The sequence below is a fragment of the Prionailurus bengalensis genome, chromosome A3 (assembly GCF_016509475.1).
Source record: "Prionailurus bengalensis isolate Pbe53 chromosome A3, Fcat_Pben_1.1_paternal_pri, whole genome shotgun sequence".
In the NCBI taxonomy this organism is placed as follows: domain Eukaryota; kingdom Metazoa; phylum Chordata; class Mammalia; order Carnivora; family Felidae; genus Prionailurus; species Prionailurus bengalensis.
Window position 1 is genome coordinate 115065425 of NC_057354.1, and position 72089 is coordinate 115137513.

At 39.6% G+C, this 72089-nt stretch overlaps 1 protein-coding gene across 1 annotated transcript; it reads left to right on the plus strand.

Annotated features, from left to right (window-relative positions):
- The first annotated feature begins 16014 nt into the window (after positions 1-16014).
- Positions 16015-59210, plus strand: SRD5A2 (steroid 5 alpha-reductase 2). Its single transcript, XM_043604203.1, has 5 exons — positions 16015-16343; positions 46821-46984; positions 51454-51555; positions 54094-54244; positions 57502-59210. Exons 1-5 carry the CDS (start codon positions 16063-16065, stop codon positions 57566-57568), a joined length of 765 nt encoding a protein of 254 aa, XP_043460138.1. The 5' UTR covers positions 16015-16062; the 3' UTR covers positions 57569-59210.
- Positions 59211-72089: the final 12879 nt, after the last annotated feature.

A 72089-nucleotide genomic window follows, 5' to 3' on the forward strand; every position in this document is an offset into this window, starting at 1 on the left:
GAGAAACTGTATGGTTTAATCCAGAGAGAGAGAGAAAAATAAAGAAGGAGTTATAGTACAGGTATAAAGAGAATAGATTAGATATGTCTGCTTAAACAAACCAACAACCAGAAAAACCAGACTAAAGGAGGGAAGAAATAAGAAGGAGAAAAAGAAGAAAAGAAAATATATATGTAGTAAGAATTGTCCAAGACTTAAATCAGAAGATGCAAAGCTGCTGGGTGCCTTGGGACTGGTAGCAGCACTGGTCTGGAGGCTCAGCTATCTGGTTTGTCAGCATCAATCCCACTCCCGTAGATATGTAGTTGCCAGGCACAAAGGGGTGTAGTTTGGTGTAGGCAGGTCCCACCTCCACTGTGGGCCCACTGTCCCTTCCCTGAAGCCCCACCTTGCTGGTGATGGGGAGAAAAATGGTGACACCCCAGTCTCTCCTCCCTGGACTGGGTGTCCCAGACCACTCTGTTCAGGCAGTTCTCACAGTGCTGTGCAGGCTCCAATGGGCTGTTTTTGTTTTTTGCTCCACAGTATCCCATGCCTCCCTGGGGCTTGTCTGGGATTCAAACCCAGATGTCCCAAAGAGTCCCACTCTGCGCGCCTGGGGTTCCAGGGACGTGCCACTTCACCCCACCTATGGAAGACCTCCTCCCACTGCTGCAGTGGGTGCAAATGAGGAGGTTTGTCCCTTTCTGCTGACTCCCCTGTCTCCCTGGCACTCGGCTGGGATTTAAACCTGATGTCTTAAAGAGTCCCACTCCGAGCGCCCTGGTTCCAGGGAAGTGCCGCTCTGTGCCACTGATAAATGGTCTTTGGCTGGTGGGTGCAGGCAGGGTCCTTTGTTCTTCGAATGGTTATATACCATCTTTCCACAGCACTCAAGGGAGGGGATTGCTTTCTCCCTCTGTGGACTGTGCCTCTGAACTAGTTCCTGAGCCCAGGGCTGGCTCCCATCCTCCCCAGGTGAATGAACTGGGCAGCCAGCCCCAGTCTGGAGGAAGCCCCGTAGTTAGAGTTTGGATCTTTCTCTTTCTCTCTCTCTCCCAGTCCGTGGTTTTTCTCTTGTCCAGATATAGTCCTATGTTTCCACAGCCTCTCTCTCTCTTCTCTTTGTCTCTCTGCAGAACGGGATCCCTGCTCTCCATTCCTCTGTCAACCATTTTCTCTCTCCCATTTCGCCATCACATACCTATGGCCCACCAGGTTGTCCCCATGGGTCACTGGAGATGTCTCCGTCACTCTGAAGCCTGGACTCTTGGAACAGAAAGTTCTTTGGCCTCAACACTGTTGTGTTTGAGGGATGAGGAAAGTTCAGGTCCCCCTACTTCTCCACCATGTTGGATCTCCTTTTTACTCATATTTTAATGCCTTTACTATGCTGGTGCATTTGACATGTGCTAAATTTACATTATGGGCAATTCAACCATCCTCACATATCAGCTTCCCAATGAATAATCCTCATATATTGCTGAGGAGGGGGTGTAGATTGTTAAAAACCTGTAAGGAGGGCAATTTGATACCATTAGCAAAATAAAAAAGGCATACACATTTTGGCCCAATTCTACTTCTAGGAATTCATCCTACAAACACACTTATACTTGTGTAAGGTAATGTGCACACATGAATACCCCATGTTATTTGTAATAGCAAAATGGCACAAAGTCTTCATGTACGTAAAAAGTTAGGCACATCCATAGAATAAACTCTTAGCATTTGTGAGAAAGAATGAAGTAATTCTGGAGTGACATCAGCAAGATGGCCAAGTGAGACATCCCTTACTAGCATTTTCCCTTACTGGTGATAATTTGGCATCCATCCATGGACAGGAGTGCCTTTGTGGGAGCTTTGGGATCCAGTGCAGAGATTGAAAAACCCCAGGGTGGTCTAAGGCTGAGGAGAGCCATTTTGAGAAGGTAGGCTCACATCCAGGTGGCTGATTTGGCAGCCGTGGTCCTGGCTACAGATTGAAAACAGCTGTATACCGCTGAGAGCTCAGCTTCAGCCACATTTAGCTTTGGTCCTGTCCCCAGCACCATGCACCTAGGGACCTGGGAGGAGTCATGCCCACCTGTGCATAGATAATACATATACAGGCATTGGTCCCAGCTGTGGACCCTGAAGTGGCATACGAACCAGCTCCAGCCCCTGTTGGCCATGGTCTAGGAAACATTGGAAATATAAACCTGCCAAACTTGGTCAGACTGTAGATTCTGAAAGGGCCCTATACTTGACTATAGGCCCTCCTAGCCACAGTCCATGAGCAGTCCTGGTGGCATGGGGACCTGGTGGGAGACTTGAGTCTGTACCTCATGAGATCCTGAAACATCTCTATACATGGCTCCAACCACTTCAACCACTTCAGCCATGATGAGCGAGCAGTCCAGCCTTCCCAGGGACCTAGTGGGAGACACACCTATCCAGAGCCAGGTCTGAAGACCTCAGTCTTAACTATGAAATCTGAAACATCTGTAGGACTTTATTACAACCCCTCTCAGCCATGGTTCAGGGCCACTCATTCTCACCCAGGGGCCCTTCCATTGACAAGGCAGGAGCTCTTCTAGGGACCTGGTTGGAACCACACTTGTCTACACAGCTGATAATAGGCCCACTGTCTCCAGATCCAACTGTGGACCTTTGTCCCAGCACCAGCCTACTGAACAAGGTACTGGAAACAGTATCATCCACCCAGGGACAGACAGGATCCATGCATCCCCAATGTCCTGGTAATGATCCCATCACCCATGCAGATTCAGTGACAACCTCAAAACTTGCTCCATCCCAGCATGACTGTGATTCTGGAGGTAATCTTATCAGCCTAGGGAATAGAAAGGAGACAGTCAATACCTGTTGAAACCAGTATGTAAAAACTGGAAGAGATGTTTGCTCATGATCATGAAATTTGAGATGTTTGCTCATGGAAATGTTTGCTCATGATCATGAAGAATCAGACAAATATGACACCACCAAAAGAAATGAATGAAACTCCAATAACTGACCCCAAAGAAGTGGAGATCTATGATTTGCCTAACAAATAGTTAAAAATAAAAATCTTAGAGAAACTCAGTGAAATGCAAGAGAGAAGATAGACAACTAAATGAAATCAGGAAAACAACGCATGGACAAAATTAGAGAGTTGAAGAAGACATAGAAACCATAAGAAAGAACCAAATGGAAATCCTGGAGCTGAGGAATACAATGATAGAACTGAAAAATTTAATGGAGTGCTTCAACAACAGATGTAATCATGCAGAAGAAAGAATCAGCAAGCTCAAAGGCAGATCATTTGGAAGTAGCCACTTAGAGGAACAAAAAGAAAAAGGAATGAAAAAGAATGAAGAAAGCCTATGTTAATTATGGGACATTATCAAGCAAATTAACATTTGCATCATGAGAATCTCAGTAGAAGATAAATCATAAACCTTAGAAGAGCTATCCAGGTACAGGAAGTTCAAAGGAACCTGAGCAAGAACAACCCAAAGATGATTACTCTGAGACACATGATAATAAAAATGTTAAAAGTCAAAGAGAATTTTAAAAAATTAAGAGGAAAATGACTCCTCACATACAAGGGTACCCCTATGAGGCTCTCTGTGGATTTCTCTGCAGAAACCTTGCAGGCCACGAGGGAATGGGATGATATATTCAGAGTGCTGAAAGTAAAAAAAAAAAAAAAAAACCCTGCCAGTCAAGAATACTATACCTGATAAAACTGTCCTTCACAAATGACAGAGGAATAAAGATATTTCCCAAGAAACAAAAGCTAAGGTAGTCCATTGCCACTAGACCTGCTTTATAAGGAATGATAAAAGGAGTTCTTCAAGTTGAACAAAAGGACAGTCATTAACAACATGAAACATATGAAAATGTAAAACTCACTGATAAATGTAAATATGTAGCCAAATTCAGAATACCCTACTACTGTAATGGTGTGTGAATCTCTTTTATTTCTAATATATTTGTTTTTATATTAGAATATATAAACAACCATTTTGGTTGTTTATACAACCAAAATGGTTGTTTATACATCCGAACTTTACGTATTCATTTAAAAAGAATGATAGTATCCAATGGACAGTATCCATGTCCCTCTAATATACTTGTTTTTTTATATGTACTATATTATAGTATGAAAAGTAACTGTAGCTAAAATAACTTGTGAATGGATGCACAATATAAAAAGATGTAAAGTGTGACATCAATAGAATCAAGTGTGGGAGGAGGAGAAGTAACAGCATAGAGTTTTGGTATGTGATTGAAGAAAAAATGTTATCAGCCTAAAATAGACTGTTATATCTGTAAGATGTTTATGTAAGCCTGTATCCAAGCTCAATAATTTTTTTTTCTTAGAATCCGGTCTAGTAATAAGCCTATTGAAACAATTCTTCATTTCTGTTTTCATGTGTTTTATTTGTAGCATTCCATTTAACTTCTTGTACTTCCCATCACTCTTCTAAAAATTTCCTATTCATTCACATTGTTCACCTTTTCCACTATACACTTTGGCATGTTAATTAGTTATATTAAATTTTCTGCCTGGTAGGTCCAATATCTGAGTCATCTTGGAATCTGTCTCTGTTGATTGCACTATCTCTTGTCATGGGTTGTTTATTTCTTGTTTTTTTGCATCTCATACATTTTGGTTGAATGTTTGACATTGTAGTAGAACACTAGAACTGAGGTAAATAATATTTATGCCTGAAAATGAGAAGAATATTTTCTTCTGCTTGACTGTTCATGTTTGTGAGTGGAGTCAGTCTATTCAGAAAATGAGGTTTGACCATTATTGCTGCTATGGCTGTCTTTAGTGCATCACTGTTTCAAATCCCTCTGTGTTATCCTGTGTGTTGGGTGAAGGCTAGGATGTGAGGAAGTTTATACCAATGTTTCTGGTCCAATCTCAGCTTTTAGCCTTTCCTGTATATGCCTACACCACAGAGGGTAACTCTTTATACACTCTTGCCTTTTCCCCATTGGTAGACTGCTATTGCTTATTAGATTGGTGTTGGGCCACTGTTGTTTTCTGTCGTCCTGCCCCAAAACCAGTCTAGTGTATATAAGTTTCACCAGTAAGGTTTTTAAATTGATTTGAAATTGAGCAAGTGACATCACACAATTAATAACTGTATGAGTTTAAAATATAAATAAAGTATAATTTGAGACTAATATCAAATATTAATAAATCTTTGCTGTGTGTCACACCCAGTTCCCCATACTTTACATACATTAATTCATTTAATTATTAAAGTGATATTTTAAGCATAAGGTAATTCTCTAACTGCAAGTGAATTTACTCGAAATTATTTGCTTTGAAATTTTCAAGGACAGACTTAGCTTACACAACAACTGTTCAATTAAGGCCCTTGGAACACGCTATTGAAAACATAGACCACGTTTTAGATGACTTTTTGTATATATTTTCACGATGAAGCACGCTAAATAAATGCTAAGAAGTAATATTTCAACATTATGATTTTAGGCAAAGACTCATCAGTTTACCCGACAGAACAATTTCTAATCAGGAAGTAGTGGAAGAGATTTGAATTGCTCAACATCTTTGGATGAGCCCCAGACAGTGTGTGTTTTGTGTATATGCTAAGCAAGCAGGGTGAAGAAGCAGTGCGGTTTTTCTGTCTCATATATGTGCACATGATTCCATGTATTTCAAGATGTTCTTTTACTTAGCTTTATTTTGTTCAATTTGTGTTTTTCTTTCCATTGAGCACATTTTGAATGTAAGATAACCACAAAGCGACAAAAGGTTGAAATACAAACAAAATGGTACAGAATGAAAAATGTGCCTGCTAGAGAATTACTCTGTTGTAGCCTTCTACATCAATTACCACTTCTTATCAGGTTTTCTTTGCCTTCTTTAGCGAGTACAGTAAACCTTGTCTAAATTACAGTTTACATCCGAACTTTACTTATTCATTTAAAAATTTCTATGTATTATGTATATGAAGTTACTTCAATGTTCAGTTGACTTTTTTGTGTGAATCTTGGCTTGGAGTTCATCTTGACTTTTCTCATTAAGATTAATGGAATTCTTACCCATGTCAAATCGCTTAACTTAGCACATTTTTCAGGAATGAATTAAAGTTGTTAAGTGACAGAGGTTCTGATATTTTGTTTATAACAATTTTTAGCTACTATATAACAATAATAATGGGAACTAAGACGTGAACTCTTCCCCTACACTAAAAGTACAGTAAGAATTTAGTATTGCACATGGGAAAAATGAGCAATTATAGTTCGTATGTGTCATTTGCTCAAGTGTAAAACTGTGAAGCATACATTAAAATAGATATTGAAAACCAGTTATCTATTACTTTTGGTTGTTAGTGTTCAGTGTTGTTTATTGGTAGTCAGTATCCATGTCCCTCCCCCCTAAGATCTGCTTGTATTATAAGGAGTAGTCTGACTAACACTCCCTGGCAATTGGGTTTCTAGATGTGATTTAGCTCCTGCTAATGAGATGTACTCCAATGAGGCTTAGAATGTCAAAGGGAGGTGAAGGCCAGCCTACCTTGTCCTGGTGATCGTTTTGGGGGTGTTGTGCAGAAATGAGTCTTTACAGCTGCCAGAACCCACTTTCCAGTGTGTGTTCAACTTCATGGGCCACACTAAGATGCTGACCTCTGTGTGTCACTTGTATGAAGTCAATGGTGAGGTAAATTTGAAGCCCAGCAGCAGTGTCTTGACTTTAGCTACTGCAGCCCCTTCCAACAATTCTGTAATTTTCTGCAAGGTGGGCCTTTCTGCTTGAAGTAGTTTGAGTACTATTAGTTTTCGCACTAAATTGTGACTAACTCCCAGCCCTGTGTATGTGTGCACACACATTCACATAACCATGTGAATTTTAGGTTTAATGGGATTATCATTGGATGCCTCCGGGCCATAGGATGGGCACAAAATTACCCCATTCAAAGTAGCCAGTTCCTCTCCAGGCATATGACATAAGCAGAGATAGAATTCTCTAAAGGGAATGATTTCTTCAAGAGGAATCTACTTAGATTGTAAGAACTAAGGCCTGACTGAATCTGGAGCTGCTAGAATACCCTTCCTGAAAATGAAGCAGAAGAAATCAGAGTTAATTGATGATGAGTAGGAGGGTCTAGTGACAAAGTTTGGACCCCTGGATCCAGTCTTGCCTTGTAGCCACTTCTTGAATTCTCTACTTATGAATACATGCACACAAAGTTTTGTTTTGTTTTGTTTGGGTTAAGATCATTTGAGTTAGGTTTCTGCCATATGCCTTTTTAAAATTTTTATTTTTTTGAGGTAGAGAAAGAGTGAGAGAGTGTGAGCATGATGGGGAGAGGGGCAGAGGGAGAAAGAGAAAATCTTAAGCAAGCTCCACACTTGGCTTGAAGCCCGATGTGGGGCTTGATCCCACTGGGATCATGACCTGAGCTGAAACCAAGAGTTAGATGCTCAACCAACTGAACCACCTAGGCACCCCTCTGTCATTTTATATCTTAAAAACTATTGCTCATGATAATATTATTATACCCATTTTACTGATGTAGAAAATCAGTGTCAGAGAGTTTAATCTGATGCTCAAGGTTATACAACTATTAACAGTAGAGAAAAGAGCCAACATTTGGACTTCAAGCCTTATTATCTTAAATGTTATGTAAGCCCTCAAGGAGCTTACATTCTTTTTTTTTTTAATTTTTTTAAATGTTTATTTTTGAGAAGAGAGAGAGCATGATCAGGGGAGGAGAGAGAAAGAGGGAGACACGGAATCTGAAACAGGCTCCAGGCTCTGAGCTGTCAGCACAGAGCCTGACGTGGGGCTCAAACTCATGGACCGTCAGATCATGACCTGAGCTGAAGTCAGACGCTTAACTGACTGAGCCACCCAGGAGCCCCAAGGAGCTTATGTTCTTCAGGGGATACTACCATGTAAACAGAAACTTGTAAAAACTCTTGTGCATGTTGCTGTCCAGTTTTTCCAACACCATTTGTTGAAGAGACTGCCTTTTTTTCCACTGGATATTCTTTCCTGCTTTGTCGAAGATTAGTTGACCATATAGTTGTGGGTTCATTTCTGGGTTTTCTATTCTATTCTGTTGATCTATGGATGTTTTTGTGCCTTTACCGTATTGTTTTGATCTCTATGGCTTTGTACTATAACTTGAAGTCTGGAACTGTAATGTCTTCTGCTTTGCTTTTCGTTTTCAAGATTGCTCTGGCTATTTGGGGTCTTTTGTGGTTCCATACAAATTTTAGGATAGTTTGTTCTAGCTCTGTGAAAAATGCTGGTGGTATTTTGATAAGGATTGCATTAGATGTGTAGATTGCTTTGAAAAAAAAAACTGGATCACTTTCTTACACTATACACAAAAATACATTCAAAATGGATGAAAGACCTATATGTGAGATAGGAAACCATCAAAATCCTAGAAGAGAACACAGGCAGTAACTTTTTTGATATCCTATAGCACCTTCTTACTAGATATATCTCCTGAGGTAAGGGAAACAAAAGCAAAAATTTAAACTATTGGAACTGTATCAGTATAAAAAGCTTCTGGACAGCAAAGGAAACAATCAACCAAATTAAAGGCAGCCTATGGAATGGGAGAAGATATTTGCAATGACATATCTGATAAAAGGTTAGTATCCAAAATCTATAAAGAACTTATCAAACTCAACACCCAAAATACAAATAACCCAGTTAAAAAATGGGCAGAAGAAGTGAATAGACATTTTCCAAAGAAAGCATCCAGAGACTAACAGAGACATGAAAAGATGCTCAACTTCACTTATCATCAGGGAAATACAAGTCAAACCTACAATGAGATATCACCTCACGCCTGTCAGAATGGCTAAAATTAACAACAGGAAACAACAGGTGTTAGTGAGGATGCATAGAGGAATCCTCTTACACTATTGGTGGGAATGTAAACTGGTGCAGCCACTCTGGAGAACAGTATGGAGGTGTCTCACAAAATTAAAACTAGAACTACCCTATGATCCAGCAATTGCCCTACTAGGTATTTACCCAAAGGATACAAGAATACTGATCAAAAGGATACATGCACCCCGATGTTTATAGCAGCATTACCAACAATAGCCAAAATATGGAAAAAGCCCAAATGTCCATCAACTGATGAATGGATAAAGAAGTTTTGATAAAACCTTGGTTTGTGAGCATAATTTGTTCCAGAAACATGCTTGTAATCCAAAACACTTGTATGTCAAGGCAAATTTCCCCATAAAAAAAGAAACTCAGATGATTTATTCCACAACCCAAAAATATTCATATAAAAATGATACCAAAATTGTAATATAATACAAAATAATAAACAAAATATAAAATATAAAGAAAAATAAACAAATTAACCTGCACTTAACTTTGAAAACCTTCATGGCTGGTGTAAGGGAGACAAGAGAGAGGAGGGTTATTGCGTAGGACAATTTTCACTATCACTAACAGATGTTGACTGTAGTACAGTATGAAGAAACTCTTGTCATAGACTGTATTTAAGGTAACTGACAGTAAGGCTCCAGAGTAAAGGGTCTGTATCTGCAAGCAGCCTGACCTAGAATGAAGCTAAGCATTCCTAAGTTTACTCTTGTATGGAAAAGCAAAGGACTGTCCATAGGTGCTTTGAACGGACAAAAAATACACTAGTGCCAACTGTGTGCACCTTCCAATGTTCTGAAAAATCACTGATTTCTACCAACTCCATGGTCTCAGACTGAGCATCCAAGCATGATGTGCCATTAGCACTGCCATTAGCAATGATGTGGATGGAGGTAGAGAGTATTATGCTAAGTGAAGTAAGTCAGAAAAAAACAAATACCATATGACATATGTGGAATTTAAGAAATAAAACAGATGAACATAGGAGGGGAAAAAAGAGAGGCAAACCAGGAAACAGACTCTTAACTATAGAGAGAAAATTGATGGGTACAGAGGTAGGTAGGAGGGATGGGCTAAACGGGTGATGGGAATTTAGGAGGAAATGTGTTGTGATGAGCACTGGGTGTTATATGTATATGACAAATCTCTAAATTCTGTACCTAAAACTAATATTACACTGTATGTTAGCTAACTGGAATTTAAATAAAAATATGGAGAAAGAAAAAAAATAAACCTTTCAAGTAAAAAAAAAAAGAAACTTGTGAAAACTGTGGAAAATGATACAGTAAGACATGCAGAAAGTACCATGGAAATGGAATAGGGCATGATTGATTCTTCCTGGCAAAGCTTCATAGGAGAGATAAATATGAGCTGGGTTTTGAAGAATGATTAGGAGTTTTCCAAGTAGATAAAATGCATTTTTTGGTTATATAAATGAGAACCTTTGAATCTAAAAATTTAGATATTTATTCCATTCATCTATTAGTGGAATATTTATTTATTTTTGGAATCAACCTTTAAAAATTGCTTTCATGCAAAACAAAAACAATAACAACAAACATCAAAATATCAGTTTTATAAAGTTTTGTAAGGTTGCCTTGGAGAACACAGCTTTGACATACAGCTCCAATTATACTTCCTAGCATTTTTATCTTGAATTGAATTGGTTTATGCAAAATAAGGTGGAGGAACTAAGACAACTCAGGGCTTCCCCTCTGCCAACCACAGGGCCATCCTTTATTCTTTTCCAGGGGGCTATTTATTTGTACCAACACCATTTTTTTAAAAGGCTATTCTTTCCCCATTGAATGATCTTGGCAGTCTTGTTGAAAATCAGTTTATCATAGATGTATGAATTTATATCTGAACTCTAAATGCTATTACATTGATGTATATATCTATTTTTATGCTGGTACCACACTGTCTTGGTTACTGTTCCTTTGTAATAAGTTTGGAAATCAGGATGTATAAGTCCTTCAATTTTTCCTTCTTTTTAAAGATTGCTTTGTCTGTTCCAGGCCCCTTGCATTTGCATATGAACTTTGGGATCAACTTTTCCATTTCTGAAAAGTCAGCTGGGATTTTGATAGGAATTTAATTGAATATGAAGACCTTTTTGGAGTGTCCTACTCAGCTCAGGCTGCCATAACAAAATACCATAGACTAGGTGGCTTAAACTTAAATTTATCCTCACAATTATGGAGACTAAAAGTCCAAGGTCAAAGTACTAGCAAGGTTGGTGTCTGGTGAGAGCTCTTTGAGCCATAGATGGCTGACTTCTCACTATTTCTTCACATGGGAGACAGAGAGAGAGAAAGAGAGAGAGAGACAGAGAGAGAGAGAGAGAGAGAGAGAGAGAGAGAGAGAGAGAGAGGGGGGAAAGAGATCTTCTCATAAGGTCACAGTCCTTTATCTGATTAGAGTCCCATCATTATGATGGGTCATAATAGATTAGAGTCAGTTAAGCATCAGACTCTTGACTATGGCTCAGGTCATGATCTCATGGTTCATGAGACTGAGTCTGTCCTGCGTCGGGCTCTGTGCTGGCAGTGTGTGGAGTCCACTTTGGATTCTCTCTCTCCCTCTCTCTCTGTCCCTCCCCTGCTTCCTCTCTCTCTCTCTCTCTCAAAATAAATGAATAAATATTTTTAAAAATTACCTCCTAAAGACCCTATTTTCAGAAACAGATACAGCCACATTGGGGGCTATGGTTTCAACATATGAATTTTAGGGGCACACAATCCAGTCTATCTTCGACCCCATGAACATGGGATATCTTTCCATTTATTTAAGTGTTCTCTAATTTCTTTCAACAATGTTTTATATTTTTCAGTGCATAAGTCTTACTCTTTTTTTGTTAAACTTTTGTTAAACTTACTAAGTATTTGGGGGGTTTTGGTGCTGTTATAAATGGATTGTTTTTCTAATTTCATTTCAGATTCTCATTGCTAGTTTCAATTGATATTTTTATATTGATCCTGTATCTTGTAACCTTGCTGTACTTGCTTATTTGTTCTAATAGTTTTTTGGTAGATTTCTTAGTGTTTTATGTACAAGATCATGTCATTTATGAATAGATGTAGTTTCACTTTTTCCTTTCCAAGCTGTTCCAACAATTTAACTCTTCTGTGTTTTGTTCCTGTTATTCTCTTCCCGTCCCCTCCATTTGGGTTATTTGGTTATTTTTTTTTTTAAGATTTTTATTTGATTTTACTGTTGAATTAATAGTTATTCTTTTTTTTAAATTGAGGTATAGTTGGCATGTAACATTATGTGAATTCCAGGTGTACAACATAATGATTCGATATTTGTATGTATTGTGAAATGATCACCACAGTAAGTCTAGTTAACATTCAACCTTATACACAGTAGTTATTCTTTATTAAATTTTTTATAGGGTTTCCCTATGGATTTCAACATGCATTCATAACTATCATGGTATAGTTATAGTTGTAATGTACTGCTTCACTTAAAAAAATAGGAAATCTTGCAAACTTATAAACTCATATTTCACCATCCTTTATGTTTTTATCAGTTATCTCTTCCTTTCAGCTACAAGAGCTTTACCATTTATTGTATTGAAGTTTTGAATGTGCATAGCTTTTGTTCTGAAAATATCCATATTTCACCTTCATTACTGAATAATACTTTTGTTGGATATAGGTAGAATTATGGGCAGAGATTTTCTTTCAGCTTTTAAAGATTTTCCACTTAACTGAGGGTTGATGGGGGGTGGGAGGGAGGAGAGGGTGGGTGGTGGGTATTGAGGAGGGCACCTTTTGGGATGGGCACTGGGTGTTGTATGGAAACCAATTTGACAATAAATTTCATATATTGAAAAAAAAAAGATGTTCCACTCACTTATGATTCACAAGTTTTCTGATAAGAAGTTAGCTATTAATCAGATTGTTGTCCTCCTATATATAGTATGATGTTTTTCTATTGCTGCTTTTAAGATGTCATCTTTATCTTTGATCTTCAGTAACTTAAATATGATTTGATTCAGCATGGGCTTTTGTGCTTTTCTGCTTATTGCTTACTGAATAATCTGAATCTGTAAACTTCTGCCTTTTATCAATTAATCTATCTTTGAGTTTGCTTATTCTTCCTTCCATCTTTGTTCAGCTGTTATGTCTATCCCATAATTTTTTCTTTCATAAATTGTAATTTTGGTTCTAGAATTTCCATCCTTAAAAAATCATTTCAATATCTCACTATTTCCCATTTCTACACTGTGATTTCATGCATTGAAGATATGTTTTGTTTTATACTTTACTGAGGTTAATTACTGCTGTTGGTTGAATTGTGTCTCCTTCAAAACTTCTATGTTGAACTCTAACCCAAGTACATAACAATATGATATTTGGAAATAGGATCATGGAAGATATAATTAGTTAAGATAAGATCATACTGGAGTAGGGTGGGCCTTTAATCCAATATGACTGGTATCCTTATAAAAAGGAGAAATTTGGACACAGATAAAAACACACAGGGTGCAGCTTATGTGAAGAGTCAGGCAGAGATTGGAATGAAGTTTCTACATGCCAAGGAATGCCAAAGATTTCCAGTGAATCACCAGAAACTAGAAAAGAAGCATGTAACAGATTATCCCTCACTGCCCTCAGAGGAACTAACCTTGCTGACACCTTGATCTTAGACTTCTAACCTCCAGAACTGTGAGGGAATACACTTCTGTTGTTTAAGCCACCATGATACTTGGTATAGCAGCCCTAACAAACTATTACAATTATAATAGCTACTTTAAAATACTTGTCTACTAATTCTAAGGTTGGTTCACTGTAATATTGGATTTGATTGATTTTTATTTCTCTCGAGAATGTGTTTCATTGAATTGATTCTTCCTATGTCAGGTAATTTTGGACATTATGCATATTAAATAGTAGAGATGATGGGTTATATTCTTTTTCTCTTATGAATATTTCATTTGTTTTAGCTGGTGATTTCCTTGGCTGGGATTGAACTTCTTGTGTTGTTCAGAACTTTTGTCTGAGCAGAGTTGCTTTGAGTCTCTTCTATAATGTGCTGTTAAGGAGTCATCCAGCGATATGGGTAGACAGAATTGGGGGATTGCCCTCTCTGGCTCTTCCTGTTTTAGGACTCTGGTAGGTTTTTTTCACATGTGTCTTTGTTGCTGCTGTGTGCATTATTCAGACTGCATTTAGCCCAGGCTAAAAGTGTCAAAAAATAGGAACTTATGGCCATAGCTGTCCATGTCCCTCCTCCATGTGAAGGTGATTTCCCCTTGAGCATGTTTGCTGCTGTTCACTCTGTAGTAACTTCAAGCAGATTTCTTTCCTCCCAGGTTTTGTCATCACTTTCTGCTGTGTGCGTGTGCGTGTGTGTGTGTCTGTCTGTCTGTCTAGAAGAATCTTAGTCTATCATGTCTGGAAACCAATCTCACTTCCATTTTTGAAGGCTATTTTAATTAGATGTGAAATTCTTGGTTGATAAAAATTCTTTTTCAGGACGTTAATTGTATCATCCCATTTTCTTCTGGCTTGCATAGTATCTGAGAAATCTGTTGTACTTATTACCTTTGTCCCTCTAGGTCTTTTTTTTTTTTTTTTTTTCCTGGCTGGTTTAAAGATTTTCCTCTTTATCACTGGTTGCCAGCAATTTGATTGCTGGCTGTGAGTTGGAGGTGTGTGTTCTTCTTGCTTAGAGTTTATCAAGGTTCTTAGATCTGTAAGATGGGATTCTCATCAAATTTGGAAAGTGTCCCCCAGGTGTCAGGAAACACCCTTTAAATTGGGCAGATGGGACCGTGTGCCTTTCATGGAACAGACAGTAGAACAGGGAAGGAATGGATGGGGGAATACTGACTGGGGCTCCTGAGAAGCAGTGAAGGGTGAAGAATGAAGAGAGAAGGATGAAGAAAGAGCCAAGGAAAGGGGAGTGTGTGTGTATGTGTGGGGGAAGATTGGGGTGGGGGGAAGACTGGGGTAGAGCCTGACATAGGGACCAGAGGGGAAAATTAATAGGGATAGAGTAATCCCTATTGGGGTGGGACAAGAAAATGGAGGCATGAGGTCAACAGCACTTGGGAGGAGAAGGCCAACCTGGAGGAAGCCCAGTCAAAGAAAGACAGAAGACATTAAAAGGGGGGCACAAAACATAGAAGGAGGGCAGCCAAAGAGGTTCCAGATACTAAATCTGAGCAGGTAGAAGAAATAGATAATGAACGAAGTGGGGTGAAGGATGAGAGGAGGGTGGAAAACAGAAGGAAGAAAGAACCACGTCTGGATGTTCAGAGCACAGTAGCATCTCCAGTGGCACCACCATATGGAGCCCGACTCATCCACTCCAGGAGTGGAGAGAGGGCGTCCCATCGCAGAAGCCCTAGACTCTAACTGGAGTCCGGGCAGACTCCAGGGGTCCCGGGATGGCGGAGAAGCTAGGGCGGACCGAGTGGATCATTACTCCCGGCCGCAATCCTTGCTTATGCGTCGGTGTTCAGTGGACGTGCTCCTCGGTGACGAAGGAATGAAGGCCCTGGGGGCGTGGTGCGGGCAGAGGGGACTCTGACGCTGAGAGTAGCGAAGGAGCCCCGAGCCCCGGCGCAGAAGGGCTCACGGGCTCGGGAAGTGCCTGGAAATCAGCCCGGGGTCGGAAGATGGGTGCAGGGTTGGGTGGGAACGGACAGGGAGTGTAGGCGCGTAGGGAAGTGGAGGGGTTGGAGAGATCCTGGATGGTCTGAGAATGGAGGTGATGCGTGGCTGCGGAACAGAAGTGTGTTGGGACGGGAGCACGACCTCGGCTAAATCCTCCCTGTGGTTTTTTCTTCTGATTTCCTGGTGTTAGGAGCGGCAGCATCAGAGGGTGATGGGTAAGGAACAGGTCTTCGAAGAGCAATCTAAAGGGGAGGCCAGTGGCAGATGGTGGGGAGGGTGGGCGCACCGGCGGAGGCGCGGACGAGGGCTAGTCCCAGGCGGTGTCCGGTGGGGGATCCCTTCGTCCTCGCCTGCTCCCCGGCTGCCTCCCCAAGCACCAGCCGTGCGAAAAGGGCATGGATGCTGAGCCGAGCCAGGGCTGGCCGCGCCAAGCAGAAAGCAGGATGGAGGGGCGGGGGCCAAAGCCGAAGGGGCGGACGCAGGGTGGCGTCTCGCGCCCCATAAAGGGGCAGTGAGACCGCGCTCTCTTCTGCGTGGGCTGCGGCCACCGGCGGGGAACGCGGTGCGATGCGGGTTCCCTGCCAGCAGAGCCCGGTGCTGGCGGGCAGCGCTGCCCTGGCCGCCCTGGGGGCATTGGTCCTGTACCTGGCGGAGCCCTCCGGCTACGGGAAGTACTCGGAGCGCGCAATGCCCGCTGCTGCTCGCCTGCCAGCCCGCGCAGCCTGGTTCCTGCAGGAGTTGCCATCCTTCGCCGTGCCTGCGGGGATCCTCGCCCGGCAGCCGCGTGCTCTCTTCGGCCCTCCGGCCACCGTGCTTCTGGGCCTCTTCTGCGGACATTACTTCTACAGGTAGCGTTTGCTCGCTGCGGGCGCTGCGTCCAGGAGCGAGCGCCGAGGGAGCGGAGCCCGGCTCGAGGGGAGCACCCGGCGGGGCGCGGGCCAGGCGAGGAGCCGTTGCGGGACACTGCCCCGGCCCCGCGAGCCCCTCGGGCTGGCTTGGGGCCCTCTGGCTGCCGCGGGGAGGCAGGTCCGGCGGGCGGGAGGTGGGCTGGCAAGCTCAGGCTGGGCAGAGCTGCGGGCACCCACCGTTCCCTCCGTGCGCGCGCGCTCGGTTACCTGTGGCGGCTCACCGCACCCCCCCCCCCACTCCGTTTCAGTCCCCCTTCACTTTTCCTTTGCAGGGTGGGGGGCGGGCTGGTCCTGGGATCGTGAGTGAGTCTACGTATTGGCATCTCCCGGAGGAGGCCGTGCTCGGAGGGACCCATAACTTCACCTTTGTGGGTCTGAGGAGGGAGGTGGGCAGAGCCTGACCCGGACTTCCACGATGGGAGAGAGAACGTGTGGGAACCCCCTGGCCCGAGCGGGAACCCCACTTCTCAGCCCTAAGGGGCTGCGCTCGCCACCAACTCATCAAACTGGTCAGTTACCCTGGGACATATGCGTGAATGAGTCGAAGTTAATTTAGAGCTCAAATGTTCTTCTAAATTAAGAATCCCAAATTCGGGACAACTTTGCCTTCCGGTCTAAGGAAAGATGGGACCGAAACCAGAGGCTTCGGGGATTCGGACATTGACTGCAGACCCTCAAAAAAGACTCCCTGGGGAGGGAAGGAGCACCTGAGTAAGTTGCCTTTCGCGTCCTGTCATTTAGCATCTGGTGTCTCTTCCAGCCCCATTGTAACCTGGCGAGATCTGTAATTAATTATGCCACTATGCAGACAAAGAAGCCGATGCTCAGTAAAGGTTAAGGGACTCCAGGAAGACGATGCAGCTAATGCCTGGCCAGATTCAAATCTAAGTCAATGCAATTCCACCGTTTCAATGAAACTCTTAAGTCAGTGAAACTCCACCGTTCAAGACGTTTTCACCACGTTAAGCAGGCACAAATTCCATGCAAGACGAAAACAGAGTCCATGGCAGAGCAAAGTTGCCCAACCAAATCAAGAAGTTGAACACAAGCACAGACTAATTTTGAGTAGATTATTTCTGGTGTCAAAAGATGAAGGAAGTTTAGATTAGAATTTAGGATAAAGAATGCCTCTGGAAACTGAAAGGGACAATCCTTTTCCATAAGGACGCCTCATTTTTTGGAGCAGGAGTTTGTAGACAGACAAATGTTAACCTATCTTATCCTCTGGATCTTTTATAATTGGTCAAGATTTAATATTTATACAATTGAAAGTGAATTCTCATTCTTTTAAAAAGATGAGGATTGGCAAGCAACAAGAACTAAGATTTAAAATTTCAGAAATGGGTGTTCCTTGTGCAAATATTTATAAAAAGTCTGTTGTGGTCAAGGTGCAGGTTTAATAAACAACCATGTCATTTTGCCCAGATTTAAATGATTTCATGTGTACTGGAAAAAAAAAAAAAACCAAACAGATAAGAGACGATCTTTTGATTTCACTGATTTTGGAATTGACATTTGACCAAAAAGTATGCTTCTACAACAATGGCTTTTATCTTCAAATTAACAACTGTCTGTTAGCACCATAGACAGTATTTTTTTGAGGTCATTTCATCTTAAAGTAATGATTGGTGTTCTCTAACAGTCCTATTAACATAATTTTTAGACTTGTTTTTTAAAATTAAAAGTCACTTTGCACAATAAATGATGACCAGTACATTAAAAAAGAAAAAAAAAACCAAGGAAGTAATTACCCATAAAATGAGTATCGATGTACTGTCCATCTTTTTCACGGGAAATCTTTTTTATTTTATTTTATTTTATTTTATTTTATTTTATTTATTTTATTCATTTTTAATATAATTTATTGTCAAATTGATTTCCATACAACACTCAGTGCTCATCCCAACAGGTGCCCTCCTCAATGCCCATCACCCACTTTACCCTCTCTCCCACCCCCATTCAACCCTCAGTTTGTTTCACAGTATTTAAGTGTCTCTTATGGTTTGCCTCCTTCCCTCTCTGTAACTTTTTTCTCCCTCCCCCTACCCCCCTGGTCTTCTGTTGAGTTTCTCAGGATCCACATATGAGTGAAAACATATGGTATCTGTCTTTCTCTGACTGACTTATTTAGCATAATACCTCTAGTTCCATCCATGTTGCTGCAAATAGTCAGTTTTCATTCTTTCTCATTGCCAAGTAGTATTCCATTGTGTATATAAACCACATCTTCTTTATCCATTTGTCAGTTGATGGACATTTAGGCTTTCCATAATTTGGCTCTTGTTGAAAGTGCTGCTATAAACATTGGGGTACATGTGGCCCTATGCATCAGCACTCCTGTATCTCAGGGGAAATTTTTAAAATAAAAGTAAAGGATTTGGAGATGGATTCTGATGGAGGGAAAATTGCCCACTGAAAGCACAGCTCTGAGTTAGTTGTTCTTGAGGCATGAAGATGTGATATTTGCTCACCTTCCCCTTGTGTGAGCTCTTTCTTCGAGGCCACTGGAGTACTGGATCTGCTGTCATTTTGAGTGTGTATGAGGTGTTATACTCTGCTGAACACTCTTTGTGGATTATCTACTAATCCTCATCCAACGTATGTAGATCAGCACTATTTTCACCCCCATTTTGCAAGTGAGAAACTGGGGGAAGAAAAGGTTAAATCATTTGCCCAAGGCCACACAGTAACATGGGGAGCCATGGCTCAGACCCAGAGAGTTTGAGTTCAGATGTCAGGTTCTTTGCTACCATGACAAACTCTTCTATGCTTGTTCTTGCTTTACCATGATAAACTCTTCTATGCTTGTTCTTGTCTTTACCTTTTAAAGACCTACTTAGACTTACAATTAATATTTTTTTATTCTGAAAATAATAAATGTTCACTAAGGAAAAAACAGAAAATACAAAAAGTAGAAAAACACCCATAATTTCCACACCTAAGTATATCAGTGGTTAATATTTTGGAACATTTCTAGCAAGGCTTTTATTTTTATTAGATTTTTACACAGGCTTGCTATATTGAATATAAATAGGTTTTATTCTGCTTGATAACCTAACATTTTATAATAAGTGTTTTCCCACATTATCATAGAATCTTTGTAAATATAATCTTAATGGCTGCTTGTGATTTCATCTCATGTAAAACAATAATTTACCTATCTGTTAATTTATAGTTGGACATTCAATTTGCCCCCCTCCTTTTTTTGCAGGGGTTAAATCTATGAATCATGTCTTTGTAACCTACCTTCTTTTCAGAATGTAGGAGTGTTTTGTCAGTCAGGATTCCCAGAGGTGGTTCAAAGGCTATGAACATTTTGTGCTGAGGCTTTAGGAGTTATGTAGCTTGATAATAAGGGTACATTCAGGAGAAAGTATCAGGCTTCCTTGACTTTACTCTGTTCTGTAAATTGCTGTGACACGGAAACTAGGATGAAGGGACAGGGGCTCAGGAGGAATGCTGGCTCAAGTGTGGCTTAGAATCTTTTGCAAACTGTCCCTTGAGGACTATTCAGAACAGCAATATGTCCTATTGAATAGAAGTTAAAACTCTTCACTTTTCTCCTTACAAAGGGGATATGCTAGAATGTAAGTTCCACAGGGGCAAGGATTTTTGTCTTATTTGTTCATAACTGTGTCCCCAGTGTATAGAAAAGTGCCAGTAGATAGTTGGTACTCACTAAATCTGTTGAATGTGTGAATGGATTCTACCTCTGACATTAGTACAGGCAGTCAGGATTGTAGGAGAGCAAGTGAATACTTAGAAATTACTGCTGAGATTGCATGGCTCGGTCAAATGAGACAGCTCTCCTCCCTTTGGAATCTATTGTTGTGGATGTTTAGATGGTCTAGCCACAGGAAAAGATTGCTGTGTAAGCATGTTGCCTAATCCCACTGCCAAAGTTATTTTGAAGTCAGAGTTATCTCTGTTGATCTTGCCTACAGCCCTGGAATGATCCTTTGCTCACACTCTGTTTAATCCTCATGTTTCCAGAGAAGACTTTGTGTCCTGTGCAATGATCATTATGCCACCTATGCCTGTGGTAGTTGATGTCTTTTTCAAGACTTGGATGTGACTTTGGTATTTAGCTGAAAAAGGAAAAGAAGGCTCTTTTCACAAAAAAGGTGACTGTATTGTGAAAAGTTGCTTGCAGTGTGACTTTTCCTGACATGTATCCATCCAGAAGCACAGCATAGGCATAGTGTGCACTTTAGAGTCTGTTTAAATTTAGATCTTTCCTGGGGTTTAGATTTTGAAACAGATGACATTTCCCAATTAGCCAAATAAAATGATGGCTTCCACAAGATGCATTTTTGCTTCAATGGGTCAGTTCATTCTCCAGAAGCATGAATTCTCCCTTATTCTTCAAAACTCAGATCAGGGATCACTTCCTTCAAGAAGCTTTCTCTGAGTCCCTTCTCTGTAAATCCAGGGGTGATACCATTCCTTGGGCTTTCATAGCAGCCAGTGTGGCCTTCTGTGAGGCACTTTACACACTGGATCATGATTATCTTCTCTAAGGAAACTTCATCCAGCATCCTCATTTTACAGAAATAAAGCACCAAGAATTAGGGGCAAAGAGGGGGCTGGGACTCAAATCTCCGGATGTGCCTTGCCAATGCTTCTCCAATCTCACAAGCAGTGCTGATGTCTCAAATATTCAGAAGTAATCCAACCTCATGCAGGAAACACACTGGTGGTTGCCAGAGGGGAGGGGATGAGGAGAATGGGCAAAATGGGTGAAGGGGAATGGAAAATAGAGGCTTTCAGTAATGGAATGAATAAGTCACCAGGATGAAAGGTACACCACAGGGAATATAGTCATTGGTAGTATAATCACATTGTATCGTGACAGATGGTGGCTATTCTTGTGGTGAACATAGAATAATATACAAATTTGTCAAATCACTATGTTGTACACCTGAAACTAATGTAACGTTGTGTATAAATCTATTTCAATTAAAAAAAAAGAAAAATGTGTCCTTACATGTAAAATAAAACAATAAAAACTCAAAAAAAAAACCCCTCTAAAATCCTTATGAAGGAAACGACTCATTGGCTAAGAATCAGTGTTGAGTGATGCCTACGTTGGAAACCATCTAGACAAGTTTCTTCTCTTGCAGATTGAGAAGAAAAGCAGGATGAGCCACATTTTTGTTGTCACTTGATCGTAAGTTAAGGACATTCATGAAGCATAATTGGATCAAGTAAGAGTAACTAAAGGGTTCTTTAGAATGAGGGTTAACGCCAGATAGTAACTCTTTTGGGCTTGGCAGGCATATAGTCTCTGCTGCAACTACTCTAGTCTGCAGTTATAGCGTGAAAGCAGCCACAGGTAATATGTGCACAAATGAATGTGGTTGTGTTCCTTCTCTGGCCTGTGGACCGTTAATTTTTGCCGGCCTCTCCTTAAGAAAACCATGAATGGCATAGCTTTACAATCAGTAAGTTGATTGTATTTCAGGTAATACTATAATAAAATTTTGTTAAATCCTGTAGCAAAGCAATGGGAAGATTCTAGAAAATTTCTGGTGCATTTAAACGCGAATTTGGTAGTGACATCATTTACTGAGAATTCCTAGGTTCCAAGTCCTTTATCTGAACCCTGTGGGAAATAGGAGGAGTCTTGGAGTTTACATCTAAATGGGATGACATCATAAGCACATCTGAAAAATATAGAGCTCTGTTTGCCAAAAATGTAAACAAGCTTTAAGAGATCTTGACCATTTCATTTTTGCCACATTGAAGAAAGGACGAACTTCTTGCTCATTTTAAATCTCACGTAATGCTGCTTAAAATGAACAAATAAGATAAGGAAACAATGATCCAAACTGGTGAAGTGATGTGTATGACATCACATGGCCAGGAAGGGGCAGCGTGGGGCTTAAACTCGGCCTTCTGATTCTTTGTCAGCGTTCCACGTGCTCAGAAGCATACTAGGTCCCATAGGAGACACAGAGAAGCACCTCCCGGTGCTTGCTCTCCTGGAGGAAGGCAAGAAAGAATCATCATTATGTGTCTATCATTCTTTCTGGTGTGAAAGTTGGGTGGTGGCAATGTCAGTCTGAGAGGTCTAGGGCAGGTGGGAAAATGCAAATTGAGGGAGATACAGACCTAATTGGGGGGGACACAGTCCTGTCACTGAATGTCTTGTCTGTGCTTGAGTGTGCATTGAATAGAGGACACTCCCTCCTCCTACCCAAGTTCGGAACCAACTGAGAGATAAATCTAAGACTTAGGCAACAATCACTACTGTTAGTAGAGTTAATTAAAGTTGATTTGGGGGAACGTGGCTTACATTTTAGATCATGTGAGCTTCCTAACACTATACCTCAAAAATACTCAGCAACACCCATAGCTGAACAACCATAGGTCTTTCTCTGTGGAGCCTATTTTCAAAATGCAGCAGAGGGAGAGAAGGGCTGAGCTGTGTACACCTCCTGAGAGGTGCTGTAAGTTTGTACGTTTACCAATCAGGCAATTCACTTCTTCGCTGAGGAGGAATGAGTGAGGAACAGTGGAAGGGCCAAGAGGGATACTCTGATGATGGGCTCTCAGCAAGCAGGAGGGAGGACATAAGTGTTTTCTTTTCTACATATATAGAAAAGTTGTCTACCTATTGATTTTTGCCAGAGCCTGGCAACTTGGCTCTGGAGCGTGGAGCACCTCCCCCTCTGCTTTTTGACTCCCTGCCACATATGGCAAAGGGGCCATCCAAATCTGGACTCAGGTTGTTTCAAAAGTCACTGTGTTCAACCCAGAATCCTTTAATAAGAGCTCAGCGTAGGAGCTCTAAATTAAAGAACTTTCTGAATTGGGGCCAGCAATGTGATTTGCCTTCTATTTGGTTGGGGAAGGGGACAAAGGAAAGGAGAACCCAACATTTATTGAGCTCTGGGGATTCCAGGAATGATGTTACAACATTTACTTTGGTTATCTCATTTTGTCCTTGAGGCAATTGCTGTTATTAATACTATTTCACAAATGACAGCGCTCCATCTGAGTGCAGTGATTGGTGGGACTGAGTGGGAGTAATGGGCGGGCACTTGGTCTGGCCCTCAAAGAATGGTCTATTCCCAAATTTGTGGGTGGGCATGTGATGTTCAGTCAGGAAAAGGGGCCTGATGGCTTATGACTTAAAATTGTCCAGCGCTTTATGTACATTGACTTGGAATGCTTCTCCTCTTTTTAATACCAAATATCTTTCAAATGTATGCCATAATATCCAATCCTACTACCCAAACCTTAATCAGGCTCCAAGCTCTTTTCAAAATTCTATGTTGTCAAGGCTGACCCTAGAAGTTACTGTGAAGAAAATAGGCAATATGCTTTTGACATAGCTGACCATGAAACATCCCAAGATCCTTTTCTGTGTGCAGTGTCTGTCTCTCTCCTGCCCCTATTTGCTCTCTTTGAACAGCAGTACGAGTTCTCACTTCAGTCTCTCCATAAATGTTTTTTACTTGCCCAAAGTCATATATCTGGTAAACAAATCTAAATATTAGAGTACTGGGTCCTTTGTTTTCTTATTATTGAGTTTTGCAAGTTCTTTATATATTCTGGGTACAAATACTTTCCCAGATACATGCTTTGCAAATATTTTCTCCCAGTCTGTGTGGCTTGTATTTTTCATTCTCCTGGCCATGTCTTTTGAAAAATCAGAAGCTTAAAATTTTAATGCCACCCAATTTTTCTATTTGTTTTTGTGCTTTTGGTGTCATCTCTAAGAAATCTTTGTGTAAGCTATGGTAACAAGGATTTTCTCTTTTGTTTCCTTAAAAGATTAAGGAAAAATAAATAAATAAATAAATAAATAAATAAATAAATAAATAAATAAAAGATTTAGAGTTTAGGGTATTACATTTATGCATATGATCCATCTTGGGTTAACGTTTATATAGGCTTAGAAGTGTGAATCAAAGTTCTTTTTTTGGTATGGATATCCATTTGTTTTAGTATCATTCCTGAAAATACTTTTCTTTCTCTAATGAATTGCTCTTGCGTCTCATGATATGAACAGATACTTTGCTAAAGAGAACATAAAGGAAAATAAAAACATGAATAGATGCTCAACATCATTAGTCATTAGGGAAATGTAAATTGAAGCACCCCGTGGGATACCACTATGCATCCACTAGAATGGCTAAAATTAAAGACTGACCATACTAATTTGTATACATTGTTTATGGGAATGTAAATGGCAATCACTTTGGGTAACATTTTGACAGTCTCTTAAAAAGTTAAACAGAAACATACCATATGACCTAGCCATTCCTTTTGCTAGCTCTTTTTCTGATAGAAATAAAAGCACATATTCATACATAGATGTGTATGAAGATGCTCATGGCAGTTTTAGTTGTGATAGCCAAAACCTGGAAACAACCCAAACGTCCATAAATAGGTGAGTAAGCACACAAACTGAGGTGTAATCATATAATAGAATCGTACTCATCAATAAAAATGAATTAATTTTGGGGGCGCCTGGGTGGCTCAGTCAGTTGAGCCTCTGACTTCGGCTCAGGTCATGATCTCGCAGTCTGTGAGTTCGGGCCCCACATCAGGCTCTGTGCTGACCGCTCAGAGCCTGGAACCTGCTTCGGATTCTCTCTCTCTGCCCCTCCCCCACTCATGCTGTCTCTCTCTCTCTCTCTTTCTGTCAAAAATAAATAAACATTAAAAGAAAATTTTTAAAAATGAATTAATTTTTGGGGTGCCTGGGGAGTTCAGACAGTTGGGCTCTCGATTTTGCCTCAGGTCATGATTTATGGTTTGTGGGATTGAGCCCCACTCTGGGTTCTGTGCTGAGCCCAGAGCCTGCTTAGGATTCGCTCTCACCCTCTCTCTCTCTCTGCCTCTCCCCTGCTCGTGCTCTCTCTCAAAATATATAAACTTAAAAAAAAAAGAATTAACTATTGATACATGGTACAACATGGGATGAAACTAAAAAATAATTATTCTGGATAAAAGAAACCAGGCAAAAAAGAATACATGCGTTATGATTCCATTTATATGAAATTGAAACCAATCTGTGGTATTTAAAGTATCAGTGGTTTCTTAGGGCACCTGGATGACTTAGTCCATTGGGCATCCAACTTTGGCCCAGGTCATGATCTTGTGGTTCGTGAGTTTGGTCAGGCTCTCTGCTGACAGCTCAGAGCCTGGAGCCTGCTTCAGGTTCTGTGTCTCCCTCTGTCTCTCTATTCCTCCCCCACTCATGCTCTGTCTCTCTCTCTTTCTTTCTCTCTCTCTCTCTCTCGAAAATAAATAAAGATTAAAAAAAAAAGTATCAGTGGTTTCCTAGGGAAAAAGAGGGATAGAAGGTGGGATTATGAAGGGTATGAGCAAAATTTGTTGGTGATGAATATGTTCATTATTTGACATCACGATAGTAATTTATCAAATTACATACTTAATTACATACTTTAAATATGTGCCCTTGATTCTTAATTATACCTCAATAAGGATGAAAAAAACTGCAGGTAGGCCAGTGAGAAAATTATATGTATGTGTGGCCCTGTGTCACTGAGAATTGTTCTAAGTTTCTGTGAATCTAATCTGGCAATGTTTACCAATAGCTGAACAATTGTTCACTTTTTTTTTTTTTTTTGGCCCAGAAATTTCATTTAGGGGAACTACTCAAGGGAAATAATCTAAAATAAATCAATTTATACAAATTTATGTTATTATTTACAACTGTGAAATACTGGAAGTTACTTAAATGCCCTATAATTGAGTTCTGATTATAATCAATATGATTGAATATCATGTTTACTTAAAAATATTAGTTTTTTGGATTATATGATGAAAATAAGCATATAAAGTCATTTAGTAAAAAAAAGTAGCCCATAAAGAGTACACTCTGAAAAATCCACATCAACATGTATGAATTAACATTGATAAGGGTTGGAATATAAAGTGATATAAATAGCTGATACTTTAGGCTTCTGTTTTTTCTTGTAATATGTTATATGTTTCTTGTAATATGGTTTAACTCTTACTAAACCTAATAGAAGAAATAACACTGATATTAACAAGATTTTAAGAAGTACTTTGCAAACTGACCATGCGATTAAATGCCACAGAGATCAAGACACTCCTACAAGTAGGCACTGCTTTGAGGGATTTGCTTTGAAGGAAGAATCACCATTCATGTGTAAGATTTCTTCTACTAAGCTGCTATGATGTCACTAACTCCTGAAATTGTCACTTTCCATATGGATACTTTGAGTTAGGATGTTGAAGATCCCTTAAAATATAATCATGTTACTTGATAAATATCCTTTTAATACCTGTAGAATCTGTGGGAATGTCACCTCTGTCATTCTTAATAATGGTAATTTAGGTCTTTTCACTCTGCCCCAATCTGTCTAGTTAGAACTTTATCAAATTTATTAATCTTCTCAAGGAATTGTATTTTGGGTTTATTTAGTTTCGCTATTGGTTTTTCTGTTTCCTATTTATTTGTTTTCTGCTTTGATACTTGTATCTATCTTCCTCCTGCTTTGGCTTTAATTTGCTCTCCTTTTTCTACTTTCTTAAGGCAGAAGCTAAGGTTATAGATTGAGACCTTCTCCCTTTTGTAGTATAGGCATGTATTGTTATGAATTTCACACAAATAAACTGCTTATGGCACCTCACAAATTCTTATATGTTGTTTTCATGTTAATTCATTTTCAAATGTCTTATATTTTTTATTCCTTCTCTGATTCATAGATTCTTTGGAAGGGTGCTTTTTAGTTTCCAAATGTTTAGGGATTTTCCAGATATTTTATGTTACTAATTTATAATTTAATTCCATTATGGAATATTGCTGTTTGTTTCTATTTTTCTCTCTGTTATTTGTTCCCATTTCCTCCATCTTCCATCTTTTGGATTGTTAGCTTTTTTCACTTTATATCTTTTTTGGCTTATTAGCTATAACTCTTTTGTTAGTTTGCTTAAAGATTTATTGCACGTATCTTAAATTTATCACAGTCTCCCTTCAAGTAATAGTATACCCCTTCACGTACAGTATAAGAATAAGAATAAATACTTCCATGTCATCTCTTGAAATTTATGCTATTGTCATTATTTGTTTTACATATATACATGCTATAAAAAGCTCCACCATATTGATATTATCTTTTTAAACAGTCAGTTATCTTTTAAGGAGATTTAAATCATAAAAACTTACATATTTACCCATATAGTTGCCATTTCTGATGTTCTTCACTTTTGGAGATTGATCCCTATTTATATCTGGTATTATTTTTTATTTTGCCTCAAGAACTTTATTTCTCTTAGATTTTGACTATCTGAAAATGTCTTTGTGTCTCCTTTGTTTTTGGAGATATACATTTCCAGGATATGGCTTTCTGGAATGACAGCTGTTCTCTTTGAGTAATTGACACGTGCTGCTCCATTGTCATCTTGCTTGAATTATTTATAAAAAGAAGTCTGTTGTCCTTCATATCTTTGTTCCTAGGTACATGTGTCTTTTAACCTCTGACTGCTTTTAGTGTTTTCTTCTTAACACTGGTTTTGAGTAATCTATCATATTCTTTGTTGTAGGTTTCATCATGACTTTAATGCTGGGGTTTTTTTAAAGTCCTTAGGTCTGCGGATTTAAGGTTTTCATTAAATTTGGTCAATTTTTGTACATTATTCTTCATCGCCCTGCTTCATTCTCCTATTGTTCAGAAACTGCATTTACATATTTGTGAGGCCCATGAATGTGTAAAACCATCCCACAGCTCACTGATGTTTCTTTCTTTCTTTCTTTCTTTCTTTCTTTCTTTCTTTCTTTCTTTCTTTCTTTCTCTCTCTCTTCTTTTCTTTCTTTCTTTCTTTCTTTCTTTCTTTCTTTCTTTCTTTCTTTCTTTCTTTCTTTCTTTCTTCTTTTCTTTTTCTTTCCTTCACTCTCTCTCCCTCTCTCCTTCCTTCCTTTCTTTCTTTCTTCCTTCCTTCCTTCCTTCCTTCCTTCCTTCCTTCCTTTCCTTCCTTCCTTCCTTCCTTCCTTCCTTCCTTCCTTTTTGGATTATTTTTTTCTGTGTACTTCATTTGAAGTAGTTTCTATTGCTGTGTCTTCAATTCTTCAAGTCTTCTGCAGTGTCTTATGTTTTTAATTCCATCTGGGATATTTTCAACTCAGACATTATAGTTTCAATCACTAGAAGTGGGATTTTGGTCTTTTTGCTATCCTCCGTATTGCTACTTAACTTTATGAACATGGATTGCAGTTATAATAGGTGGTTTTTTAAAAATTGAGGTATAATTGACACGCAATGTTATATTAGTCTTAGGTGTACAACAGCAATTTGAGCAGTATACATTGTGCTATGCTTACCACAAGTGAAGCTACTGTCTGTCACCCTATAATGCTTATATAATACCACTGACTATATTCCCTATGATGTATCTTTTATCCCCATGACTTATTCATTCCATAACTGGAACAGTTATAATAACTTCTTTAATGTCATTGTCTGCTAATTCTAACATCTGTGTCATTTCTGTGTCAGTTTTGATTGATTTTTCCTCTCATGAAGGGGGATGTTTCCCATTTCTTTGTATGCCTGAAAATTTTTGATTGGATGGTCATAGGTAGCTTTTTGAATGTTAAATATGTTTGTATTTCTATAAATATTCTTGACTTTTTTCTGGGATGCAGTTGAATTACTTGGAAATAATTTGATCCTTTCAGGACTTGATCTGAGTTTTTAAGTGGTTCTAGAAGAGTGCTAGTGACAGGGATAATTAATCCTCTCCTCTGAGGTAAGCACTTTATGAATACTCTACCCAATGTACCATATTTCTCTGTCTAGCTGGTAGGAAGGGGCTCTATTCCTGGCCATGTGTAAGCACTAGGCACTATTACCTTTAATCCTTTTGAGTGATCCTTTCCTTACATAAGTTCATTAATTAAGATTCCGCTGAATAATTGAGACGCAGGTCTCTTTGTATATCTCTCATCTTCAGTACTCTCTCCTGAGACTTCTAGATATCTTGATCTGGAATCTCAGTTCTCTTTCTTCAATGCAGCAAATCTGCAAACTTCTGTCTGAGAGAAGGGCATCTTTCCTGGGAAGGAAAACTCTCTCTCGAAGTAAACTAGATCAGTTATAAGGCTCACATCATTTGTGTGTGTGTGTGTGTCTCAGGGATCTTTGTCTTTCATTGCCTAATGTTCAATGTTTTATAAATCATTGTTTTGTATAATTTGTCTTGTTTGTATTTTTGTTCAGCCTGGATGATAAATCTAGTCCTTGTTGACTCCGTGTTGACTGGAAGCTAAAGTCCCTCCAATGGGTTTTAGCATTTATCTTTGAAAATTTGAACATTTTGCAGGACTTGTTTACTGGTTGATTTTGGTGGCCTCTACTTGTACTCAGTTTTACTATGCTAAGCTCATTGGTTTGTGTTTCTAAACTTTCCACCAATTTGTTCTGAGTGTTTTGATCTTAGTGCAGGTTCATATAATACAACACCATAAGCTGAGTGGATTATCAACAACAGAAATTTATTTTTCACAGTTCTGGAGGCTGGAAGTCTAAGATCATGGTGCTAGCAAGGTTCAGTTTGGTTGATGGCCGTTTTCTGGTTTCCAGGTGGCTGAATTTCTGTTGTATCCTCACATAGTGGGAATAGGGTGAGTGAGCTCTCTTGCCTCTTTTTATAAGGGCACTAATCCCATTCATGAAGGCTCAACCTTCATGACTTAATTACCTCCAAAGGCACCATCTCCAAATACCATCACATTGTGGATTAGATTTCAATCTATGAATTTTGGGGGGACATAAACATTCTGTCTGTAATAGTTTCCTTTGTTTCATTGTAACTATTACTTTTTCTGTTCTAAGGTTTAATGTGCAATGGACTTTGGGTCCCATGGTACAAGTTTCTAAACCTGTGGAGAGCTAAGCATGATAGGAGAATGGGGGGTTCCTTTTCATGAGTCCTGTGGCTCCATGACTATAAGTTGGGGGATAGAGTGTGGGAGATAGCAGCAGATGCTTATGAATGTCAGGACTGAAACTTTCGCATGGTAAATTCTGCCACAGAGACCTCAGAAAAGGCTTTTCCTTTTTTCATCAACATGAACAATGGAATGGAGATGTAGGAGGGAGATGCACTGAGGCAGATCCATTTTTGAAAGTGGTGTCCTTTCTTTTTTTTTTTAATATAATTTATTGTCAAGTTGGCTAATGTACTGCATGTACAGTGTGCTCTTGGTTTGGGGGGTAAATTCCCATGATTCATTGCTTACATACGACACCCAGTTCTCATCTCAACAAGTGCCCTCCTCAATGTCCATCACCCATTTTGCCCTTGAAAGTGGTTTCCTTTATAAATGGGTGTTGGGATAAGCACTGGGTATTATGTGTAAGTGATGAATCTTTAAATTCCAATCTTGAAATTATTATTACACTGTATGTTAACTAACTTGGATTTAAATAAAATTTTAAAAAATGGTACTCTTTGATCGGGGCTACTGAGTGCCAGGACAATATTTAAATCAAGGTAGAAATTTCTCAGAAGTTCTCAGAATGATGGCACTATATAAGCCTCATTGCTACATGGCTATATAGAACAGTTTCCGAACAGCATGAGAAGCCCTATAAGGCTGGGCTACATAAGTGAAATAAGTCAGTCAGAGAAAGACAGATATCATACGTTTTCACTCATATGTGGCATTTGAGAAACTTAATAGAAGACCATGGGGGAAGGGAAGGGGAAAAATAGTTTCAAATGGAGGGAGGCAAACCATAAGATACTCTTAAATACAGAGAACGAACTGAGGGTTGGTGGGGGGGTGATGGGGGAGAGAAGAAAATGGGTGATGGGCATTGAGGAGGGCACTTGTTGGGATGAACACTGGGTGTCGTATGTAAGCGATGAATCATGGGAATCTACTCCTGAAGATAAGAACACACTGTATACATTGTATGTTAGCTAACATGACAATAAATTATATTTAAAAACTAGCAAGACAAACAAAAACAAAAAGAAAAAATAAAGCTGGGCTGCAGTATAAAGCCAAAGAGCTGGAATTAGAAAACCATAAATTTCTTTTTGCAAACAATGAAAAATAAAGGGGACAAAGTTGTAGCCTAGAGAGATGATGTATTTGTGTCCAACAGTCTACATACTTTGCCCTGAGCCTGCAAAGCTTACTGGATTTTGTGCTTCAAGCTGAAAATCACCCCATGTCGCTATCTACAATTTACTTATTTCGTCAAGAGCAGTTGGAGTGAATGGCTGAGCAGGTGTTCCTACACAGTGCCAAAACCCACCTCAAACAGTCAACTTGAAAAGATAAGTTAGGGGCACCTGGGTGACTCTGTTGGTTAAGCTTTTGACTTTGGCTCAAGTCATGATCTCACAGTTCATGGGTTTGGGTCCTGCATTGGACTCTGTGCTAATAGCTCAGAGCCTGGAGCCTGCTTCGGTTTCTCTGTCTCCCTCTCTCTCTGCCCACTCTCTCTTGCCCACTCTCACCTCTCTCTCTCTCTCTCTCTCTCTCTCTCAAACATGAATAAACACTTAAAATTTTTTTTAAAAAAAGTTTAACTAGTTATTCGAATTAATTGATTAGTTACTCAGGCCAAGAGGTTGATCTGATTCTATTTGTATACTCAGATTTTGATCTTTGGGGGTATAAATAGTGATCAATAGTAGTATGTCTCTTGTATGATGATTATCTTTCTATCACTCAGAGGAACCCTCCAAGTTCCTTAAAACTTTGGTAGTTCATTACATGTTCAGATTGAACTTCTCTGTTGAGGTAGAGGCAGGAAGAGGGAGAAGTGAGTGAGTGAGCCCCCAGCACTACCAGGACACAAATATGAAGATATAAAAAAACATAAACAGAAAACTTCAAAATGGCTTCATTTATTTTAAGTCTTCATGAGCTAATCATTTCAATGTTTTTCACAATTAAAATAGATCTACTGGATCATGACCACTAGATGATTCAAACCAGAAGATATCTACTAGGGGTGGATAATGGAACCTGACTATCTTCACTTGTAGGGTGTCAAAGCAAGATGACAAGAAGTCTCAGGATCCTTGCTTTGGGGAGACCTCACATTGAATTTTTCCCATGGTCCAGCCCTTAATAGTAAATGGTCAGCTATTCCACTTCAGGAAAAAACAACGTGGTTTTGCTGAATTAGACCTTTTACTAGGTTTGGCAATCCAATTTCTCTGTGTAGGCATAGCCTTTGGAGAAGCCAAACATCTGGTCAAAGCCAACTTGAAAAAATTAGTTAAATGTGCAAATTGGAGGTTATTATGTCAGTGTTTTTAAACCTTGGCTTCACATTAGAATCATCTGATGGAAATCTTAAGCACTACTGATGTTCAAGATTCTATGCTGAAGATTCTGAATAATTTGTCTTCAGTGTGACTCTTCCCCTTTAGGGTTCCTAAAGCCTAAAGGTGATTTGAAAGTACAACCAGAAGTGAGAACCTCTGATGTAGACTAATCCCCATGTGCCTGATTGATTCCTTTTCCACATAGTAACTGCTAGAGAGTGAAGTGATCAAGAACATACACTCTGGAACTAGCTCTACCTGTACCTAAATACCAGTTCTCATTGTGCCTCAGTTTCCTTATCTGTAAAATGGAATAATATAGTAATACCTATCTCCTAGGGTAACTTTCTTTTTTCTTTCTTTCTTTCTTTCTTTCTTTCTTTCTTTCTTTCTTTCTTTCTTTCTTTCTTTCTTATTTTTGAGAGAGAGAGAGAGAGAGAGGGAGGGAGGGGGGAAGACAGGGTGTGAGCAGGCGAAGGTTAAAGGGAGAGGGAGACACAGAATCCGAAGCAGACTCCAGGCTCTGAGCTGTCAGCACAGAGCCTGACATGGGGTTCAAACCCACAAACCACGAAATCATGACTTGAACTGAAGTCAGACACTTAACCAACTGAACCACCCAGGTGCCCTCTAGGTAACTTTAATAACTAAATGGGTTAATATGTGCATAGTACCTAGAATATTACTTGGAACTTAGGAAGCACTATACAAACATTAGCTGTCTGGTGTCCTTTGCTGGTGTTTCCTACCAAATGTCTGAACTGAAATTAATCTCAATGGCCTAATATTACTCTAACAAGACTTATTATTTCCCTATAGCTGCTCTAACAAATCACCACAAACTGAGTGGCTTGAAATAACAGAAATTTTTTTCTCTCGCCATTCTGGAGGCCACAAGTCTGAAATCAAGGTGTCAGCAGCACTGTGGTCCCTCTGGAAAACCCATTTCTTACCTCTTCCGTCTTCTGGTGGCTATAAACATTCCTTGGCTTGTGGTCACATCTCTGTTCTCTGTCTTCACATTGCCTTTTGTCTGTGTGTCTTTCTTCTCTTTTTCTGCCCCTTTCTTGTATGAGGCTACATGTGATTGCAGTCAGGGTACACCCAGACTATCCAGGATACTCTCTTCTCAGGATCCTTAATTTAATCACATCTTTTGCCATATAACACAGTCTTCACTCTTTTGCTATAGAGTGATATTCACAAGTTCTGGGGATTAGGGATGGACACATCTTTTCTAGGGGGCCACCATTTGACTCAAGGTCCATAAAAAATGTAAGCTTGGATGGGATGCATCACTGACTCATTCTGTGTCTAGTCACCCTTGCATTTGGCCTACATACCCTGCTCTCTAATATATCCAAAACCATTATTTACAATAACAGGTATCACCTGTGTATATACAGACAAGTGACTATTCATTGTCAGTGTTTATTATTTCATTGGAAGGACTCAGGGAAGTGAACCAAGGGCTCAGAGGATTAGTTGGCCCAATGCCCTTTGGCATACAGAAGAACCTCTTGGTGGGTTCTGCTCCAAAGGGAAAAATTGGGGGGCAACTCTATTTTATGATTAAATACAACTGAAAACCCTCACCATTCCTGGCTTTATCTTTGGAAAAGTTTGATTTATTTCAAAGGAGAACAGTGTGATGGTGCTTTAATAAGGACTCTTTCAGTTCCAAGTAACAGAAAAATCAATTCAAATGGACTTACACAAAACCTGAATTTGTTAACTCTCATGACTGAAAAATTCTGACTTCAGGTCCGGATTGATGCGTGGTTCTAAAGATACTATCAAGACTCAGTTTCTCTCTCCAGCTATTGGCTCTACCTTTTCTGGTTCTGTTCTCTGAAAGGCTGTCCTTTAGTGGTGGCAAGACAACTGTAGGATCTAACAGCTTATATCCTCTCTGATCCAGGACATGTGGAAAAGAACAGTTCTCAAAAAAATGTAAGCAAAACCTTATTGGGATTTGTTGGGTCACATGCCAATTTCTGAAATAACCAGAGTGATAAGGCTATCCCTGTTTTGATTGGCTGAGGAGCCTGAAGAGGATGAACCCTCTTGTGGGCTAAGATGGGAAGGAGAACCAAGGTAGTTACTCTAATAAGGAAGAATGAATATTGGGTGGCAAATACAACAGATGACTCCAATAGATGTAATAGATCTTTGAACTAAAATGTCTGAAAACCAAACCTGGGTTCTTTTGAAGGGTATTTGGGATTTTTTCCCCCAGTTGTATATGTTGATCACAATTTCTCTTTCCAACTGGAAATGAGTGAGTTATTTTGAAGCAGAGGACCCTCATTTGAATCTCATCTCATGTGGTCCTAGGAAAATTACCACATCTGTGAGCTTCAGATTCTTTCCTGGCTCAGCAGTAACTCTCTCTTCCCTCTCCTCTCTCACTTATCATTTTAATGTTTAATTTCCTTGATTTCTGCTTTTATCTTTATTATTGCCTTTCTTATGCCTCTTTTGAATTTATTATGATCTTTTTTTCCTAGATTCTTAAGGTGGGAGCTTTGAGACCTTTCTTTCGTCTTTTCTAATTGTATGCATTTAGTGCAACAAATTTCCGTCTCAGCACTGATTTAGCTGTGTCCCATGAATTCTGATACATTATAATTTTAATTTTCATTGAGTTCAATATAGTTTTTGATATCCTTTGAAGCTTACTCTTTGAACCATAAATTATTTGGAAGTATCCTGTTAAGTTTCCAACTTTTGGAGAACTTCTTGATATTTTTCTATTTGATAGAGTTGGTGAGAGGCAGTCAGGTTCTGGAAATATTTTGAATGTAGAGCTGATATGATTTGTTAATAGATTTAATGTGGTATATGAGAGAGAGAGGCAGAGAGAGAGTGAGAGAGAGAGAGGAGTCAACAGTGGTGCAAAGTCCACAATCAGCAATTGGAAGAATGAACTTGCCATTTACTGAGATGAGGCAGACTTAGGGAAGTGCAGGTTTTGGGAAGGGTGGGGAATTAGGGTTTTGGGTTTGGATGTATTAACTTTGAGATATCCTTTAAACTGGAAGTCTAGTGGAACACTGGCTGTATGAATCTGAGTTCAAGGACTGCAGACATCCTGTCTGGTGACATAAATTTGGGAGTTGTCACTCTGTGTATGATATTTAAAGATATGAGACTAGACATGGTCTCATCTATAGAGGCTATAAATAAAGAAAAGAGTCCTGAGCCCTGGAGCACTCCAATATTTACAGGTCAAGGAAATAAAGAGAAAGCAGCAAAGGAAAATGAGGAGAAATCAGTAAAGTAGAAGAACCAAGAGAAAGTGGTGTGCTGGAAGCTGAGTGAAGAAAGTGTTTCCAGAAGGATGGAGAGGTTAACTTGTCAAATAAGAAGAGAGCTGAAAATGGACTCTTGGATCTGGAAATATGAAGGTCTCTGGTGGTCTTGCCAAGATCAGTTTCTGTGGCTGGGGAAGGAAGAAAGAAGAGGAGGAGAGACAGAGAGATGGCAAGTATAGACAACTCTTTGAAGGAGTTTTGCTGTAAAGGAAAGCAAAACAATGGGGTGGTGGATGAAGGGAGACATGGATTGAGGAAGGAATTATTACTACACATAACAAGTAAATATATACATGGAAACCTTGTATTTACATATAGAATTTGAATTTATTTTGATTGACAATGGAATCTAAAATTTCATATAGTGAAAAGTCTTCAATAGGCTTGATAATCTTAGCAATAGCATTTATATTTGAAGAAGACTTAGTTAAATATGAGTTGGTCTATGGAAGATGTGTAATTTTAAAGGTTGTTTCTTTAATTTAATTTGGATTTGGAATTTCAGTTAACCCTTTCCAATAAGAGTCCCCCAAAATGAATATTTACTTAGCAGTGATAGAAAACTTTATATTTACAGAGTACTTATCAGTCTCTGTATCAGAACAAACACAAGAGAATGAAAATGTCATTAGCAGTGTAGGAGGGAATTAAAGCAAAGTGGTCCCAGATCAGGAAAACTGAGTCTCAGAGCATATGTGGGATCTGAATGTGAAACTCACCTGCACCCTCCATAGCACTAATTGTCAACCTCTTGGGCTACTTGACTCTCTTTTCCTTTATCTTCATTGTTTTTATTGCTTTCTACATTGAAACATTTATTTTGAACTGCTTCCAGCTTTCCAGCAGCAAAATCATTCAGATCAGAAGGATTATTTGCCCTTCTGGGGCTCCTGACTTTCGAGAGCCTGTTCCTTATGATGGGTTTCACCAACCCTCTTTTCCTTTTCCTGCTGGGAAATCCAATGAGGCTACATTTCCCAGTGAGGCCACTTCCAGCCTACGGCCTGGCCCTTGGGAAAACCTATACACCATCCTCTATGCTCTCTCTCTTTGTTTGCCCATCAGAGGAGGAAGATGGCCTGGAAGAGTCTGGATCCTGAATGATTGTGGAGCAGAGCACCACCGCTGAACATTATGCTGTGGCATGAGCAAGAAATGAACTTTTGTTATGTGGAAACTCTGATACTTTAGAGTTCTTTATTATAGCCATGAGCCTGTTCTGATTATAACACACTCCTTTGGATGAGATATGATGAGTTTTGGCTTTGCATTCAGATTTAAAAGGTCTAGAGGTTAGGGGTGAGGCAGATATGTGATTTGATCTGGAAGCATGGCTCACATGCGAGCACCAGTTTGGGGGCATTGTTGGCACTGACAGGGCCACTCTGGGAGGCAAGCAACTATTTAAAAAAATTTTCAGATAACCTTTCTGTAGCCTTCCAGGACCCTTTCCCTTTGAGAACTTAAGCTACCTTTAGGCCCTCAAGGCTTCATGGGGTATGAAGGGGAAGAGAAACAAAATCTTCAGCAACTATCCTGTGTCAGGCATTTTTCCTTGCATAAACATTTAATTTTTCCAGGAATCCAATGAGGTAGTAAAGATTAACCTCAGTTTACAGATATTAACCATCAACTATAGTCATTATTCTTTTTGATATGCAGTTTGTTACAAATTTGGCCAGTGGAACTCCTTTCCGGTTGGCACGTATGTAGTTTTGACAGTCCCCATCATCTCCCTTTTGATCTTGGATTGTTTCCTTACTTTCCAACACAACCAAAACATTTCTGTCTCACCTTATACTTTTTCTGCCTCTGATCTGGAATGAGCTGTTTCTCCATGGTGGCCTGCTTCTTTTAGAGAATAGCATTCACAAATGAAGACCTGGTGCTTATTGCTATGGGCGTGTCATTACTCCTATGTCTTTGAGTGGGTCAGAATTACAAGTCATGAATTTATATGATACCTCCAATTCAAATTCAACATTACATTTCCTTTGACTTTATATTCATATCCTTTTCTTTTACACCAAAAATCTTAGTTTCTTTTTTGCCTTTATTTTTATTTTAGAGAGAGAGAGAAAGAGCATGTGAGCAGGGGAGAAAGGCAGAGGGGGTGAGAGAGAGAGAGAGAGAGAGAGAGAGAGAAAGAGAGAGAGAATCCTAAGCAGGCTCCACGCTCAGTGCTCAGTGTTGAACCCAATGTGGGGCTCAATTCCACAACACTGGGATGATGACCTGAGCCAAAATCAAGAGTTGGACACCCAACTGACTAGGGCACCCAGGAGCCCCTGAAAATCTTAGTTCTTAATCACAATAGCAGGTATACTTGTTGGCTTTCTCTGACAATATTAATAAGATAATTTATATTACAATACCATTATTACTGATAAAAACAAAAAAATCAGTTGTTATTTCTGTGCCATTCTTTCTGTCCCACTAAGGATATACAGTCATAATACCATGTTCAAAAGTCACTTGAAAGGATTCTTTTTGTGTATGTGCTTGTGTTACCAACTTTATATACAACTGGATTTATGTTTCTCTTTGTTTTCACTTTTACAGTTTGCTCTTTTTGTAACTTTTTAAACATAAAGGCATTCACATGGGCCATATTTCAAAGCTATATAAAAAGGTAAATGGGGTGCCTAGGTGGCCCAGTTGGTTAAGCATTCAACTTCAGCTCAGGTCATGATCTTGTGGTCTGTGAGTTCAAGCCCTGCATCAGGCTCTGTGCTGACAGCTCAGAGCCTGGTGCCTGCATTGGATTCTGTGTCCCTCCCTCTCTCTGCCCCTCCCCCACTCATGCTCTGTCTCACTCTATCTCTCAAAAATAAATAAATGTTAAAATTTTTTTTTAAAAAAAGGTAAATTCAGTGACGTTTCATTTCCACCTCAATCCCTTATACTCTTTATCCTTTCCCTTCCTTCTGCCCTCTATAGCTAAGTATCTTTTAAAATTAGTTTCTCATTTACCCTTTAGGGTTTGTTTTGTTTTGCAAAAGCAAGCAAATGTGACCACTTTGATAAACAGTTTGTCAGTTCCTTAAAATGTTAATATAACCATAAGGCCCACAAATTCCACTTCTAGGTATCTACCCAAGAGAATGGAAAATATACATTCACATAAAATTTAGACATGAATGCTCATGGCAGCATTACTCCTAGTAGCTAAAAAGTGCAAACAACCCATATTTCTATCAGTTGACAAATGGGTAAACAAATTGTGGTATATCCATATAATTGAATATTATTCAGCTTTAAGAGGGAAGGGTTTTTTTAAAAAAATTTTTTAATGTTTTTATTTATTTTCGAGACAGAGAGAGACAGAGCATGAACGGGGGAGGGTCAGAGAGAGGGAGACACAGAATCTGAAACAGGCTCCAGGTTCTGAGCTGTCAGCACAGAGCCCGACGTGGGGCTCAAACTCACCGACCGCGAGATCATGACCTGAGCCGAAGTCGGCGCTTAACCGACTGAGCCACCCAGGCGCCCCAAGAGGGAGGGACGTTCTGATACACAGTACAACGTGGATGAACCTGGAAAGCATTATGCTAAATGAAAGGACTCAGTCACAGAAGACCACATCGTGTGTGATTACATTGGTAAGAAATGTTCAGAAGAAGCAAATCCTTACAGACAGAGTAGATTGGTTGTTGACCAGAAGCTGGTGGTGTTGGGGGTGTGGAAAATTGGAATTGACTGCCACCAGTTACGGGATTTCTTTTTGGGGTGATGAAACTATTCTGGAATTAGATAATGGTGATGATTGCACAACTTTGTGACTATACTAAAAACCACTGAATTGTGCACTTCAAAGGGTGAATTTTGTATATGTGAATTTTATCTCAATAATGCTTTTATAAAAAATAAATTGTATATATTATTTCCTTAAAATGTTTTTTTAAACATTTTATTTTATTTTTTTGAGACACAGAGCGAGACAGAGCATAAGCAGGGGAGGGGCAGAGAGAGAGACACACAGAATCCAAAGCAGGTTCCAGGCTCTGAGCTGTTAGCACAGAACCGGACGGGGGGCTCGTGAAGTCAGATGTTTAACCAACCAAGACACCCGGGCACCCCTCCTTTTCTTGATTACAAAACGATGGCAAGCTTTTTGTAATATACTCTTTATCAGCTTCCTTTTTTTCACTTACAAATAAATCTCGGAACTTGGATGAATCTTGAAGGAATCATGCTGAGTGACAAAAACCACTTTATTATTTATTTATTTATTTTTTTACAGATGTCTCCTAACTTTATTGAAAATGAGGTTACATTTCTGTTTATCTTCCTTAGTATTCTTTTTTTTAATGAAATTTATTGACAAATTGGTTTCCATACAACACCCAGTGCTCATCCCAAAAGGTGCCCTCCTCAATACCCATCACCCACCCTCTCCTCCCTCCCACCCCCCATCAACCCTCAGTTTGTTCTCAGTTTTTAACATTCTCTTATGCTTTGGCTCTCTCCCATTCTAACCTCTTTTTTTTTTTTCCTTCCCCTCCCCCATGGGTTCCTGTTAAGTTTCTCAGGATCCACATAAGAGTGAAACCATATGGTATCTGTCTTTCTCTGTATGGCTTATTTCACTTAGCATCACACTCTCCAGTTCCATCCACGTTGCTACAAAAGGCCATATTTCATTTTTTCTCATTGCCACGTAGAATTCCATTGTGTATATAAACCACAATTTCTTTATCCATTCATCAGTTGATGGACATTTAGGCTCTTTCCATAATTAGGCTATTGTTGAGAGTGCTGCTATGAACATTGGGGTACAAGTGGCCCTATGCATCAGTACTCCTGTATCCCTTGGATAAATTCCTAGCAGTGCTATTGCTGGGTCATAGGGTAGGTCTATTTTTAATTTTCTGAGGAACCTCCACACTGCTTTCCAGAGCGGCTGCACCAATTTGCATTCCCACCAACAGTGCAAGAGGGTTCCTGTTTCTCCACATCCTCTCCAGCATCTATAGTCTCCTGATTTGTTCATTTTGGCCACTCTGACTGGCGTGAGGTGATACCTGAGTGTGGTTTTGATTTGTATTTCCCTGATAAGGAGCGACGCTGAACATCTTTTCATGTGCCTGTTGGCCATCCGGATGTCTTCTTGAGAGAAGTGTCTATTCATGTTTTCTGCCCATTTCTTCACTGGGTTATTTGTTTTTTGGGTGTGGAGTTTGGTGAGCTCTTTATAGATTTTAGATACTAGCCCTTTGTCCGATATGTCATTTGCGAATATCTTTTCCCATTCCGTTGGTTGCCTTTTAGTTTTGTTGGTTGTTTCCTTTGCTGTGCAGAAGCTTTTTATCTTCATAAGGTCCCAGTAATTCACTTTTGCTTTTAATTCCCTTGCCTTTGGGGATGTGTCGAGTAAGAGATTGCTACGGCTGAGGTCAGAGAGGTCTTTTCCTGCTTTCTCCTCTAAGGTTTTGATGGTTTCCTGTCTCACATTTAGGTCCTTTATCCATTTGGAGTTTATTTTTGTGAATGGTGTGAGAAAGTGGTCTAGTTTCAACCTTCTGCATGTTGGTGTCCAGTTCTCCCAGCACCATTTGTTAAAGAGGCTGTCTTTTTTCCATTGGATGTTCTTTCCTGCTTTGTCAAAGATGAGTTGGCCATACGTTTGTGGGTCTAGTTCTGGGGTTTCTATTCTATTCCATTGGTCTATGTGTCTGTTTTTGTGCCAAAAAACCACTTTAAAAACTACATGTGTTCGATCCACTTAACATAATCTTGAAATGACAAAACTGTGGAAAATGAAAACAGGTTAGTGGTTACCAGGAATGGGGAGAGGATGTGGCTATAAAAGGATAGTAAGAAAGACCCTTGTGGTGAAGGAGTAATAAGAAAATGTACTGAGAGTTTAAAAGTATCATAAAGTATGATCTTCTCAGCCTTATGCAAATACATTTAAAAACTTGAGTGATAAGCATGATTTTGTATAAAAAACATGTGTTTTTCAGGACTTACTAGAGTGCCCCAGAAGGCATAGATAAGACAAAGAAACCAATTATTCTGAGAGAAATAGAGATATTATCAATAATAAAAACAAACCCTCCTCCCAGCAGTGTAGTCCTAGACAGATTTCACAAAAAGCTTCTGCCAAATTTTTAAAGACTGTGTAATTCTAGTGCTATATGTCATTCCAGAGCACGGTCAAAGAATGAAGCCTTCCAGAATCTTCTAAGAGTGAAGTATAACATTAGTTACAGGAAATCCTGGAAAGTATACTGGAAAGCTATTATAAATAATAAGGAATTCAGGATGTGGTTGGGAACAAAATTAATATATTAATAGTAGAAAAATCAAAGGCCTTCTATATGTAAAACAATCAGTTAATAGAGGTCAATGGAAAATCCCATTGACAGTCACACAAAATAAGATTTTAAAAAGCGTGGGATTAAACATAACAAAAAATGTGCAAAATCTATGTGAAGAAACTTAAAAATGTACTGGGGAACACACAAAAAAGACCTGAGTTAGTGCAAAGGAACCACCTGTACGTGAATAAAATGGTAATGTCAACAACAACCTAATAAACACATTACCAAAAACAACACGTTTACTGACCTCTTCTTTGTTCCGGTCTAAGCACCTTGCATATACTGACTCACTTAATCCTCACAACCCTATGAAATGGGGGTGGATGAAAAGACAGACACAACAAATGAAGTTAGGTGACAGGGTCATAGAGCTAGTAAATGGAAGAAGCCCTACAATTAAAAAAAAAAATTCATTTATTGAGAGAGAGAGAGAGAGAGAGAGAGAGTGAGTGCAGGGGAGTGGCAGAGAGAGAGGGAGAGAGAATCCCAGGCAGGGTCTGCACCATCAGCATGGAGCCTGACATAGGGCTCGAACCCACAGACTGTGAGATCATGACCTGAGCCAAAACCCAGAGTTGGGCGTTTAACAGACTGAGACACCAAGGCACCCCAAGAAGCCTTGCAATTTAACCCCTGTGCACCACTGCTTGAATTTTCTCTTGGTTAACTTAAAAATTGAGATATAATTCACATACCATAAAATTCATCATACTAAAGTGTACAATTAAATGGTTTTTAGTATGTCGAAAAAATTGTGCAACCTTCACCCTTGTCTAATTCTGGAATATTTTCATCATCCCCAAAAGAAATCTTGTACCTGGTAGCAGTCAGTCCCCATTCCTTCATCCCCCAGCCCCTGGCAACCACCTGTCTCTAAAGATTTGTCTGTTCTGGACATTTCATATGGATGGAATCATAGAATATGTGGCCTTTTGTGACTGGCCTCTTTCATGTAGGATATTGTTTTTAAGGTCCATTCATGTAGCATATGTACCACTGCTTTATTCCTTCTTATGGTTTAATAACATGTCATTGTATGGATGTACAACATTTTGTTTATCCACTCATCATCCATTCCCGTTTGGGTTGTTTCATTTTGGTTACTATAAATAATGCTGCTATAAATATTTGTGGACAAGTTCTTGTATTAATGTATGTTTTCATATATTTAAAATAGTTAATTTATAGTTTTTGTCTGGTAAGCTCAGTGATAGGGCTTCTCAGGGACAGCATCACCATCTTTTGGTTGCTTTTCTCCCCTGTGTATGGGTCATACCTTCCTATTTCTTTGTATGTCCCATGGTTGATTGTTGAAAATGAAGCATTTCTGATGATACTTTGTGGCAGCTCTGGGAATCAGATTCTCCCTGCCTTCCAGGGGCTTGTTGTTGTTGCTGTCTATTGTCATAGTCGTTTGTTTGCTTAGTGACTTTTCTGAACTCATTCTCTGAAGTCTTCATCTTTATTGTTGTGGCCACTGAAGTCACTGCTTGTTAGCTCAATGATCAGTTAATGATGGCACAGAGCTGTCCCTAAACACCTGGAACCAATTAAGTCTCCCTTGTCTTTTCCAAGGACCTCTGGGTGTCTGTTAAGGGACTTGTTCAGTAATCACCCATGTAGTTTACAGCTCTGCTTTTAGCCTTGTTAGCTACTTGTGCAAACCTTAAGGTCAATCAGAGGTGAGAGTGTAGGACATTTTCAGGTCTGTTTTTGAACATGTGCATGGTCCTATGCATGTTCATGGCTGTGTAGATTCCCAGAAACATACCTGAGATTTTCAAAACCCCTTATGGACATCTCATTCCTCCATCTTTCCTTTAAAGCTTTTGGATGAGTTTTTCATCTGCCCCACCTGTTATCCGTTGCCTGAGGCCACTGTCCTAGTAAAACATTCAAAAACATCCCCCTTCCCCAGAAACATTTAGCCCTGGGTAAGGTTGAGTGAGGTGGTCAAAAGACAAGCCTTTTGAGGGGAACCACCAGACAGATAACATGATGAGTTCTCTTTGGGACTAAGGCTCCAGCCCTGTTTTCCTCCCTCCAATCCTGGGAATGCGGGCTGTTACTTTTGAGGCTGTGGTGAGCTGGAACGTGGGAAATGGGACTAAGATGAGTAAGTTAAAATGCACGGTGTTTGTGGCCCTTCCTGAGATTCAGCTATTTTCTTGCCTAAAATGCTCCCCATGTTACTGCAACTCTGGGCTAATACCCAAAGTTTTGACAAAGTTGATTTTGACTTCTATTTTTTTGCCAGTTTTTTCTTTGCTTTTATGCTTTCTTACAAACTCTTAGAGGTCCCCCTTCTGTGATTTCCCTCCCTTAATTAATTTTTACATCTAGGAGTATTTCTAAAATTAGCGGGGTGAGTGTTCCATGAGTTGGTTTTAAAGTTCAGATGAAGAAATACATAATATAGAATAAGTTGAAAAGCCTCAAAAAGAGTAATGATTTAAGAATAGCCCCACCTACAACTGGCTGACTCAGTCACTAGAGCTTACAACTCTTGATCTTAGGGTTGTGAGTTTGAGCCCCACATTAGGAGTAGAGTTTACTTAGCCCCACCTAGTATTAAGATATATATTAAAAGTACAATTATTAAAACAGTGTAATACTGGCAATCAATAGATCAATGGAAAAGAATCGAGAGTCTAGAAGAAGAATCAATTTTTATGGCAATTTGATAATACCAATGGTAGTGCATGTCAGTGACAAAAAGAATTAAGTAAATTTACTACCATTAGGAAAAAGATTTAAGTCGGATTCTTATCTAACTTCTTACAACAAAAGAAATGAATCAAAGGTTTAAAAGTAAAATGTAAAATCATGAAATAATGAGTGGTTATAAGACTTTGGAAGCAACCCAAATATCCATCAAAGTAAAATAGATAAACACATGTGATATATTCATACATAACAGTAATATACAACCATGAAAGTATATGAACTATATAGCTTATATACAACAACATGCTTGAACTATATAGCTTATATGCAGCAACATGCTTATATTGACAATAGGAGTTAAAGACATGACATTAATGATACTCTAATAATCATAGAATATGAGTCCATTCGTATGGAATTAAAAATGAACAGAAATAAACCATATTTTTATAGATGCATCCAAATGTGGTAAAATTGTAAAGAAGCAAAAAGAAATTATCATAGAAATCAGGATGGTGGTTATGTCTGGGGTGATGGTGGTACCATGAATAGGGAGGGACCCATGGGAGGCTTCTGGGAGTGATGGGAATGTTCTATTTCTTGACTTGCTTAGTGATTATATGGGTGTTTATTTAATAGTTATGCATTAAACTGTTCACGCACGGGGCGCCTGGTTGGCTCAGTCGGTTGGGCTTTGGCTCAGGTCATGACCTCGCAGTCTGTGAGTTCGTGCCCCATGTTGGGCTGTGTGCTGACAGCTCAGAGCCTGTAGCCTGCTTTGGATTCTGTGTCTCCTTCTCTCTCTGCTCCTCCCCTGCTCACACTCTGTCTCTCTTTCATTCTCTCAAAAATAAATAAAAATATTTTTAAAAATCTTAAAGACCTGTTCACATAGGTTTATGAACTTACCTGTATGATTGTTATATTGAACGATAAAAGAAGGAAAGTTACAAAGAAGATATAGTTGATGCCTAGCATTCAATTATACCTTGGCAAATTTTTATTTTGAGGCTATTTCTATTTTTTTTAGTTCAATCTTCCTAGATTACTCTAGATTCCATAACATTTAGAGGACTCTCTCTCTTTTCTCACGAGATTTTTCAGTCCACTTTCTAGAAATGCTACAGTATCAGTAATTAAGTCTATCAGAGAGACATAGAAAAATGCATCGTTGAGTGGCTGCTATAAAAATGTCATTGCACTGCTGCATGGGGCAGGCCAGGCTTTCCCTTTCTTCAGGATGGTATGGATTTTACTTGTAGATTGATATAAAGCTGATCTCCAATTCTGGGCTCATAGGATTGAATTTATTAACTACTGGATGGAGAGGAAATGTAACTTTCAAGGCTGGTCTGAGAATAAAATAAGGTAATAAATGGTGACTACTGTGGATTTTAATGAAGTGAGATAAATAATAGCATAAATGATTGCTATAGAATTGAATAATAATATTCTTCTTTGCATAAATTCACCGGAAAATGATTTTATAAAATGGGTTTGATGTGGGGCACCTGGGTGTCTCAATCGTTTTAGCATCTGACTTTGGCTCGGGTCATGACCTCATAGTTTGTGCATTTGAGTCCTGCTCCAGGTGTATTTGAGCCCCGCTCTGGGCTCCACACTCTCTTACCTTCCCTCCCTCTCTCTCTCTTTGCCCTCCTCTCTCTCTCTCTCTCTCTCTCTCTCTCTCTCAATAATTAATTAATTAATTAATTAAAAAGTGGGCTTGATATAATTGTTTATTGTTTTATCTTATTTGATTTTTTTTTTTAAAACAGTGTATCCTGTCCTTTCTTTCCCATATACCCCAGGACATTTGTTTACTCATTGCGTACTAGAGGGAGGCCTTTTCCAGTTGTGTTCCTCGTCAAAGGCTTTATTTTCTGCATGGGAAATGGACTTCTCCAAGGCTACTATCTGATTTACTGTGCTGAATACCCTGCTGATTGGTACACAGACATACGGTTTAGCCTGGGTGAGTACACCTGACCATCTCCCACCCACACCCCAGTGAATATCCCTTCCAACAGCCTGAATCACCATCACCTCTCCCCACCCTACTGCAATAACCCTTAGTGACTCCCTTCTCTTCTTCTCTGCCTGCTACCAGTCTTTCCTCTATAAAGCAGTAGGAGAGCACTTTGAAAAACATCATTCCCCCCCACCCCCGCCCCAAGAATCCTCCAGAATTCTATTACTCTCAGGATGAAATACAAATTCCTTACCACTGTCTCTGCTTCTGACACCCAAATATTGTTGGTCCTACACGATTTCCCAACCCTATTTCCTGCCTCCATCCATTTACTGTGCTGTAGCCTCAGGGAACTTCCTGCTGGGCCTGAAATGGCCAAGCTGGTCTGGCCCCAAAACTTTCAAACAGACCATTCCCTCTGTCTAGAATGTTCTGTCCACATATATTCATGGAGATTGGTCCCTCACTTTACTTAGGTCTCTATCAAGTTGTGCCTCCTCAAAGAGACTTTTCCTGACCATTTATCTAAAATAGTAGAAGACACTAATTGTTGAATTTTTTTTTCATTATCTGCAAGAAGAACTCAGGTTGGGAAGTTTCAATTGTGCATTACTTTGACTCAAACCAAAATGCAGGGATTATCCTTAATTTTTCTGTTTACATCACACATCCAGTTCTATCCAGCTATCTAGTACAGCTGCATTTAGTTCCATAACTGTGCCAACTGGGCTCACTTCTCCCTCACTGCTCCAACTTTGTCCTAATCTGAGCAGCGATGACCTCTTGCCGGGACCACGACAGTGAACTTCAAACTAAGCTTCCTACCACTGGTACTGGCCTTCAATAGCCCCTTTTGCACATAGCAGTCAGAGTCAACATTTGAAACCACAAATGACCGGGAGCACCTGGGTGCCTCAGTTGGTTGAGTGTCTGACTCTTGATTTAGGGTCAGGTCATGATCCCAGGGTCACGGGATTGAGCCTTGCATCAGGCTCTGCACTGAGCATGGAGCCTACTTTAAGCGTCTCTGTCTCTGTCTCCCTCTGCCCTTTTCCTCTGCTCTGTGCGCTCTCTCTCTCTCTCTCTCTTAAAAAAAAAAAAAGAAAGAGAAGTAAAAAGAAAACACAAATGACTGGAGGATTAGTTATATGAATGCTGATACACGCACACAATGGAGTGTTCTGGAGCCACAGACACAAACAAACAAAATAAAACAAAAACAAGGAAGGTCTTTGTGTGCTCCTGTAAGATGTCTCCAGAATATGTGGTTATATAAAAATCAAGTGTGAACAGTATATATAGTATGCTACTTGTCATGTAAAAATGGTGGGAGGGAAGTGTGTGTGTGTGTATAAAACTGGAAAAGGGAGTATCAGATTGATAAAAACTAAAAAGGTGACACATAGATTTTCAGGGAAAGAGAATGGGATGGTGGGCAGAGCTTCTCTTTTGATATGGTTGTGTCCTTTGAATCACAAAACTTCATAACTTAGGTAAAAAAAAAAAATCTAAGTGGGGGCACCTGACTGGTTCAGTCCAGGGAGCAAGTAACTCTTGATCTCAGGGTTATGAGTTTGAGCCCCATGTGGGGTGTAGAGATTACTTAAATAAAACTTAAAAAAAATCTATGATACGCATCAAGGAGGTCACTTGTTGGGATGAGCATTGGGTGTTACATGGAAGTGATGAATCATTGGGTTCTACTCCTGAAACCAATACCACACTGTATGTTAACTAACTTGAATTTTAAAAAATAAATTTAAAGAAAACTTAAAAAAATCTAAATGGAAAAAGTTCCCTAAAATTGGGAACAAACAAATAAATGTACCTAACTATATATCAAGCTGGTAACATAACCACACAGGAAAATGACTTATGCCAGTTTACAGGAAATAAGGCAAATGAAGAAGTAAGCTGAATGGCACCATGAGAAAATGAGCCAGTCTTACCTAGAAAGGGGAGCATTCTGAGGTACAAGAGTCCAGTCTTTTCAAGTAGTCAGTGCCCTGAAAAAATGTTTTAAAAAGGTAGAGGTAAAAGTGGTCTTAAAAGAGATAATGACCAACTACAAGATATGGTCCTATGTTGGACTTAGTTTGCTCAACCCAGCTATAAGGAGCATTTTGCTTCTTCCTGGGGAAATTGAAATCTGGCCTAGATACTACACAAGATGAAAATCTGGAAGGATACGCACTAAGGTGTTTAACGGTGGTAATTTCTGGGTGGTGGGAATAAGGTGTCTTGATTTTCTTATTTTTACAAATTCAAATGAGGTATTCCACATATTTATTTCTTTTGTAATATTAATAAACAGAAATAAGTTCCTATTTTTCCCTGCTTAAAACCTGACACTGGCTTTCTCTTGCACTTAAAAATCCAAACTCCTCACCAAGGTATATAATGCTTACTGTGTTTTTTTTAATTATCATCCAGTCCACATTTTCTCACTTTTCCCTCTATCTTAAAGTTTCAACTGCAAAGTTTCTACTTCTTAGTCACGGTAAACCTATTCTAGCCTCAGGGCCTTTGCACCTAATCCCTATACTAGATTGCTGTCCCTCAGATCTGTGCGTTCTCATTATTCAAATCACAGGACAAATGCCAAATCTTCAGAAAAGATTTTCCACCTCATCTAAAGTAGAGACACTACTTCCCCTCCCCAGCTCATTCTCTATCTCATGATCCTATGATCTTCTGCTTTGGTGTGACATTATATAATTAAAACAATTTTAATTATTTGAATTCATTTGTTTCCTTCCACTAAAATGTAAGCTCCATGAGAACAGACACCTCGACTGTTTTCTCACTACTGTATCCCTGATGTTTAGGACAGTGCTTGGTACATAGTAACAGTAAATAGTAGTTGAATGAATAGATGAATGAATGAACACATAAGTGAGTCTTGTACCATCCTTGTGAAGTAGGTACTGTTAGAATCTCCATTTTACAGATGACAAAATGGAGGCTGAGAGAAGGTCAGTGACTTGCCCAAGGACACACAGCACAGACTCTGAGTCCAAGGTTCCTGCTTTGTCCACTGCTGTGCATGCTATCTCCCCTCCTTCTCTCAACGTCTTGCCATTGGTGTCTCTCCCCAGTTTCCTTTTCTTCCAGGCCAATAACTAAAAAAAAATTATTATTGGAGTATAGTTGACATACAATGTTATATTAGTTTCAGATGCACACCATGGTGATTCAGCAATTCTATACATTATTCAGAGATCACCAAGATAAGTGTAGTCACCATTTGATGCCATACCACGGCCAATGATCTTTCGACTAGACAAGACTGAAAATCATATCATATCGTATTTCATATCACACTAAATGAGGTGAGAGTAGATCTGACTGTTTTGAATTCAAGTGTTCTTGCTTTTTGCCTCATGTGTTTTGATCAGTACAAATACACATCGTTGAGAGGTGAGGTTGGGCATCTATGTGGAAAAATAGAGTGTTTCTGGGTTGTAATGGTGCCCATTGGGGTGTAAGACCTAGCATCCCTGATCCTGGCTCTCCTCACCTCAGACCAGGGCTCTTTCTGAACCAATGAATGGGGAACAAGTGTGTGTGTGTGTGTGTATGTGACTGACAGTGGTGGAAACCAGTTTACTAGGTGCCAGTCTCCCTAGTCCAGCTCATGTGACTTTCATGTGAATGGATGTATCAATGAGGAATGCTCTGAGCATTGAGTCACAGAAAACCAGTTCATAATGACTTAAATAATTAAGAATTTATATTTCTTACATAGCAAGAATGTTCAAAGGCAGGTGACTTCTGCATCCCTTCAGTTGCTTACAGGTGTCATTAAGATCCCAGGAACTTTCTATACTTTCTTTTCCACTGTTCTTAACATGTTTGTATGTGGTCCTCATGATATTCATTCCATGACTGCAAGACAGTTGCTATAACTCGAGGCATCACATCTGGCAATGAATGAGGAGGGTGACAGAAGAGGTGCTGTTCCATCTGCCCTTTTATCAGAAAAGCAAAACATTTCCAAGGAAACACCCAGAACATTCACTTCCCTTTACATCCTTGTGGCAGAAATAGGTCACATGACCACTTTTCAGACTTCCAGCCTCTATAGTGTGGGAAGGCAAAGGAAGGGGATTTGGAATTACTTGTTGAGTTTGCCAATCACAATTTAATTATTTGTGAATGAGTCAAAAGCTTGCTATTCATTCATTCATTCATTCATTCATTCAAGTATTGGCCAATGGTGTTGCCTCCCTTTTTCTTCTCTGCCACCTGCCTCTGTCATATGACACAGTTCTATGAAACAATGTGGCCTCTCCACCAAATTTGGGACCATGACTAATTGGCCACCCTTTGACATTCTTTGTAGCATCCTCAGAATTTGAAATTGAATGCCCTTGTCTCCATTTTTAGGAAGAAAAAAAAACTTAGCTTGTGAGAAAAACACCAAAATCAGGATACATTTTTAACTTCTTCCTTCTGTCTTCTTTGCTAAGGTGTCTTCTTATTTATTTTGGGAATGGGGATCAACATTCATAGCGACTGTATACTGCGCCAGCTCAGGAAGCCTGGAGAAGTCATCTATAGGATTCCACAAGGTAATGTCTCTCCTGCCCTCCAGATTTCTACTCTTCCTTGGGAGCCTTTCCCAGGGATTATGCTATGAATGGCAAATGGGGGGGGGGGCAGTGAGGGCACAAATGACACACTATATCTCCATTTGCCTCTGACATCCCCTCCCACCCCACAACACATTTGTGTTTTTTATCTAAACCTGGAAGTTCAAGAAAGGCAGAGGCATCCTCAGGAAGGTGTGAGATCATAACACCCTAAAGGTGGGGTAGTACAAGGCTGGGGGCAAGGTGGAAATAGGCTACCACTTAGTTACAATAGGTACGATTACATGTGCTGGGTTAGGCTTCTCTAGAGACACAGAACCACTAGGATACAGATACGGATACAGATACGGATACAGATACGGATACAGATATATATATATATATATATATATATATATATATATATATGGAGAAATTTATTCTGAGGAATTGATTATGGAATTGATTATGGAAGCTGAGAAGTCCTATGATCTGTTATGTGCACGTTGGAGACCCAGGAAAGCTGGTGGTGTAAATTCCAATCTGAGTGCAGGAAAAGACTAACATCCCAGCTTAAAGACAGTCAGGCAGAGAGAGTGAATTTTCCCTTACTCGGCCTTTTTGTTCTATTCAGGCCTTCAGTGGATTGGGTGAGGCCCACCCACATCAGGGAGGGAAATCTGCTTCAGTCAGTGTATAGATTCAGTGTATTAATCTCTTCCAGAAACACTCTCATGGACATACCCAGAAATAGTGTTTAACCAAATATCTAGGCACCTTATGGCCCAGTCAGGTTAACGCAAAAAGTTAAGCATCATGTGTACACAGGGTGTTGGTCCTTCCTGAGTCAGCAGATAAAGATGAGTCCTGTATGACTTGTCTTTTCCAGTTGACCTAGATTTGTCTAGTGAGTAGTCAGGGGTATATTTCCTACCACTTGTATTTTCTTAAAGGTGTGAAGAGCCATAATTAATCACAAATTAGGATGGGAGGTCTTGCAACTACAAATGCATTCTCAGATATAAAGTCACAGGATATTTGAAACCCTAACTGTTCCCAAGAAATCAGGGTGTGAGGTTGACAAACATAAGCAGCTGAGAGTGAACCAGTCCAAGTAATCCTTGGATATTTTAGGTGGTACTTATGTAGGTTTAACCTCCTTTAACCTAAAAAGGATGGCTCCCATCCTTTTTGATGTAAATGGAACCTAAATTTTCCTAAGTTACAATATGGTATTAATATTCATTTTTAAAAATTTAAATGTTGCTGACATCCTAATGGTATCTTACATAAAACAAAAATAATGCCATACATTAATAAATACCATTTGCTGCATTCACAGGCAATTTATAGACCCTTTGCAGTAGGACAGTGGTTCCTCCCAGGGTCTGGAAAATCACAGGTCTGGAACTGCTGAGGCAGTGTCATCTTTAAGGAAGATAAATTTAAGGGGCTGTGGGTTTTAAATATTCACTCACTAACCAAACAAAGAAGAGCAAAGAATGCTCTTAAAAGCTCTATTGTTGAAGTTAGTTTCCAACTTTAAGGTATGTTAGAGAATGATTTGAAAACAAAATATTCTTGGGGTGAGAATGATTTGAAAACAAAATATTCTTGGGGCGTCTGGGTGGCTCAGCTGGTTAAGCATCAGACTCTTAAGTTTGGCTCAGGTCATGATCCCTGGGTTGGTGAGTTCCAGCCCGGCATCAGGCTACAGGCTGACAGTGGGGAGCCTGCTTGAGATTCTCTCTCTCCCTATCTCTCTGCCCCTCCCACACAGACATGTGTGCTCTCTCTCCCTCTTTCTCAAAATAAATAAACTTAAAAAAAAATAAGAAAACAACAAAATATTCTTTATAGAATTGTGGAAAGAAAACAACTAGTTTTTGGTGAGTTTCCCAGTTTAGTGTGGGGCAGAAAGTGGATATATTTACTGTCATTGGAAATGTGTTGGTTTCTATTTATAGTTTTGATATCAGACATACATGGTTGGATAGAAAAGTAAACCTTGAAAATCAGCAGAAGCAGACCTCGCGGCGGCGGGGGGCTGGGGGCGCAGTCCCCAAATCTACTTCTGGCATCAACTCAGGTTTTTATTCTTGTCACACTGTGTGTTGTTGCATTTTGTCTGAGTGCCAGCGTGAAATATGCTGGCGGCAGTGTGGGTGTCCGCGGGAGAAGGGAGAAGGTGAGAGGTGGCCTGGAAACATTACTTAATAGAACGAAACAAACCCCACACCTCCTGCCCCTCTTCTGCGTCCTGTCTGGGAGCCAGTGGTGCAGCCGTTGCTAGAGACTGGCTGGAGCCTGTCAGGAAGTTGCTGCCACTCCTCATGATTCTGGGATGTTCCGAGAACAACAGGCTGCGTCACTTTGTTTTCCCTTGTCCCCAAGAAAACTGCCCTAGACTGCAGTGACCATAAGGAAGTCCTCAGCCCCTCATCCATCGTAGCTCCCCTTTGTATTTCTACATAGGAGGAGCGGTTTTAATGTGGCAATGATCCAGTTCCGATGATTCTTTCTTTCTTCTGCATGCAGGTGGCTTGTTTACCTACGTTTCTGGAGCCAATTTCCTTGGTGAGATCATTGAATGGATCGGCTATGCCCTGGCCACGTGGTCGCTCCCAGCGCTTGCATTTGCCTTTTTCTCACTTTGTTTCCTTGGGCTGCGAGCTTTTCACCACCATAGGTAAACTTTGCACTCAGGGTGGCAGCATCCAAGTAGCTTTCTTCTCTAAACAGGCTTTCAGCCCTGGGAGTCAGATAGATGTAGAAACTAAGACATGTGTTTGTATAAGGTAAAATTGATACAGTTTTCTGGACTGGTAAATTCTGACTTCCTGGGCTTTCACTGAACTTGGAATTTAGCCAGATGACAGTATTGTAAAAAAAAATTTTTTTTTCTATGAGGAAAACTAAACCCATTGGGGAGTGACTTGGGGAGCCACCTAACGCCTTGATGAAGAAGGCTTCCCAGGGAGAAGCACCTTGTGTCCTCATATGTTAGGCGGCTCTGTGCCCTCCTAGCAGGCTCACCTGCTGGTGGGTGGATACTGGGTGGCAGTAGGCTATAGGGAAGGGTCAAGAGGCACAAGGAGTGCTTCAGTTCAACTCACTTCCGTTTCTCTGCTTCAGTTCATTTCACTTCTGCCACATTTCTAAGTGTGTTCCGTGGGCGGAACTTTCCGCAGCCTCACAGGTAATTCTGAGGGACAGCCAGGATACAGTCCCACCAAGGGACAGCCTGGCCCCAGGTCTTGTGGGGCTACTTTCTTTAATTCTAGGCTTGGTGCTAACAGTCCAGGTAATCAAAGAGCCTTGGAAACTCCAGGATTCTTTTCTTGGAATCTTTGCAATATTCGGGCTTACTTGGGTATGGGTACTTCCCTTTCCGTCTACCTCCTCCCTCCATAAGTCATAGCCAAGGTCATTGCTGGCTTCCTGGGAAGGCAGGGTAAGTGAGTGCTTATGTGGTATGATTTCAGGACTGTCCCCTCACCTGGGGAATTGTACGGGTTTGGAAACTTTTCTCTGTAGGGCTAGCCTAAAGCTTTACTAACTTCCACCTCCCTCCCAAACCCTGCACCTCGGATGGGGTGGGGACCAAAGCATTGACTAAATGTCTCACTGCAGGGGGAAGGAAGGTAACATGCTAAGTTGTTACCAGGCTTTGAACTTGAATTTCAGATCCTTTCTCTAAAATGGCATTTGTTAAGAAGGGCATTTGTTGGAATGAGCACTGGGTGTCATATGTAAGTGATGAATCACTAAATTCTGCTGAAATCATTATTATACTATATGTTAACTAACTTGGATTTAAATAAAATTTAAAAATTAAAAAAAAATAGGGGCACCTGGGTGGGTCAGTCGGTTGAGCGTCCGACTTCGGCTCAGGTCATGATCTCACGGTCTGTGAGTTCATGCCCCATGTCCGGCTCTGTGCTGACAGCTCAGAACCTGGAGCCTGTTTCGGATTCTGTGTCTCCTGCTCTCTCTGCCCCTCCCCCGCTCATGCTCTGTCTCTCTCTCTCTGTCAAAAATAAATTAACATAAAAAATTTTTTTAAATATTTATTTATTTATTTATTTATTTATTTATTTTATTTATTTTATTTATTTTTGGGACAGAGAGAGACAGAGCATGAACGGGGGAGGGGCAGAGAGAGAGGGAGACACGGAATCGGAAACAGGCTCCAGGCTCTGAGCCATCAGCCCAGAGCCCGACGCGGGGCTCGAACTCACGGACCGCGAGATCGTGACCTGGCTGAAGTCGGACGCCCAACTGACTGCGCCACCCAGGCGCCCCCCCAATTTTTTTTTTAATTAAAAAAAATAAAACGACATTTGTGGCTGGAGACAGGGAGAGAGAAAGAGAGAGAGCGAGCGAGCGATAGCCAAGGGGAGAATAGCCTTGGAACCAGGATCTGGGGGACCCTTAGGCTCCTGCATAGGTGTTTTAGTTGGGCTAATGATTAATTTCATAGTTTAGAAGGTTAAACCAAGAATGGGTTCTTTTCCTTGGAGTGGAATTTACACAGACCTGTCAGAAATGAATAAAACAGTAGCTGTCCTCATGACCCGTGCCAGCCACCTCCTAGACTTGGTGGGGACAGGCTGCAGAGCACCCTTCCTCTCTTGAGGCAGAGTCTGCTCACCACCAGAGGTGGAGAGGGAGAGGGCAGAGAGGGCATCAGCCAGCAGTTCGAGGAGCCCTGAGAAGTGGTCTCAGTGGAGCTGGTCAGGGGAAGGACAGCATTTCCACCAGAGGTTTCCAGCTGGTGCCCCAACAAATTCCTAAGTGTGGCCCTGTCCTGTTAGGTCAGACTGCTCCAGAGGGAGGCCCAGAGGGCATAATCATAGCACCGGAAACCTGCCACCTCTCTTCGGATATTATTACTAGGTGTCCCCCAGTTCAAATTAAGGCACTTTAACAGAGTGCATCATCTTGACTATAACCTGAGAACTACCAGCTTCACTTAGCTAGGAGGACAGACTGGTCACTGAAGGAGAAAGCCATTTCACAACTTCTGTTAATCTTTCAGGGTTGCCGAAACAGATGGCCGCAAACTGAGTGTCTTAAAACAATAGAAATTTATTTCCTTGTGGTTCTGGAGGCAGAAGTCTGAAATCAAAGTGGATGTAGGGTCATATTCTCTCTGAAGGCTCTAAGAGAGAATCCCTCCCTGCCTCTTTCTGGCTTCTGGTTGCACCTGCCGTTCGAGGTGTCCCATGGTTTACACAGCTCCATTCCTAACCTCTGCCTCTGTCCCCACATGGCCTCCTTCCCTGCCTGTCTCTGTTGTGGTGTCTCTTCTCCCCTTCAGTCATACTGGATTAAGGGCCTTCCTTACTCCAGTATGATCTCATCTTACCTTAGTAAATTATATCTGCAATGGCCCTATTTCCAGGTAGGGGGTTAAGGCTTCAAGCATCTATTCTGGGGGACACAATTCAACCCATAACACAAGATAACATTTTCTTGGCATTCCCAGGCCTCATGAGGGGATATTCGCCTGGGAACATTACCAGGTCTCAAGGAATAACCTTGCCCATTGTCTTTGGGGTCTTTGGTTCCTTTTTTTCCCAGTTGAATCCATTGAGCAATTCTTTCTGGCTTATACTTTTTTTTTTATTGTGGCAAAATACACATAACATAAAATTTACCATTTTAGCCATTTTAAATGTACCATTCAGTCGTCTTAAAGTACATCCATAATGTTGTGCAACCATCACCACTGTCCTCTGGCTGTTACTTTTTATTTCCCAACACAAGAAGCTTCAACATGTACAGAAGAGGGTGCAGGAGGGAGAAAGAAGATGGACAAATGGCCGTGTGGAAGAGTCAGGCCCTGAATAACTGTAGGTTGATTAGTCATAAGGATTTCAGACCCAGCGAACCTCCACTGTTGACCACTGCTTATTATAATTATCCTTTCTTGTCTTTTAGGTTCTACCTCAAGATGTTTGAGGACTACCCCAAATCTCGGAAAGCCCTCATTCCATTCATCTTTTAAAGAAACCAAATAAAAAGGAACAGAGCTCCCACCTGACTGTCGAGCACCATCAGGCTGCTGAACCTGTAACTTTTAAAGCTGCACTGTGCATATACATAATAGTAGGCTTCTTGCGTTCCAACAGCTGTCCTGGAGATCCTGTGAGGTGGGTACTTAGTGTGTACTCCACTGTCCCAGAGGGTCTCTTTCCTGATCTCCTTTTGAAGCTTCGACAAGGCTCTTTTCCACACAGAGGCATCTATCTGCTTCTTAGCTATTCCTCCTAGAAAGTATAGAACTTCCCTATATTTTTTTCTTTGGGTGATCTGAGTACGTGTGGCTGAATACCTACTCTACATCAATGTAAGGCATCTCTGTAGTCAGAGAGGTTCCCAGTTGAGGGCATTGCTTATAGACTTTATTAAAGGTACATATTCTATACCCATACAAATTAGCAGATATTGAAAATCTGAAGCTGCATGGATCCTGAGCAAATCTACTCCCAAATGGAAACTCAGTCACACTTTCCTTTTCCTTAGTTAATTATGAAAGATGTCAGATGGACTTTTAATAGAGGAGGCTCTCTTCATCTTGCTAAAGATGCAACGATGCACTGACCCCATTTCAAATTTGTATATTATCTCAGTGCCCCTATCTTCTGAAAGATTCCATGATCCCGTTGGAGATATCCCCCAAACTGGTGAGGGTTTTATTGAAGGACGGCTTTTCATGACCACAAAGAGAAAGACATGACTCTGGTTGGCTCCTGAGAGAATTAAAAAAAAGTGTTTTATAGTAGACATTGTCAACTCTGGTATTCTCTGAAACCTGTGGAAATATCCAAGTAATGAGAGAATGTTAAAGAAGGGAATTGACTGGATAAGATCATACATGGCTTGCCTGAAGACAATTGCAGTGACACTGAAGCATATCAGAAGCACTCAGCAGCTCTCCTCTTCTGGGATTTCTTCACTGCAGTCCTCGGGATCTGATCAGGAAGGCATTTCCTGGGGGCAGACTGAACAGCAGTCCTCAGAATCCCTGAGGGCAGATGCTGAACCTCTGCCTCTGAACCAGAGGGACGCAACTGGGCAGAAAGCCTGTTTTGTTTGGCTCAGACAGGGCTTCACACATAGTTTGACTTCCTTTTTTTCAACATTTGAAGTTTCCAAAATTTCAAAGTTAGGTCTCTACATTTCAATTGTCTTTAAAAAGTTGGAGGATCTGAGATCATGAAGCCCACTAAGAATGGGGACTGATCAGCTAATAGGCATTAGAATTTGCAACCTCGGTGGAGGGGTCACCTAGCATGGGAACTTGACATCGGGCTCTCTAGGGAGGGGCTGAACATTCATAATCAGAATGTACAAAAATATTTGTTCCCTCAGGTCCAGGTTTGTGGCAAGTGTTGGTAATATTTAGCAAGCCCTTTTGAGAAATGAACACTAGGTTTATCACACGAGGTACTAAGTACAGAAATTCGCTATATAAGAAACATAGGATGCTCAGAAGATCTAAGAATGTTATATATTACTGAAGAATATAAATTGTAATCATATAAGTGTTTTTCTGTTTATTAAATGCCTCTCAAATCATGGATGCTAAGTAATTTTGTTTGAATTGAAAGATCCCTGGGCTCATAAAGATTTTTATAAGGTGTTGACCTGTGGGGTTTTTTTTGTTGTTGTTGTTTGCCTTTTGTTTTCTTACTTTTTTTTTTTTTTAAAGTATTGCTTCTTTTTTGCTCTTCTGTCTTCATTTTGTCAACTTGAAATAAGGGTCTCTGAGTTGAAAACAAAAGAGAAATATAACTTAACAGTGTGTCTCAGGCACAGCTCAGTACTCCAAGAAGGTGCAGGAAAGGTGCTGGAGAATGTGCTAAGGCTAGATGATACCCCTCATGTTCAAGAATATACAGGTGGGGGAGACATTCTCAGTGAAGTAAACCTTAAGGTGTAGCTTGGGCTCCGTGAAACAAAAGACTTCCAGTTCTCTCCATGACATTGAAAACTGCCTTTATTAAAACTTTTATTTTATTGCCATATAAAATATCTGGGCTGGTCCTTGAACTGTAATAAGTGCTTGATGAATGGCAGCTGCTCTTTGCCTGGTAGGTGCAATCTCTGGATAAAACTGTCATTCAGCAATTGCATTTTTTGCCACAAGAGGGTGCTCTCTAGAATTTTTAGGCCAACCCTGATTTAATAAGGTAACTTACATATTTGGAAATTTTAAATACCCTATTGTCATTTCAAGTTAACGTGATCGTCGACTTTTCTTTTTTTAGTTTATTTGTTAGTAATCTTTACACCCAAAGTGGGGTTTAAACCTGAGACCACTAGATCAAGAGTCCTACAATCTATCATATCAGCCCCAGCCAGGTGTCCCTAATGTGGACTTTCTTAATTTAAATATAATGTGGATTAAACTTCACGTAATCTTAACTCTCCTTTTAAAACTGAAGTACTCTCAGTGTTCTAGGGCCATTGTTTTCAACTCGTTTTCTCTGTGTAGGGCTAGAATATGTATGCAGATGGAGTACAATAAAAGTCTGAAGGGAAGGTATGTTCATCCTTAAATGTATTCCCTTTTCTCCTAAAACTAGAGTGCAACAAAAATATGGTTAGTGTAGGATTCTATGGAGTGGTTTTTGAAACAAGAGGTTAAAATATGCCTGTGGTTTAGCTAACAAAATATTCTGTCTTGCTCTTGCTGAAACTTTCATGGAGGGAACGTTTTCCTCCTGACCTTGTGGGAGATGTTGTAGTGTTCTGTTTGTTTTCAGAATGAAAGAGCCAAAGCACATTTAAGACATCAGCTAGTTCTGCCCCATTCACATAATAGATGGAGACACTGAGACCTGCAGTGTTAAAATGCCTTCCAAGGTCACGTAGCTGGTCAGAGCAGCCATCCTGTCTTGCCCCTTTAAGAATCAGAAGTTTGTCTTTCTTTGGGCACGTGGGTGGCTCAGTTGGTTAAGCGTCTGGACTCTTGGTTTTGGCTCAGGTCTCGATCTCACAGTTTTGAGTTCGAGCCCTGGGTCGGGTTCTGGGCTGGCATCTCAGAGTCTACTTGGGGTTCTCTCTCCCTCTCTCTCTGTCCTTCCCCCACTCATGCTATCTCTGTCTCTCTCAAAATAAATAAACTTAAAAACAAAAGTTTGTCTTTCTTCTTAGGGCATAGCAGGCTTTTGTAAGAGAGACCCAGCAGAGCCCACATAGATAGGCTCTACATAGAATTTAAGGCCTGAACATAATCTGCAATCATTTATTAAGTATTTAAAATACAAAAAAATGGTAAGGGGTGGGAGGATATTGTTGAGTTAGACATGATTCTTGTCCTTTAGGGGCTACCATTTAGATTTCTGAGGAACTCATGCAGGAGAAAAACAGCCAGAGCTTCAGTGTGGTGCTACAGTTCAGAATCTACCAATTGTCACATCCATTTTGTGGAATCTGTTACCCACACTCTGTGGAGAGGATCAGGCTATGCATTATCATGAACCTGTTTCATAAAATGAAGGTGTGGTAGAGATCATGGTGAGTAGAGATGGCATTTGTGTTCTGGAAAGGGTTTCCAGTCCCAAATTGCCCTTACCCCCAATGCTTACCCCCAGAAGGAGCAGCACTGGCTTTACTGTATTCAAAAGGGGGGGGGGGGAAGACCTCTAATGAGAAATTTGCAACTAAATAGTGGTTTAGGTGGTCTAACCCTTTCAGGAACAAGTAAATAAGCCTATGATTTTACTGCCTTGCAGTTTTTTAATAGCTGTCTTGACTTTTTGTGGTAACCTTATGGTAATCTCCCCACGAATCAAAAGATAAAGCTCTTGGCACATGAAGGAATGAACTCATGAAGAGTCATTTCCTTTCTTGCCTGGCCTTTTGATTCTCTAATAGGCTGTGGGCCGAGGTCCAGGCATGGCAAATAAGCTAGGGTAACAATAAATGCTAAGCAAAACCTTCTAGAAAAGGCTGCTGATTGTTTTATAGCATCTCCACTATCCCATGATAAAAGAAAGAGGAATGGTACCAGATGGTGATGTGGGTGCTTGGATGATTTAATAGCCACTGAGTGGATTTATTTTTAAGTAAGAGATTTACTCATTCTCTCTGTAAGTCCATTAAGCTGTGATCTTAAAAGGTTCTATGTTATTTGTATCATGTCCCATTTCTTCCCACCAGCAATAGCTTGGGATGTGGGTGAATGAAATGCACTGTTGAGGAAGGTTAAATATGTACTAACCTGTGTTTAGTTCCTTTTGTCTTAATCTTTGTTAAGTTCAGGGTTTGGCTTTGCTCAGTGAAGTCAGAGGCTAGGTAAGGGATGTCCAGTACCCTCTCCCACATGGCAGGCTGGCTGAGAGCAGGAGGAGAACACAGAAAGTGGAGGAGGTGGGCAGTTATGTAGGAGGAGCAGGGGTAGGGGCAGGGGAAGGTGGGCGATGCAGTCAGGGAAAGGGCCTTGGGAGAGGGAGTCTCTCCCGACAGGGTGGGATTCTTTCCTTTCTCTTGTCTTCAGTTTGCCTAAGTCTGATCCCTTCCTTATCCTCCCAGGGAAATAATCCTTCTGGGAGAGAGAATAAGCTCTTCTTAGAGCTCCTTTTTCATAAGGGAAGATGCTTAATTTCTTTAAACACAAGCCATATGGTTGTACCTCACAATAATTTAATTATGTTTCTGTTCACTCACCTCATAAAGATGGTTTTAAGTCTGTACAGCAGTGACACTTGTGAGAAAGAGATAGAGTTGTGCTGAGAAGTGCATGGTAGCATCCAAGTTTGGTGAGGCCAGTGGAGGGATGGGAGCCTCCAGAGGAGTTAGCATCCACAGGGTGTGCGTTTTTCATGGTCTTTCTTTTCCTTTACTCCAGAGGCCCCAAAGGAAAGGATCCTTCCCTACAGGGATGCATTTTTTTCAGCATTGATTAGAAAGCAAATGCCATAAAATAAATCAAATTTATTTAATTAATTCATTAATTAGTTGCATTTAATGCATTTAATTAGTTAATTCATTAATGTAAGCTTCTTATGCTAAATCTATAGAGAGAGGTATAAATCTGAATGTGAGCTGTGTTAAGTTAAAGATGTATACTGCATAAACTCTAGAGTGACAACTAAAAAAAAAGAGATATAGGTAATTAATAGTGGAAACGAAAAGGAATAATAAAAAACAACTCAATCCCAAAATAATGTAGGGAAAGCAGAAGAATTGAATAAAAAACAGATTGGGAAAATAGAAAATAGTAAGATGGTAAATTTAAATCCAACCATATCAGTAATTAGATGAAATGGAAGTGGTATAAGCATTCCAATTAAAAGGCAGAATTTCCAGACTAAATAAAAAAGCAAGATCCAACTATATGCTATATTCAAGAAACCTGCTAAAATTACAAAGTTAGTGGATGGAAAATATATACTATGAAAACATTAGTTAAAATAAATCTGGAGAGGTTATGTTAATATCAGACCAAGTAGATTTTAGAGCAAGGAATATATTTTTAAAAATTTTTAATTCTAGTATAGTTAACATACAATGTTATATTAGTTTCAGGTGTTCAATACAGTGATTCAACAGTTCTATCCATAACTTAGTGTTCATCATGATAGTAATACCCTTAACCCATTTCACCCATCCCCCGCACCTACCTCCCCTCTAGTAACCATCAGTTTGTTCCCTATAGTTAAGGGTCTGTTTTTTGCTTTGTCTCTTTTTTTTATTTGTTTGTTTTGCTTCTTAAATTCCACATATGAGTGAAATCACATGAAATCACATGAGTCAATTCTCTGACTGACTTATTTCACTTAGCATTATACCCTCTAGATCCATCTATGTTATTGCAAATGGAGAGATTTCTTCTTTTTCGTGGCTGAGTAAAATTCCATATATGCACCACATGTTCTTTATCCATTCATCTGTTGATGAACATTTGGACTGTAGAGCAGAAAATATTATAAGTGATAAAGAAAGACATTACATCATGATAAGCCAATTTATCAAGAAAGCAAACCTAAATTTGTACACATCAAATAACAGAGCTTCAAAATCTATAGGCAAAACTTCTATAACTGGAGGGAGAAATGAATCCATAATTGTAGTCAAATTTCAATGCTCCTCTCTATGCACATTATCTGTGCACTTTCAAATAACCTGTATGTCAAAGGAGAATCACACGATAAATTAGAATATTTTGAATCAAGGATGCCTAGCTGGCTCAGTTGGTACAGCATGTGACTCTTGATTTTAGGGTTGTGAGCCCCATGTTAGGTGTAGAATTATTTAAAAAATATAATCTTAGGGGCGCCTGGGTGGCTCAGTCGGTTAAGCACCTAACTCTTGATTTCAGCTCAGGTCATGATCACAGGGTTGTGGGATCAAGCCCTGCATCAGGCTCTGTGCTGAGTATGGAGCCAGCTTGGGGTCTCTGTCTCTGCCTCTTGGGGTCTCTGTCTGTCTCTGCCTCTTCCTCTGCCCCTCTTCAAATGCACTCATGCTCATGCACTCTCTCCCTCAAATAAATTTTAAAATATGAAAAATAAATAAATAGACAAGCAAAATCTTTAAAAAATTTTTGAATCAAAATGAAAATGAAAAACCTGACATAGCAAAATTTGTGACATGGGACATCCACAAATGGTTATTATGTAAAAATCAGGACTGTATTTATAACTAAAATAATAGAAAAATATATGAAACAATGTCCAAGTGTTGAACTACAATTCATGAGTGTTTCCTGAGCAAAAGGAAATGATCAAAAGGAGATGAGCCCATGATTTCCTCAGCTAATTGATTAAAGAAAGTTTCCAAGCCACAGCACAGGGAAGGGAAGCCCAAACAGGCTGGTGATCTCCCCGAGTTGATAAGACAGAGTTGAGGATTTGGGAAAGCCAGGGTAGCTGGAATTCTGAGGGCAGAGGTATCTAGGGCAGGTTGAGAAGGGTTCACGGAGGCAGCACATAAAGTAGGCTCTCTTTATGGCCAGTATGGAACCAGAGATGAATTTTAAAGTGGGCAAAACAGGGGCGCCTGGGTGGCGCAGTCGGTTAAGCGTCCGACTTCAGCCAGGTCACGATCTCGCGGTCCGTGAGTTCAAGCCCCGCGTCGGGCTCTGGGCTGATGGCTCAGAGCCTGGAGACTGTTTCCGATTCTGTGTCTCCCTCTCTCTCTGCCCCTCCCCTGTTCATGCTCTGTCTCTCTCTGTCCCAAAAATAAATAAACGTTGAAAAAAAATTAAAAAAAATAATAAAGTGGGCAAAACTTCCAATATATTTAATTGAAAATTTGGGATAGAACATTTTAATGGTGAAAATAAGGCCTGTTGTCTTATGTACACTATTTGTTTGGACTCTAGGGGCTCTGTGTAATCTTTATCTGGTCTTCCAAATTCAGCTGAGGTCTACTCTTCTTTTAAAAATGAGGCATTCTTCTTCCCAAATGTAGAGGTGCTATGAATACTCTAACCCTTCACAGCATACCCCCTTGGCTACTAGCAGAATTATTTGCAGAGACTAATGTGGCTGAAATGCCATCACACTTTGTCAACAGTTCTAATGCATTCTCTTCTTCATTTTAAAGCCTTGGAAATATGTGAGGTAGATTTTTTTCTGTCTGGTACCAGTTTAATAGGTTCATCATTTTCCTTTAGCCTGTAAGAACCATAGGAAAAATCTAGATGCTTGGTGATCTCTGAAGACAAATCATGTCAAACTTTTCATTATCCGTTTAGCAAATCTATATTGAAACAACTGGATATCCACATGCAGGAGAATGGATTTGAGCCCATATCTCACACAATAAACAAAAATTAACTCAAAATGAATTATAAAGGTAAAGAAATGTAAGAGCTAAAATATAAAATGTGTAGAAGCAAACATAGGAATAAATCTTTGTGATGTTGGGTTAGGCAATGATCTCTTAGATATGACACCAAAAGCACAAGCAATAAAAGAGAAGATTGGCAAGATGGATTTTATCCAAATTAAAAACTTTCATACTTTGAAGGATACCACCAATAAAGTAAAATAGCAACCAACAGACTGAGAAGAAATATTTGCAAATCATATATCTCACAAGGGATTTATATCCAGAATATAAAGAACTTCCACAACTCAATAATAGTAAAATAACCCAATTAAAAATGGACAAAAATTCAAATAGACATTTCTTCACAGAAGATATAGAAATGTCCAATAAGGACATAAAATATGCTCAACATCATTAATCACTAGGGAAATGCAAATCAAAACCACAATGAGATACCATTTCATGCTTACCAGAATACCTATAACTAAAAAAGACAGACAATAATAAGGGTTGAGGGGAATGTGAAGAAATCAGAAAGAACCCTCATACATTGCTAGTGTGAATATAAAATGGTGCAATCTTTGGAAAACAGTTTGGCGGTTCCTGAAAATGTTATGTAGGATAAAAAACTGAGAACAAACTGAGGGTTGATGGGGGGTGAGAGGGAGGGGAGGGTGGGTGATGGGTATTGAGGAGGGCACCTTTTGGGATGAGCACCGGGTGTTGTATGGAAACCAATTTGACAATAAACTTCATATATTGAAAAAAAAAAAGAAAAAGAAAGAAAATGTTATGTAGGGTTACTATACAATCCAGCAATTCTACTCCTAGGTATCTATCTACCTTTATTTGGGTTTAAAGCACTAAGTGATCTGAAATGACAGTTAAGTATCTCTTGGCAGGGATTAGTTTGGTTGACACCTTGTCACAAGCCAGAGAGCAAGATGAAGAAATCGAAGCAGAGGACATATCTGCAGAAGAGAGACTGAGCAGTGCTTGGAGTGCCCTCTGGTGGGAACTGCCTAGATGTGCAGAAGGGGCCATGGGCAATTGGAAGTTGAGATAACCCTGGGCACCCCAGAAAGTGGAGAGAGAGTCCAGAATGGAAACAAGGAGTCAACTTCAAGGGAGAGATTTGATTAATCATAAGGAAAACAACAAACCTGGCTGTGAGCTCCTCATCACCGGAGTGTTCAAGAAGAGGCTGGAAGATATCTTGGTGGTGAGGGGTCAGGTTGAATGGAAGCCAGTGACTAGACTAGTGTTCTCTAAGCCCCACTCTGAGTTTGAGACTCTGAGTGCTAGGCAATGAAGACAATATTCCTGGCTGACAAGTTTTCCTGGGGCAATCTGGCCTATAGTTCCAGGCAGTTAATGGGAATCTGAATACAATCTCCCCAAGCATCAATAATTCAGTTGCATTGATCTCTGAGATGGAGCCAGTAACTCCTGGATATGAGTGGATGAAAAAATGCAGAATTCAAGAAGTTTAGTTCAATTCAATCTGGGCAACGGAAGTTAGCTTCTATCTAAAGAAGTAGAGTTAGTGTTCCAGAATGCTTATGCTACTTGCACTCAAAGGAGCTGGTGAAGGAAAAAAGATGGAGAAACTTTGATAGATGAGAAGAGACTCTAGAAAGATGCTACATTGTGAGTTTATTAGGCAGATCACTTTATTAGACAGAAAATTTTATGTTTATTCATTTTTAGGAGAAAGAAAAATGTTATTAGAAAGCAAAATGATTAGAGATGCCTTTTTCATATCAACTTGATAAGATATTATTTATTTATATTTATTTACAATAAACTGTATCTGTTTCAAGTGTAAATACCATGGGTATTTACAACTTGTAAATACCATTGACAAGTATATACACCTGTAAACTACCCCTCCAATCAGGATACAGAGTATTTCCTCATTCTCAAAAGATTCCTTATACTTCTTTGCAGTGCATTCTTCCCTCCACTCCTGGTCACAGACAATCACTGATAGGTTTTTGTTTGTTTGTTTACTGTAGGTTAGTTTGAAATTTTATCTGAATGGAATCATACCGTATGTACTGTCCTGTATTTGGTTTCCATCACTCAGCATGACAGTGCTGGGATTCATCTATGTGATCAGTCCATTCCTTACAATTGCCAAATAATTGCATTAAATTTGCCAAAGGATACCACGTTTTATTTTCTATTTCACATATTGAAGGATATTTAGGATGTTTCTAGTTTTGAGCAATTCTAAATAAAACAGTTATGAACATTTGTGTACAGATTTGTGTGTGAACATAAGTTTCATTTCTATTGGGTAAATAAATACTTAAGAATGGGATCCTGGAATATACTACACAAATGTTTATAAGAAACTGCCAAACTGGTTTTCCAAAGCGGCCCCGTCATTATGCATCCCTGACAACAACATATTAGAGTTCCAGTTCTGCATCTTTACCAGCACTTGATATTGTCAATTAAAAAAAAAAAAAAGATAATTCTAAGTAGGTATAGAGTAATGATTTTTAAAACGTTTTATATCTGCATTTTCTTAATGCCTAATAATGGTGAGTATCTTCTCATGTGCTTGTTTGTCATCTGTTTTCTTTATTGGTAAACTGTTTGAATCTTTTGCATTAAAAAAATTGTGTTCTCATTGTTGAATTTTGAGAGTTACATATTTAGAATACAAACGCTTTGCCAAATATATGTATTGAAAATACCTTCTCGCATTTTCTGCCTTGGCTTTTTATTCTTTTATTAATTTTATTTTAAAGAGAGAGTGTGTGTGAATGAGGCAAGGGGCTGAGGGAGAGAGAGGCTCCATTCTCAGGTCAGAGCCCAACACAGATGCAATCCCATGACCCTGGGATCATGACCTGAGCCAAAAATAAGAGTTGGACACTTAACTGACTGAGCCACCCAGGGGCCCCTTTTTTATTCTTTTTAAAGTGCCTTTAACAGACAAAAATTTAGCGTTGATGGAGTCTAATTTATTTTTTCTTTTCTGGATCATATTTCTGGTATCATATCTAAGAACTCTTTGCTTAAACCAAGTTTACAAAGATTTTTTTCCCTTCTGTCTTCTTCTAGATATTTTATAGCTTTATGTTTTTTTTCATTTAGGTCTATAATCCACTTTGAGTTAATTTTTTTGGGGGGGGCAAGATGTGAGGAATGAGTTGAAGTTAACTTTTTGTATATGAATATCCAATTGTTCCAGCACCATTTGTTAAAAAGACACTCTCTCCTTCATTGATTTGCCTTTGCACATTTGCCAAAAATTTGCTAACCATATTGGTGTGGTCTGTTTCTGCCTTGTCTATTCTGATTCACTAATCTGTGTGTCTTTTTACCAATACCACACTGCCTTGATAACTTTAGATTTATAAGTTTTGATATCAAGTATGTGTATACTCCTTATTTTCCTTTTTCAAAATTGTTTTGGCTATTGTAATTTCTTTGCCTTTCCATATCAATTTTAGAATGAGCTTATTAGCATCTACAAAATTAATTTTTGAGATTTTGATTTGCATTGCATTATAACTATGGCTTCTTCTGGAGAGAATTGACATCTTAACAAGTTTTAATCTTCCAATCCATGAATATTGTATGTCTCTCCATTTTTTTAGGTCTTACTGGCTTTCTTTATCAGTGTATTATAGCTTTCTGAGTATAGATTCTGGTACATATTTTGTAGTATTTATTCTTAAGTATCCCATTTTGGGTTGTTATTATAAATGGTACTGTTTTTATAAATTTTGAACTATTTGAACTCAAATAGTTGAACTATTTGAATCAAAGCCTTTGATTACTTATGGGATTACTTACTTTCTGCTTTTATAAGTACTAAATTTGATTACTTACTTTCTGCTTTTATAAGTACTAAATTTCCCTCTAAGCATTGCTTTACCTGTATCCTATAAACCTTGATATGTCGTACATTCTGTATCTTTCAGTTCAAACATTTTATTTCCTTTATGTTTTCTTCTTTGACCCTTGGATTGCTTAGAAATGTTTTATTTATTTCCCAAATGTTTAGAAAATTTCCAGATATCTTTCTGTTATTGATTTCTAAATTGATTCCATTGTGGTAAAAGAACATACTTTGTATGAATTGAACCCTTTTAAATTGATTGAAACTGTTGTTACAACCTAACATGTGGTCTTTTCTTGTAAATGATTCATGCACACTTGAAAAGAACACATATTCTGCCATTGTCGGCTATAGTGACTTACAAACAGTAATTAAATGAGGCAGATTGTCTATTTCCTCCCTTTTTTTGATCTAGTTGTTCCATCAATTTCTGAGAAGAGTGTTAAATTATCCTACTATGATTATGTAATAGGATTATGTATTATGTCAATTTCTGTTTTTAAATTTTTTTTTCAACTTTTATTTATTTTTGGGACAGAGAGAGACAGAGCATGAATGGGGGAGGGGCAGAGAGAGAGGGAGACACAGAATCGGAAACAGGCTCCAGGCTCTGAGCCATCAGCCCAGAGCCTGATGTGGGGCTTGAACTCCCGGACCGCGAGATCGTGACCTGGCTGAAGTCGGATGCTCAACCGACTGCGCCACCCAGGCGCCCCAATTTCTGTTTTTAATTCTATCAATTTCCACTTCTATTTTGAGGCTCCTAGGTATATATATAATTAATTTATCTAAAAAGCCAATAGATAACATTAATATTTTGAAATACCTCTTTTACCTTTTCACAAAATTCTACTCTTTATCTGAGAATCTGTTTTATCTGATATTAATATATCCATCCCGGCCTTTTTATGCTGGCTACTTACATGATGTATATTTTTCCATGTATTTAATTTCAATATTTCTGCATCTTTATATTTAAAATGTCTCTATGATAAATAAAGCTACATTTTATTCCAAAAAATATCTCTTGTAGACAATATGAGTTTAATCTTGGCTTTTTAAAAAATCCATTCTGATAATTTTGGCCTATTTAGTCCATTAGAATTCAATATTGTTAAAATGATTAGATTTAGGCCTAGTAATTTATTATTTGCTTTGTTCCCTCTGTTCACTATTCCTTTATTGTCTTTTATTCTACCTTCTCATTATTTATATACATTTTAGAATTCCATTTTAATGTTATCTATTAGGTTTTAAGTGATACTTCTTTGTGTTATATTTTTAGTTTTAAGGATTATAATATGCATCCTTAGTTTTTCAGAGTCTTACAGTTAAACTTAGAGTTAATAACTTAGAGTCAATCTTATACTCCTTCACATATATATAATCCTTGTAACTGTATAGGTCCATCCATATATGCCCCCACCATGCTTTATGTTGCAGTTATCATATGTATTACATCTACATACTAATCAACTCTATAAGACAATGTTAAAAGTTTGTCTTTAAATAGCATTAGAGGAAATTAAGAGAAGAAAGAGTCTTATTAAAGAGTACACTTATCTTGACAAAGCAGGAAAGAACATCCAGTGGAAAAAAGACAGTCTCTTTAACAAATGGTGCTGGGAGAACTGGACACCAACATGCAGAAGGTTGAAACTAGACCACTTTCTCACACCATTCACAAAAATAAACTCAAAATGGATAAAGGACCTGAATGTGAGACAGGAAACCATCAAAACCCTAGAGGAGAAAGCAGGAAAAGACCTCTCTGACCTCAGCCGTAGCAATCTCTTACTCGACACATCCCCAAAGGCAAGGGAATTAAAAGCAAAAATGAATTACTGGGACCTTATGAAGATAAAAATCTTCTGCACAGCAAAGGAAACAACCAACAAAACTAAAAGGCAACCAATGGAATGGGAAAAGATATTTGCAAATGACATATCGGACAAAGAGCTAGTATCCAAAATCTATAAAGAGCTCACCAAACTCCACACCCGAAAAACAAATAACCCAGTGAAGAAATGGGCAGAAAACATGAATAGACACTTCTCTAAAGAAGATATCCGGATGGTCAACAGGCATATGAAAAGATGCTCAACATCGCCCCTCATCAGGGAAATACAAATCAAAACCACACTCAGATATCACCTCACGCCAGTCAGAGTGGCCAAAATGAACAAATCAGGAGACTATAGATGCTGGAGAGGATGTGGAGAAACGGGAACCCTCTTGCATTTGTGGTGGGAATGTAAATTGGTGCAGCTGCTCTGGAAAGCATTGTGGAGGTTCCTCAGAAAATTAAAAATAGACCTACCCTATGACCCAGCAATAGCACTGCTAGGAATTTACCCAAGGGATACAGGAGTACTGATGCATAGGGGCGCTTGTACCCCAATGTTTATAGCAGCACTCTCAACAATAGCCAAATTATGGAAAGAGCCTAAATGTCCATCAACTGATGAATGGATAAAGAAATTGTGGTTTATATACACAATGGAATACTACAGGGCAATGAGAAAGAACAAAATATGGCCCTTTGTAGCAACGTGGATGGAACTGGAGAGTGTGATGCTAAGTGAAATAAGCCATACAGAGAAAGACAGATACCATATGGTTTCACTCTTATGTGGATCCTGAGAAACTTAACAGAAACCCATGGGGGAGGGGAAGGAAAAAAAAAAGAGGTTAGAGTGGAAGAGAGCCAAAGCATAAGAGACTGTTAAAAACTGAGAACAAACTGAAGGTTGATGGGGGTGGGAGGGAGGGGAGGGTGGGTGATGGGTATTGAGGTGGGCACCTTTGGGGATGAGCACTGGGTGTTGTATGGAAACCAATTTGACAATAAATTTCATATATTGAAAAAAAAAAGAAA

Bases quoted from the DNA above. Each gene is read 5' to 3' on its own strand.
- SRD5A2 (XM_043604203.1), top strand. From the start codon at position 16,063: ATGCGGGTTCCCTGCCAGCAGAGCCCGGTGCTGGCGGGCAGCGCTGCC. The intron at 16,344-46,820 runs GTAGCGTTTGCT...CATATACCCCAG, and splicing joins TGCGGACATTACTTCTACAG to GACATTTGTTTACTCATTGC. The intron at 51,556-54,093 runs GTAATGTCTCTC...TTCTGCATGCAG, and splicing joins CATCTATAGGATTCCACAAG to GTGGCTTGTTTACCTACGTT.